This window comes from Dendropsophus ebraccatus, unplaced genomic scaffold (genome assembly GCF_027789765.1).
Source record: "Dendropsophus ebraccatus isolate aDenEbr1 unplaced genomic scaffold, aDenEbr1.pat pat_scaffold_432_ctg1, whole genome shotgun sequence".
Taxonomy (NCBI): domain Eukaryota; kingdom Metazoa; phylum Chordata; class Amphibia; order Anura; family Hylidae; genus Dendropsophus; species Dendropsophus ebraccatus.
In genome coordinates, this window is record NW_027210042.1 from 1 (window position 1) to 51,501 (window position 51,501).

At 45.8% G+C, this 51,501-nt stretch overlaps 1 protein-coding gene across 1 annotated transcript; it reads right to left on the reverse strand.

The window, feature by feature from the left end:
- Positions 1 to 4,958: 4,958 nt before the first annotated feature.
- On the reverse strand, positions 4,959 to 33,533 carry LOC138776560 (cathepsin L-like). The gene is made up of 14 exons (XM_069956140.1): positions 33,275 to 33,533; positions 31,776 to 31,889; positions 28,564 to 28,645; positions 28,405 to 28,469; positions 27,690 to 27,765; positions 27,256 to 27,369; positions 25,352 to 25,497; positions 24,983 to 25,079; positions 22,360 to 22,440; positions 15,137 to 15,256; positions 14,706 to 14,770; positions 5,930 to 6,020; positions 5,785 to 5,843; positions 4,959 to 5,350 (listed from the first exon to the last, which is right to left on the reverse strand). Exons 1-14 carry the CDS (start codon positions 33,476 to 33,478, stop codon positions 5,276 to 5,278), a joined length of 1,389 nt encoding a protein of 462 aa, XP_069812241.1. The 5' UTR covers positions 33,479 to 33,533; the 3' UTR covers positions 4,959 to 5,275.
- Between the last annotated feature and the right edge of the window lie 17,968 nt (positions 33,534 to 51,501).

Here is a 51,501-nt window from a genome sequence, read left to right on the forward strand (position 1 = left end):
GCGAAACGCTCTTATATTTCCATACGATCAGAGTAGTCCATGTAGCGCACTTGGCGTGGTCGTGTACGATGCTCTGGACGTCTCCTGTGCTGACCTCTCATGTCGGGTCCCAACCTATGCGCTCTCTCCAACCTTGCATTTGTGTGCTATGCAAAGGACGAAGGTATAATGGACGCACAAAGCTTGGTAGTATCCCCTGCGTCACAGTCCTCTGGTACGCCAACAAATCTCTAATTATTTTGCTTGGAGCGATCATCCCAGGTCCTGAACTTTATCCCATAGCTTGCGGTTGTCAGCAAGGAGTTCTCGGTAATCGGTCTCTGCCGATTCCATTTGCTCCTCCCAGGACCGTTAACTCGGGACTCTGCTTCCCCGCTAGCCTCACATGTTTGCTCACCTCGGCCTGTAGTTTGCTTCAGGGAGGAGGAGATAGTCGCGGTCAGCGTGTGTCCTGTATTTCTGGTAAGAGTTGCTTCACCACCGCCTGTTGCTAGCTTTTTGTAGTTGACCGCGTAATGGTGTCTTCTGTCCTCCTCTCCCTCTGTAAGGCTGGACCTGAACGGGCTGGGGATCCATTTCTGGAGTCGCGCCATCTTGGGCCCCATGTGGGTTGCCTCTTTGCTGCCCCTTACCAGCGACTTGCTCTGACTCTGGGTCTCATTTGCTGTACAAAGCGGTCCATGGGTTACCGCTCACGACCCGAGGAAAGTCTGGTGCCGTTCAGCGGTGTCCTGTTTGTGCGGGTATTATTTCACCTCTGGCTAGTGACGGGAGCGTAGGCAGCTAGCACACACGACTTTACTTCAGGCGCCGGACGCGGAAGTTAGAAAGTCTGTCTTGTGTAGGTATATGTCTAATAAATATGGCTGATGCAAACTACCATTCCCATCATGCCTGGAGAGACAAGCTTGGTATGATAGGAAATGAAGTGTTTGCAAAAGGTGAGCATTTAGTTATGTAGAGTTGCGGTTCTGCTGCCTTATGTGTCTGAAGACAAATACAGAGATAGAGGCGGGGGTAGTACATGGCAGGTTGGCAGAACATCCGACTATTCACTCCATAGACTGTAATGAAGCAAAAGTCAGATTTGAGACCCGGTGTGATCAGTAACTATTGACAAGATGAGAGATGATGGAGCAGACAGCAAGTTCGTCAAAACCAAACCGGATCGATCGGCTATTGAATTCCACCATAGGTCTCCAAGGCCTGCAACCATCTTTTCTACGCAGCGGGGTTAACGGCTGAACGATCATGTTGGGTTGGGTGCGAAGTTACCGTGAGTTGCCTCATCTCTACTTTGGATGACATGTGAAGTGTTTAACAGGAATCAGGCGTGAGCAAAAAATATTACTCCGGGCTGGGGGAACATTAAAAAAAGTTTTATTCACCTGTCCTGGTGCCCATGCAGAGCCGCATCTTGCTCCTGGATCCTAACTGGCTGTCTTTTTAGCTCCCCCGGCTTTGTCATGAGCCAGTTGGCGGCTTCCCCACTGAGCCAGTCAGTGACAGGGGCAGGACACTGCTGTAGTCACTGATTGGCTGAGCGGGCTAAATCCCACCCACTTGTGACATACCTGGAAACTGGGTGGACACCCGATGGGGTACAGGAGCCCGGTAATGCGGCGCAGCTGGGGTATGGGGACAGGTGAGTATATAGTCTCTTTTTAATCTCCCCCCCCCCCTTACTTCTTCTTTAAATAAATTCTGTCAACACTTTCATGCTGCCTGAATTACAAGTTATTGATATTGGCTATAGGGAGAGATCTATCAATCAAAGCCAGGGAAAGGCAGAAGCCACCAGTGACCACCTCAATGGCTTGTCGTTCAAGCAGCACAATAGTTTCCTTTTAAGTGTCACTATCATTATAACTTTCAAAATCTAAATCAACAGTAGATGTGATACAAAGCAAGTTTGCCATATACATTCATTATTTATTTTAGTTATCATAGAGAACACGGCACTTCCTGTTTTCTCAAGAAAAACAGGAAACAGTCTGAAAACAGGAAGTCCTGTGTATCCCAGGCCATCTGAGCACTCCCAGAGAGATGTGATTGATGGACACATTGAGCCGTGACTCTCTGTACTGGCCGGAATTCCTGTGATTAGTCTGTTTTTTTCAACCAGCGCAAGTCAGAAAATCTGCCTGCACGAGACTGGACCTGGATTTCTGGTAAGTACAGCTTTGTTTTACAGCATGATAACAACAAAAAATAATGAATGTATATGGCAAACTTGCTTTATATCACATCTACTGTTGATTTAGATTTTGAAAGTTATAATGATAGTTACACTTTAATAAAAGAAGAGGGGGAGCTAAATTTGTGTGAAGCCACAACAGGACTATTGGTGTAAAATATCTTTGCAGCATTCTGTGACAAATCCCCTTCTACGTTGATGTAGAAACTGCCTTCTTATAGGCTTTTATTAAAAAGTTTCTGCCCTGCAAACTGCCTTGTGTGTGCTTTCCTCTCTGTCTACAGAATGAGCAGGAAGCGTTCTAATGTCAAACTGCAGAGTATTCGGGTCACATTTAGAAAATCCTTATCTTAGGTAAAAGGTGTAATACCGTTGGTAGATCCTCTTAGAAGTCAACACCTTATACAGAAGTCTCATAACCCCCCTTTAGGAGCATTATTTCATCTTCCCTGTTCAATGACACGACCGAGACCAAGCTGCAACCATATTTACTGTAATGTAAGCAGAAGTGAAGCAGAGGACAGACCATTTACTATAATAACTGAAGACCACACGTCTTAAAGTAAAAGTATCAATTAAAAATCACTTAAATATTGAGGTATACAAAGGCGATAGCTTATAACATACAATAGTCCAACCCGTTTTGTGCAGTGATTTTAGTTAATTCCCATAATGCATAGCGGTATTATATAAGAATATATAACACGGGTAGTTATATTTAGTCATCACAACAGCTTCACAATGTTTAAAGGACCTGACCACTTTAGGAGAAAACGTTTCAGACTCACAAAACAAACAATGGTGAGACAAGTTTTAGGTGGATAGTACACGTAATTCTAAAAGGTAAAGTAAAGTTACTGTCACTTTAAAAAATACTTTTCCCATATCAAAAGTTGATCAGTTAATGGGTGTTCACATTTCTTAACGATAGTGGGAAGAAGCTGTGCTCTTCTCTCCCTATCCTGTGGCTGGGTCATCACGAAATCTTTACCCCGAGACCTCTTTAACACCAGCCAACCACCAATTTACCAGACCTGAGGATTAGTCAACTTTGATCGAATCCTTTTCAAATGAAAAAAAGAAGCATAAAAACAATATAAAGTACTCGAATGGTTAAAAAGATGAGAGAAGTGCAGTTGGCGGTCTTTGTGCTCTCCCTGCACAATCTTGTTCTGTATAATGGTTATTTGTTGTAGTAAGAGGCTACAATGTCTCCTCCATGCCTCGCTGCCCATGGATGTAATTTATAATTGGACCAGTTGGGAATTTCTGTGCGGTTCTGATCTGTGTTAATGAATAATAAGCTGTAATGAATTAGTGTTGGCACCTGCAAAAAGCTATAATGGCCGGAGCCGGAGCGCTCGGTGCGGCTGTAGCCTGCTGCCTGGGATTCAATGCGGTAGAAAATGGGCAAAACGTGTTAAATCGATGGATGAAAAACGAGCGAGTCTCCTCCGCCTATAATTACACTTAGCTCCTGACTGGGGTTACAGCGCACGTCGTGTTCTAGTGGAACGGACGTGATACACTATACATGACTAGGGCTATAGTCACTGATGGAGTAGTGTAATAGAGAGGTTTCTCGATTTGATGTTCTTTGTATTCTCTGTATGTGTCTGTGGGTATATTTATGTAGCAGAGCTCATTGTGTGTGTCTATATGTATGTAGCAGAGCTCATTGTGTGTGTCTATATGTATGTAGCAGAGCTGTTTGTATATGGTCATGTAGCAAAGGTGTGCATGTCTGTATATTGATTTAGTAGCACTGTGTCTGTGGGTATGTTTATGTAGCAGAGCTGTGTGTGTTTTGACATATCAGAGCTGTGTGTGTATGATGCAGCAGAGCTGGTTGTGCATTGTGAGTGCACCAGAGCTGTGTATGTGTGGGTTTAATGTACCATGATACAGAGTGTTAAAGTGGCCCTGTCATTTGAATAAACTCTGACCCCTTCACTGCATTAACCCCTTCACCGTCTAAGACCACCAGGAAAGTTTAATTAGCATGAAATATTTTTTTTCCTCCCTGTTTTTTTTAGTTGTGTAAACCAGGAGTGCGACTGATAGTAAGGTGCGTCTTATAAAGTGAAAAATACGGTACTAACGCTGGCCATACACAATACCTAACAATTTTGATCTAATGTATATGGTGGCCTCATCTGGGGGGATAAGGATCAGGCAACTGGAATTCAACATGCCCAATCCTTTAGTTACCAGTTAAGCAGTTGGAAAAGGTGTTGGCCCCATCCAATTGAAAACACACACATGCTCTAGCCCTGTTCTAGTGCTTGTTTTTAGCCTATGCAAAGCTTGGATTTTTACATAACTTACATAACCAACTTTACACCTGGCGGATATTCAGCCATGTGTGCATAATACATGTGGACAGTTCTAGCATATATTTGTAGTGATCATTTTTGTCACTTGCACACATATCTGCAAGTATTTATTGCATGTATGAACAAAGTTTTCACAGTGCTGATGCATATGGCGGCCTACTTTACTGTGCCATAGGAACAATGTTCAAGCCTGGTGGTGGTCACATATACAAATTTATGGTATATGCATTCATATAGTTATAATAACTTAATGTGAGGTAAAATGTTAGTGTGCACACATAGGGGGAGAGTTGGTGTAAACATGGTGTAAAGTGAAACTGGCTCAGTTGCCCCTAGCAACCAATCAGATTCCACCTCTCATTTTCCAAAGAGTCTGTGAGGAATGAAAAGTGGAATCTGATTGGTTGCTAGGGGCGACTGAGCCAGTTTCACTTTACACCATGTTTGATAAATCTCCCTCATGGTACCTCTATGCTTAGTCTCAATGCTAAAATATTAAAAGTGAATCGTAAAATATATTAGTTCATTTCATCCAGTGTTATCCAAGTATTAAGATCTCCTTTCATTAAAACTGATTAATAGCTAAGAATAAGTGACCGGCCTTCTGTGAGGAGAGGAATACACATCACTAACATCACATACGGCCATGGATACTAGGTGATAGAGACTCTCAGCACAGTGCTCCCCCAACCATCACACGACCATGTTTGCTGGAAGCGGAGGACTTCTTCTAGAAGGTTCTCTAATCTATGACTGCAGAGCTGCACATGGTGTTCATCCCACAGGCTCCGGTGCCCCGATATAAGTAATAATAACCCTGGAAAAGGGAGAAATTATTAACAGGTTAAAAGGCAGAAGCACAATCTGCATGTATAAAGGCAATTTCCACTAGCTGTACACATTGGGGACACTTAAGAGGACCAGTGTACAAGTACGCCACTCTAAAATAAAAGCCTGTCCCCTTTTTCCCGCCCGACGTGCACCTCTTAGTAAACCCGTTCAGCCCTCAGCACAGCAATACTACACCTGCTCCCCCATGATTTACACCTGCAAAAATGATAAATCAGGAGACCACACCTCTTCCCTGCCTTGCCACGCCCCCTCTGCCGCCCATTAGGTGAGCTGGGGATATGGCAGGCGTATGCCAGGGAGAAGGGGCAAATCTACGCCTTCTCCCTAGAGTATGCCAGTGGCGCAGTGATAGTAAATGCCCCCCATTGTGTTTGGAACAATGACGAATATCTGGTTTACCTCCTCTCCCCAGTCTTTTCCCCAGCTGTTCTTGATAGCCCAGAAAGGCTTCCCGTTACCTACAGAACACAGAAACATGGAATGTAATAGAAAAAAAAAAACCAATACATTGTTATCTGACGAAAAGTCCTAAATGACAACTTACGAACTCCGTAGCCGACTAAGAGAACAGCGTGGTCGATCATCCAAGGGTTACACAGGATGCGGAATGGGTGAGAGATCCCTTTACGGTAAAACTGAAGGAAAGAAAAGAAATGTAAGTAATTGGACTTGTAGTCATTCAGGGGTGGCAGGGAACGCTTATATACTGGATGGGGGAAGCTTAATCTGAGGTTATTGGGGGAAAGATCAGGAGCAACATCAGAAAATATTACTGAAGGAGTAGTAGATGCTTGGAACACGCTCCCAGCAGATGTGGATGGTATACATGCCAGGGATAAACATATCTATTATGAGATAAATTATATAGGGGCGGACTAGATGGAGCAGGTGGCCCTTTTCTGCCCACACAGCAGTATGTGTACAGTGTCACTTTGTTATAGCTAAACGTCTAACCAAGGAAAGAAATAGGAGGGGAGGGAAGGAAATAAAGGGAGGAAAGGAAAGGAGGAAGGGAAGGAAGGAGAAGAAAGGGTAGGGATGAAGAAAAGGGAATGGAAGGAAGAGTAGAAGGAAAGAAAATATAAAGAAAGGGAACCAAAGAAGGGGGGGGGGCAAAAAAAGGAACGATATGGGAAGGGGAGGAAAGGTAAGAAATGGACCGGTGGAAGTAAAGGTGTGACAAGTAAAGAAGAAAGGGGAGGAAGGACAAATAAGGGAGAAAAAGAAAAGGAAGGTCTAAGGAGATGAAAGATAAGAGGAGGGAAGGAAAAGGAAGAAAGGAAAGCAATGATAAGGGGAGGAAAGGCAAAAGAAGGGAAGGGGAAAAAAGGAAGGATGGGAGGAAGAAAGGAAAGAAAGAAGAAAGGAAGGGATTTATCAAGATTAAAGCGACTCTGTACCCACAATCTGCTCCCCAAAACTGCTTGTACCGTCAGATCTGTCCTGGGTCCGTTCAGCAGGTGATGCAGTTATTGTCCTAAAAATTGGTAAAATTGGCGTTGCCTAGAGTGTCTGTGCCCTAGGCTTGCGACGCCTCTCTGTCCTTCCTCCCCACCCTCTTCATCATTAGGAATATCTCTGGGCAGGATTTCTCCTAATCACCACTTGTTTGAACACTACACAGGTTCCTTAACAATCCACCACATATGTGCAGTGTTCAGACAAGTGGCGATTAGGAGAAATCCTGCCCAGGGATGTTCCTAATGATGAAGAGAGTGGAGAAGAGGACAGAGTGACGGTGCAGGCCTAGGGCATGGACACTTTAGGCCACGCCAATTTGACACAGGGCTGCAAGTTTAAAAGTTGTTTTTTGAAACAATAACTGCATCACCTGCCAAATGGATTCCAGAAAAGATTTTGGATTAAAAGCAGCTATCCGAAGGTCCAATATTGTGGGTACAGAGTTTCTTTAAATAAATCCCCGCCCCCATGCACCCCACCAGATTTACCTAAAGCCCTTATTACACGAAGCGTAACAAAGCGTTACAGCCGATAATTGTTTATTGTAAATAGAGGACAACGATCAACCGACATGCACGTTGTTGGCTGATCGTTGTCTTTCAACATGTTGAAAGACAACGATCCCGATAGCAGCGATATGCTGCTGTTGCCCCGTGTAATAGGAGCAGCTGCAGCAGACCACCGCTACCTTCTATCGCCCTTAATGTATTATAAACTAGTGAGTTACTGATGGACAGGCAGTAGGTGCTGTGATCTAGGATACAACATTGACGACATATCCTTCTATAAAGAGCACTTAAATTTGAAGGGTTAAAGTGCCTAAACTGCATATACCTGATTACAAGGCGATCAATAGGAAATAGAAAAATGTAATGAAGTTAGCCCTCTTAGACTCCTGGGAGCTGAAAACAGTGATCTGCCCCCCTCCCCCATCCCAGAAGTCATAAAAACATTAATAAAAATCTAAGCTTCGCTATTATCCCCAATTCTGTTAAATCTTTTTTTATTTATGACCTTGTAGATGAGATGGGAAATAAGTGAAGTGTCAGTTTTTGCTGATGCCATAAAACTATATAAGACACTGCGCTTGATGGTGAACTATTACAGTGACGGCCTGACAAGCTGCGGATAGATGATAAATGTAATGTGACTGTAGAGGAACGCACCTAGGCTGCAGGGATAGTATGGCTGCATATTCATTACAGAGAATATAACTGGGGATACTGGAGTAATAGGAAGACTGCGGTATACTGGTCACCTGCACACTCCATTTTTAAGATGCATAAAAGTTTAAAGGGATTATTCACCTAGGAGCGAAAATATGAAATGCTAGCTGGTCTTACTCACCAAGTCCCCCTGAGTATTTTGAGCCGTCTCCTGTCTTTCTAGCTGCTGCCATTACTGAATTAAAAGTTTTTCTAAAAGACGATCTATATCCAAGATAGGAAACTACATTTCCCATCATGCATCTCCCTAAATGGTCTGTTTGCGTACTTGCCCCCTTAGCTTTCTTTCCTGCCCACTGCTGTCATTACTATTGCACAGTGAAGACAGGGCTGTTTTTATGACAGATTTTGCATCACAACACCCCAATATGTATTCTATACTAGCTGATGATGTAGCACAGCTGATGTGCGCATGGTGTAGCTATGTACTTATTTGCCAGGGGGTGTAGTGTAGGTTTAGATCTCTGCTTGCTAACTTTGGATGGAACTAGAATGTTTTCATTCAGACTCTAAGAACATCCATAACACTTACAATACACAGAGCTGTGACACAAAGACAGGTACATATGCCTGCATTCACTGACAGCAAGAAGAGATAGAACTATAACTTTTCACATTACAGAAACCTAGGCTCAGGGACACATGTAATTCTATGGAAGCAGCACAGGTGCATAGAGATGATGCAGATAACGCCTCCTGCGGGTCGTGTTACCAAGTCAATAGACAGCTAACCCAGCCCCCAGAGAGGAGATCACATGTCCTGTGACTACAAAGGGAGGGGGGGGGGAGAGGGAGCTGAGCGTGGTCAGAGTGGACCCAGAGTAGAGGATTTTACATATCCAGAGGGGATAACAATGAGAAAAAAAACATGGAAAGGGTGCAAGATAGGTTATACATGTATATTAGACATAGGGTGACAGTGGGAAGGGGGATTATTTAGAATATTGTGTTTGTTACCCAGATAACCCATATAAGATATCATGCCCCTCTATATATCACTGGTAAGGCCCCGTCTTCAATGTAGTAAGAGCATATAATGGAGCCAGACAGGCTAAGAAACTGAAGTGATTAACGCCTCTGCTCTCTCTTTGTGAACCACAGCGCATGTCACAGCTGCTCTTGATACACAGAGTGTACCGTACCCCTCTGGTGCTGAAAAAAATCGGATTCAGAACGGATTCTAGATGCCCACGATGTGGGGAGGACGAAGCCCACGTTCTCCACATGTTTTGGTCATGCCGGGAACTTGAGTCCTTTTGGAGGGAGGTGCTGGCTCTCATTAAAAAGGTGTTCGGGCTGGATACTGCTGTGCACCCCAAACAGTGTATTCTGGGACTATTAGATCACCTTAACCTGGATGACTATACGGTGTTGGGAGTACAGCGACTACTGTACCAGGCCAGGAAGACTATAGCTGCCAAATGGATCCAAACTCAGGCCCCCACTATCACAGAGTATATAAATAAGATGAATGTGGTGATACGCCTGGAAAGGGGGGTGTATCTAAAACGGGGTTGCCCTCGCAAATTTGAAGCAATTTGGGGTAAGTGGGTGGATACACCGGGACTACCATCACGCTCCCTCTTGCAACTCTGTAGAAGCCCTATGCAGGCGTTGGTGGGGACACTATAGCTATCCCGATAACCTGACTGGATGATAATGTAGTTAGATATAATGCACTTGGAGACGGCAGGAGGTATTACGCAATCTGAGAGGTATGGCACGAGGTTTAGTTTCTGGTATTCTTCTTTTTGTGGTTTTTATGTTACTATGGGACCATGAAACTGTTAGTAGAAGAACTTCCTTTTCTTCTACCTCCGGTATTTGCTGTTGACTACATATGAATGGTCCCCGTTTAATGAATAAAATAGAAAAAAGTTAGGAACTGTACCTTCCTGAATGCTACCTGCATGTAACCTCTTGTCATTGTGTCATTAAGAATCTTCTGTATGACTGTGTTACTCATATACTCATATACTGTATTGTACAGATCTTAATAATAAAAAAATTACTTGATTTAAAAAAGAAACTGAAGTGATACATGAGATGGATGATCTTTCTTAGAAAAAATAGTTGGAGAAGTTGGGTTTGAGAGAAAAGACACCTTGGAGGCGATTGTATTAGTATGCATATGACGTATTTAATATAAATAGACATGAACAATTTATTCCAAAATCTGCAGAAGACGAGAACAATCAATACATGTGGAGGAGAGGCGATCCGGACCCCAGAAGAGATGTCAGAGACTCTAGAAGGCTTTCTAATAGTATAACAGCATAACCATTAAAAGGCCAGACACTCACCTAGTGATACCATGAGTAATAATGAAAGAGAGGGAAGAGGTGCAGTTGATTCACAAGATTACTAAACAGTCATATCAGTGTGAGAGAGATTATCCTGCATGAGGATGAGATGAACAGGACTCTACTACACAATATTGACATAAGAACTGGGACACCCACGGGTGTTTTCAAGATATCCCATTCTAAATCCTTAAAGGAGAAGTCTGGTAAAAATTTCTATTAAAGTATTGTATTGCCCCCCCAAAAGTTATACAAATCCCCAATATACACTTATTACAGGAAATGCTTACAAAAAGTGTTTTCCTGCACTTACTACTGCATCAAGGCTTCACTTCCGGGATAAAAATGGTGATTTCACTTCCTGGATAAAATGGTGATGTCACGACCCAACTCCCAGGGCTGTGCGGGCTGTGGCTGCTGGAGATGATGGCAGGGGGACACTGAGGGACACAGGGCACTGGAGGGACACTGAGCATCCCCCTGCCATCATCCTCTCCAGCAGCCACAGCCCGCACAGCTCTGGGAGTCGGGTCGAGACATCACGATTTTATTCAGGAAGTGACATCACATGTTATCCAGGAAGTGACATCACCATGTTATCCAGGAAGTGACATCCCCATGTTATCCAGGAAATGACATCCCCATGTTATCCAGGAAGTGACATCACCATGTTATCCAGGAAGTGACATCACCATGTTATGCAGGAAATGACATCACCATGTTATGCAGGAAATGACATCACCATGTTATGCAGGAAGTGACATCACCATTATATCCAGGAAGTGACATCACCATGCTATCCAGTAGTGAAGCCTTGATGCAGTAGTAAGTGCAGGGAAAAAAAAAACACTTTATAAGCATTTCCCGTAATAAGTGTATATTGGTGATTTGTATAACTTTTGGGGGGGTAATACAATACTTTAACCCTTTAAGGACATGGCCCATTTTCGTTTTTACGTTTTCGGTTTTTCCTCCTTGTGTTTAAAAGGTCATAGCACTTGCATTTTTCCACCTAGAAACCCCCATGACCCCTTATTTTTTGCGTCACTAATTGTACTTTGCAATTACAGGCTGAATTTTTGCATAAAGTACACTGCGAAACCAGAAAAAAATTCGAAGTGTGGTGAAATTGAAAAAAAAAACGCATTTCTTTTATTTGGGGGAAATGTGTTTTTACGCCATTCACCCTGGGGTAAAACTGACTTGTTATGCATGTTCCTCAAGTCGTTACGATTAAAACGATATATAACATGTATAACTTATATTGTATCTGATGGCCTGTAAAAAATTCAAACCGTTGTTAACCAATATACGTTCCTTAAAATCGCTCCATTCCCAGGCTTATAGCGCTTTTATCCTTTGGTCTATGGGGCTGTGCGAGGTGTCATTTTTTGCGCCATGATTTGATCTTTCTATCGGTACCTTGATTGCCCATATACGTCTTTTTGATCGCTTTTTATTACATTTTTTCTGGATTTGATGCGACCAAAAATGCGCAATTTTGCACTTTGGGATTTTTTTGCGCTGACGCCGTTTACCGTACGAGATCAGGAATGTGATTAATTAATAGTTCGGGCGATTACGCACGCGGCGATAGCAAACATGTTTATTTATTTATTTATTTGTTTACTTTTATTTAAAACCTGGGAAAAGGGGGGTGATTCAGACTTTTATTAGGGGAGGGGGCTTTTTACTATTAACAACACTTTTTTTTTTTTTTTTACACATATACTAGAAGCCCCCATGGGGGACTTCTAGTATATACACTTGGATCTCTCATTGAGATCTCTGCAGCATAGATATGCTGCAGAGATCCATGAGATCGGCACTCGTTTGCTTTCGGCTGCTGCAGCCGGAAGTAAACGAGTGCCGAGCCGAGGACGGCGCCATCTTGGACGCGTCCCCGGCCGGCATCAGTAACGGAGATCGCTCCTCCGGGACAAGGTCCCGGAGGAGCGATCTCCCCCACTAGACACCAGGGAAACGTTGCCTCCGGTAATCGGAGGCAGCTGTCAACTTTGACAGCTGCCTCCGATTAGCTAATTAGCGGGCACGGCGATCAGACCGTGCCCGCTAATAGCGGCGGTCCCGGGCTACACGCGGCACCCGGTATCGCGGCACTTCAAAGCGGGGCCGCCGCGCGGCCCCGCTTTGAAGTGCAAGTGAGGACATAGGACGTACCGGTACGTCCTATGTCCTTAAGAGGTTAATAAAAATGTTCGCCAAACTTCTCCTTTACGCATTTAATACAGAGTTAACCTTAACTTTGCAGGTGCAACAGCTTCCCAATCTTCTGGGAAGATTTTTTATGAGACTCTTTGGGAACAGTTGCCCAAGTTTTTTTGAAGCCAGACAGTGATGTTGGGGAGAGTCCAGGCTCACAAACTCTATTCTAGTTCATCCCATAGGTGTTGAATGGGATTGGATCACCAAACTCCCCCTCCATGTCTTTATGATTCCACTTTTCATTCCTCACAGACTCTTTGGAAAATGAAAGGTGAAATCTGATTGGTTGCTAGGGGCAACTGAGTCAGTCTATCTTAGTTTCTAAGGGGAATGTGGGCCTGATAAGTAGAATAAGAAGTATTTTCTCTAATAAGATATATTGCAGCATTTCTTTTGTTCTCATGTGCTACTGATTTACTGTGTCTCCATATGGTTTATGTACAAGTACTGCCCTCCATACAATCACATTAATCAGATCACTCTATGGCCTCCTATTAACCCATTGTTAGGATTAATTCTAAGAAAATTATAATAGGTATAAATATACAGCGCTGGAACATTTATAAGTGGTGCTCCACATTCCTGAAGAAGAAAATGTGACTTGTGTGATGCCGCACTCTGAAAGCCCGTACTAGTTCAGGCTGGGGGATGGGTTATGTGGTCTGTGCAGTTTGTATAGCAAAAGTAAGTAAGGGTCCTTTCACACATACAGATAAATCAATTAAGTGCTTGCTTAGTGAACGACAAGTGATGATTTTTTTTAAACAACAGGTGTTCAGACAAGGGGATAAATCGCTGAGAAAGGTCGTTAATATGATCGTAATTACATTCGTATATATATCTTAAATGATCGTAATAGCGTTCATATCTATATACTGTGAGTGATGATTGTTAACACTGAAAGACTTGAAAACAATCAACAATGATTTTGAAGTCAGCTCAAAAGATACGATCAATGGGGGCGATTTATCAAACATAGTGTAAAGTGAAACTGGCCCAGTTGCCCCTAGCAACCAATCAGATTCCACCTTTCATTTTCCAAAGAGTCTGTGAGGAATGAAAAGTGGAATCTGATTGGTTGCTAGGGGCAACTGAGCCAGTTTCACTTTACACCATGTTTGATAAATCTCCCCCAATTGCATACAAACAAATTTGTCCTTTGATTATTGCTGCATTTAAACCAGAACATTATTGCTTAATTTAAAATGATTTAACGATTTTTTGCACGATAATCATCCCACATAAAAGGTCCTTAAAGGGGTAGTTCAGCAAAAAAAAAAAATCTTTTAAATCAACTGATGCCAGAAAGTGCCAGAGATTTGTAATTTCCTTCTTTTAAAATATTTAAATTCTCCAGTCTTCCAGTACTTATCAGCTGCTGTATGTCCTGCAGGAAGTGGTGTATTCTTTCCAGTCTGACACAGTGCTCTCTGCTGCCACCTCTGTCCATGTCAGGAACTGTACAGAGCAGCAGCCAATCCCTACAGAAAACCTCTCCTGCTCTGGACAGTTCCTGACATGGACAGAGGTGGCAGCAGAGAGCACTGTGTCAGACTGGAAAGAATATGCCACTTCCTGCAGGACATACAGCAACTGATCTGGAAGTCATTTACAAATCTGTATAACTGACACCAGTTGATTTGAAAACAATTATTTTTCTCTGGAGTACCCGTTTTTATGTGACTTCCAGTGTTCTAGATATACAGTGGAATCTGGATGGTACAAGTATACCACAGTGGGTGGGGTCACTTGTGTAAAAAAAAATAGCTTCTGTGTAGCATTACACACAATAATCATTTGCCTAATGTAAATCTATTTTGGCTTCTTACACAGAGCACATGGTAAGCCCCACCCTCAACTTCCTGTGCTCCATCTTACCTAGGCTGTTACTAGAGACACATTTCCTCTAACAACAAGCACTGGATGCAGGGAAGGGAGACACCTAGTGGCCAAACCTTCAGAGCTGTATTCCTGAGGTAAGGAGTCAATTTTGGTAAAGGAAGTGACTTACAAATATAACAGGACTCACATAGACACAGGCTATCACATGGAGGGAAGTGGTTTGAAATAACAGTGACCATTTAAAGCAGTTAGAGCGTCTCACCTGCATTGCAAAAGCATTAAGAGCTATGGATATTGGTCCATTCTGCGCCAACCAGGCTGCAATCTCTGAAAAGAAATGAAGTCATTAAAGGGGTTACCCAGCGCTACAAAAACATGGCCACTTTCCCCCTATTGTTGTCTCCAGATTGGGTGGGGTTTTGAAACTCAGTTCCATTGAAGTAAATGGAGCTTAATTGCAAACCGCACCTGAACTGGAGACAACAGTAGGGGGGGAAAGTGGCCATGTTTTTGTAGCGCTGGATAACCCCTTTAAGGTGTAAGTACTGGCAAATAACGTTACAGGAAATGTAAAGAATCAGAGCCAAAGGCAAAGCCTTCTGATCACCCAGCACCCACTTTCAGAGCACATGGTATTAAAGAGACCCTTTATTTCTCTTATTTCACCCAGGACATGAGGCGCCATCAACGTACGTGTCTCATCTTTTGGAATCTCCACAGAGCTGTTGATAAAAGCGGAGACTTTGTTGGTGGTGAAACTGCAGCGATCCTTGTGGCCCAGGTAGCTGTAATCCTGTTCTGACTCAAGTCCTCCTAGAAAACGGACACAAATATAACGGACACAAATTAGAATGCCATGGAATATAGAGATGGAACCAAATGTCGGAATACCCCGGTAATCTCAAGAACAAAGACCTCTCGCCCCAAACTTGCCACTCCATTATAAGCTAAGGGCCCTATTACACAGAGCGATAATCGGCCTGATTCGGCCAATTATCGCTCACTGTAATAGAGAGAACGATCATTGGCTGATCGTTTCTTTAGGCCAAAACCTAAAATTATCAGCCGTCGCTGCGTGTAAAAGCGATGCGCGGCCGGTGGCTGACGATTCTGCAAACAGTATACATTATCTATCCACGCTCCAGGGCTCCTTCTGCGGTCCGCTTCTTCCCAGGTTCCGCACGCTGCGGGCTTCAAAGGCCGCTCTGAAGCTGCAGTGCGCAGGACTCGGGAAGAAGCAGACCGCAGGAAGAGCCCCGGAGTGTAGATAGGTAATGTATACGGTTTAAGGCTGGGTTCACATTACGTATATTTCAGTCAGTATTGTGGTCCTCATATTGCAACCAAAACCAGGAGTGGATTAAAAACACAGAAAGGCTCTGTTCACACAATGTTGAAACTGAGTGGATGGCCGCCATATAACAGCAAATAACGGCCATTATTTCAATATAACAGCCGTTATTCTAAAATAACAGCAAATATTTGCCATTAAATGGCGGCCATCCACTCAATTTCACCATTGTGTGGACAGAGCCTTTCTGTGTTTTTAATCCACTCCTGGTTTTGGTTGCAATATGAGGACCACAATACTGACTGAAATATACGTAGTGTGAACCCAGCCTAAAGGGGTAGTTCGGCGCTTAACAATTATTCACAAAATAACACACATTACAAAGTTATACAACTTTGTAATGTATGTTATGTATGTGAATGGCCCCCTTCCCTGCGTTTCCCCCCACCCACGCCACCCCCGGAAGTGTGATGCACTATACTCACCTGATTCGTGTCGACCCCGGTCCGCCATCTTGTGACAATGATGTCATCTTCGGGCGGCCGAACCACTCCATTCGTCCCTCGTGCCGGCCCCCTCTGCTGCGTCATCGGCTGCTCAGCGGCTGAGCACAGTTATGACGCGGCAAAGGGGGGGCGGCACTAGGGGCGGTCGGAGCGGTTCGGCCGCCCGCCCGAAGATGACATCATTGTCACAAGATGGCGGACGGGGGTCGACACGAATCAGGTGAGTATAGTGCATCACACTTCCGGGGGTGGCGTGGGTGGGGGGAAACGCAGGGAAGGACGCAGGGAAGGGGGCCATTCACATACATAACATACATTACAAAGTTGTATAACTTTGTAATGTGTGTTATTTTGTGAATAATTGTTTAGCGCTGAACTACCCCTTTAAGCAAGGGCTGCAAAGACATCGGCAACGATTTCCGTGCAGCCCTTGCTAAACGATTATCAGGCCATGTAATACGCCCAGTAAACTACTGCAATCTACCAGATCGGCACATAGAGTATTCATCAGGCCCCCATTGGCCCCTCTAATAGGACTCCAAGACTCATGTCCCCATTCTTGAGACTGCAATTAGACACATCCACTATGCTGTAGAAAGGAGATAAGTGTTAAAAGTTGGAGTACCCCTTTAAGTATAATACTGTAAAGGGTGTTGGTTAAAGAGAACCTGTCACCCATCCGTACCGGATCCGGATGCAAGGATTTACTAAAAGTAACAGATCAGGAGTATTGACAGATTCCCTTTAACCCCTTAAAGTGTCATGGTCGTATTTTTATGTATTTTTTTTTTAGAAATCAATAGTAATAGAAACTTTGTAATTGGGTTGATTAGGCAAATATGACATTATTTATATTCATAAAGACTTTCCCCAGGTTCCCCCCTTCTCTCATTCACTGCTCATTATCAGGAAATCTCGACTCTTTTACATCAGTCGAGCCCTGTGTAACCTATCGAGAGGGGAGGGGAGAGGAGGGAGATTAGTCAGCAGCAGAGATCAGAGAACAAAGGTTTACACAGTGGGTATTCAGAGGTCAGAGAGGTCAGTGCTGACATCAGAGGAGATAGCCCGGTGATGCAGCTGTAAATTAACTGTTTGTTGTCTTGTTTTGGTGCCTCATCTCCCTCCACCCCTCCCCTCTCCATAGAGAACCATGAAGACAGGGGGGGGGAGAGCTTCAAACTTCTTCTTCTTTATAAAAATAAATGTTTCAACTAATAAACCCAATTACAACGTTTCTTAAAATCGCCTGTACTATTGATTTCTGCAAAAAAAAATGTAAACGACAGTGACACTTTAAACTGTAAAGAAGACACAATGCTGTGATTGTATTATAAAAAAAGGGCTTATACAGCTATGTGTGGTACAGAAAATATTCGAACATTTCCTCTGCATGCCGCTCTACATATCTGCAAAAAGAGGTGAGCGCAGCATAGCACTGGTCAAAAGCAATGGAAATCTGAGATGAATAGTATACAGAACTCGTGCTCCCAATGTGACAGCAGAATACCGAATACCAGGCCGGAATGAGCCGGGTCCATGTAGTGCAGGCATGTCCAAACTTTTTTCGAAGAGTGCCAAATTTGATGAAGTGAACATGTGCGAGGGCCGACCATTTTACATGCTACATGCTATATGCTTTATAACACAGGCAGATAATAGCAAGCTGGATACCTGGGGGGCCGTAAAAGTTCGGAACGCGGGCCGCAAATGGCCCTCCGGCCGGACTTTGGACATGCCTGATGTAGTGTGACTGGGGATTGTATAATGTATAAATATAATGAGGAAGCATGTGGCTGGTACAGTGCTGAGGGGAAGGACATCTCACCCAGGCTGCTAGGTTAAGTGTAATGGGTTATCTTGTTGGACTTTCTGATAAAAATTTAAGCATTACTGTTATTTATATAAACTTTACACAAGTCACACATTTTAAAAGTTTTGATTGATCAGGGTCTCAGTGCTGGGACACCCACCAATCTCTATACAACAGAGGTGGTAGAAGCACCCTACAGGGCACTTCACTCCTAGGTTTGCTGCCCCATCTGTCTCATTGCAGGGATCTAAAGAATCTAAAGAGCGTGAATCAGATTGAGCAGCAAGCTGGGTGGGTGAAGCGCACAGCCATGGCCGGCGTTAGGGGGGGGCAAACAGGGCACTTGCCTAGGGCCCCCATCCCCCGGGGGCCCCCTACGGCAATTACATAATGTGTCAGGGGCAGGAGCACACTGGGAGCGTCCTGCAGCGTCTGTGAATGATCCCTGGCTACAGATATCAGGGGTCACACAGAGGCTACAGGACGCTCTGCTTCGGTGTGCTGCTCCCCCCCCTCTCCCTCCAGCTTCACTACACCATGTGACCTCCCCTGTGTCACATGGTGTAATATTACAGCAGTCGGGACATGGAGGAGAGGGCTGCAGGCTGCAGTGTGAGGATCCCAGCCTGCTGCTGCTGCATGGACATGTGTGGATGCACCACTACTCCCAGCATGCTTCTAGAGGTAGTAAGTATACTGTATATGTAGTGTGTAATGTGTATGAATGTAGGTGTATGAGGGATGAATGTAGTGTGTGTTACATGTCCTGTGTATAGTGTGTGGGCTGGATGGGTTGGATCTGTATAATGTGTTTGTGTTTTCATAGATGTGTTAGTGTGTGTGTGTGTGTGTGTATATATATATATATATATATATATATATATATATATATATATATATATATATATATGAGCACTGCTGACTCCCCTGTCCAGCAGAAGTGTAGAAGTGAATAGACTGTATATAGGAGCTGCAGCCATTCTCTGGCCTCATCCGTCCTATGTAATTGCTGCAGGTGATCAGTGATTGGCTGCAGCTCCTATGTATAGTGTATGATGATGTCACTAAGGTAATACGGTGTATATTATTGAGAAAAAAATAAGGTGATATTAAATCCTTAGGTGGTGGTCACTCTATGGGGGTAATATTAGTCTGTATATAGAGTCATTAATGCCATAAAGTTACCACCACATAATGATACTATATACACTATACAGACCAATATTACTGCCATAGACTGACCTCATATTGGTCAGTATATAGTGCATATATGGAGTCATTATGTGGTGGTCACACTATGGCGGTAATATTGGTCTGTATATAGAGTCATTATGTGGTGGTCAATCTATGGCAGTAATATTGGTCTGTATATAGTGTGTATATAGAGTCATTATGTGGTGGTCACTCTATGGCAGTAATATTGGTCTGTATATAGAGTGTATAGTGCCATTATGTGGCGGTTATGGTGTGGTGCTATTATTGGTCTGTATATAGTGTCATTATGCGGTGGTCACTCTATGGTGCTAATATTGGTCTGTATATAGTGTGTATATAGTCATTATGTGGCGGTCACTGTATGGGGGTAATATTAGTCTGTATATAGAGTCATTATGTGGCGGTCACTGTATGGGGGTAATATTAGTCTGTATATAGTCATTAATGCCATAGAGTTACCACCACATAATGACTCTATATACACACTATACAGACCAATATTACCGCTATAGAGTGACCACCACATAATGACTCTATATACAGACCAATATTACTGCCATAGAGTGACCACCACATAATGACTCTATATACAGACCAATATTACTGCCATAGAGTGACCACCACATAATGACACTATATACAGACTAATATTACTGCCATAGAGTGACCACCACATAATGACTCTATATACAGACTAATATTACTGCCATACAGTGACCACCACATAATGACTCTATATACACACTGTACAGACCAATATTACTGCCATAGACTGACCACCACATAATATTGGTCAGTATATAGTGCATATATAGAGTCATTATGTGGTGGTCACTCTATGGCGGTAATATTGGTCTGTATATAGAGTGTATAGTGTCATTATGTAGCGGTTATGGTGTGGTGCTAATATTGGTATGTATATAGTGTCATTATGCAGTGGAAGAAAACACATAGTGTGTTTTCTTCAATAACAGTATGGAGGTAATATTTGGCCCTGATATAGTTTTTTAAACATTTTTTTAAAACAAAGCATATGAATAGTTTTTGTGTTTACAACACTAGCTGCAGTCCTGGCATGTATAGTAGCTGCAGTCCTGGCATGTATCGGCAGTCCCGGCATGTACAGTAGCGGCAGTTCCGACATGTACAGTAGCTGCAGTCCCGGCATGTACAGTAGCGGCAGTCCTGGCATGTACAGTAGCGGCAGTCCCGGCATGTAGCGGCAGTCCTGGCATGTATCGGCAGTCCCGGCATGTACAGTAGCGGCAGTCCCGACATGTACAGTAGCGGCAGTCCCGGCATGTACAGTAGCTGCAGTCCCGGCATGTACAATAGCGGCAGTCCCAGCATGTACAATAGCGGCAGTCCCAGCATGTACAATAGCGGCAGTCCCGGCATGTAGCGGCAGTCCTGGCATGTAGCGGCAGTCCCGGCATGTACAGTAGCTGCAGTCCCGGCATGTAGCGGCAGTCCCGGCATGTAGCGGCAGTCCCGGCATGTAGCGGCAGTCCTGGCATGTAGCGGCAGTCCTGGCATGTAACCTTCTAAACTAACTCAATGTGAGTAAGGGCCTAATACACGGAGCGAAAATTGTCCAAATCCGGACGATATCGCTCTGTGTAATAAAGACTACAGTCATTATTAGTCAGTGATTGGCGCTCACTTCTCCGGAATATCAGGCCGTGTAACACGGCCCTTAAAGTGGCCGTACACTTCCAATAACTGCTGGCTGAACAGTCCTTCAGAAGACAATTATCTCTCCCATCTGGCCCCATCCTCCCCATACACAGGAATGTTCTGCACAGATGAGTGTTCCTGTGTTCTCTATAAGAGGGATAAGCTCTATCCAGACAGATCTGATGGCGGCTTATCTCTCAGAGAACAAAGAGGTTGGATGTTGATTTTCCATCACGCCCGACCCCTTGTGTCCACTGATGTCATCTGTCAGACTGTCCACAGAGCCCTATACACCTTACACTGATGGCCGAACCCACCACGAGCAGCAGGTACCACCAACAAAAGTGTAAAATGTATGGGGACCTTAAATTATTGCTACAATATTTCAGCATATGGGGCCCCACCTTTAACTTTGCCCAGGGCCACATTTAGTCTAAAACCGGCCCTGCGCACAGCCCTGGACTTCTCCCTGTTATATAAAAAAGATTGATGGTTATGACAGCACTGAGACCCGAACCTGTACAATAAGTCTATTTAAATTACAGTAATCCTTGGTGATCAAGAGAATTTTCACATAGCTAGCAAATAGTTTTTCCATTTTTGTGGTCGACTCATGCATGCCACCTACTGTCAATCTATTTAAAGTGTTTAAAGGTTTGATACATTGTATAAAAATTTCACAGAGAAGGGGTTAAAGAGAATCTGTCTTGACAATAGACCACTCCTTCAAGATAAAGGGCCATATTACACTGATAAACAAGCCGCCGATCTGCTAGATCGGTGGTTGTTTACTGAGTCTATTAAGCAGCTCGATAATTGTGCAACAAGGGATGTGTATATATGTAGTTAGCGATGTCTGTGCAGTCCTTGCCTTAGGTGTAAAATAATTAACTTTATACATACTGTCCACGCTACTGGTGTTCTTCTTGCTTCTGCTCGCTCGATGCTGCCTCCAGTGTAACCTCTCAGCCGCTTGATGAAGTGACAGGCTGCTCAGCCAATCACTGGCGTGACACTGACCCGTCTTGGTCAGTGATTTGCTGAGAGGCCCGTCTCTCCAGAGACCGGTTCTAAAGTTCTATTGGCGGCTACAGGCAGAAGGCAGAAGGGAGAAGAACACCAGGGAGCGTGGACAGGTAAGTATAAACTTTATTATATTTTTATACATTCATCAGCCAATGATTTTTTGACTGGAATAAACGACACGATCAGCCAATAATTGCTGTCATTGGCCAATCGTTGCCTTTATTTCAAAGAACTATCGTACTGATCTGGCAGATTATCATTCCGTGTAATAGGATCCAAAGACTGGTCCGGCATAAGGACAGATAGCCTTTTCATAGATTGGCCTTATGTCTTCTCAATTTAATAGTTATTGTGACATCACCTGTAGGCGTGTGATATAAGAACCTACCCAGCTTCTCAATAGCTTCATATGCATTTGATGGGAGTCCTCCGCCACAGGCTTGATCCACAAAGTCACAATCCACCAACTCTGAAAGAAAGGACACACAGGTAAAAGCTACAATCGATATGGGAACATTGTAGATTTCCTGATCTAGAGTTATACACTGTGATTTTCATTACGGTATGTGAGTTGTCCTAAAAATTCACGTGGACTGAGGCTTCCGAGGATGGTGTATGTGTTATGTCCCTTAATACAAGAATATAGATAACCTGTCAGCTAATTTTGGGGGACTGGACTGCTGAAAGGGAATCTGTCAGGATACCAGAATTTTGAGTTCGATACCGATACCAGCTTTCTTATTTCGATACTCGATACCAATTCGATACTAAATAAAGTTTTAAAAAAAATAAGTAACAATACAAATATAAGCGATATACTTATTTATGTGATTTTTGATAACTTTTTTTTTTTTTAAAAAAAAGCAAAAGGGATTATTAGAACCTTTTATTGTGATTTTTAAAAATTTTTAATAACACTTTTTAATTCCCCCCTACCCTGCAGCATAACTCCCTGTGCACAACAGCATACCTCCTTGTGCACTACAACTCCCATCATACCTTCTTATGCACTACAACTCCCATCATACCTTCTTATGGGGATTTGTAGTGCACACGGAGGTATGCTGGGAGTTGTAGTGCATAAGATATGCTGGGAGTTGTAGTGCATAAGAAGATATGCTGGGAGTTGTAGTGCATAAGAAGATATGCTGGGAGTTGTAGTGCCCAAGGAGGCATGCTGGGATGTTGTGTCGGGAGGCTTCTGCTGCACAACTGCAACTCTCAGCATACCTTCTTGTGCACTACAACTCCCAGCATGCCTCCTTGTGCACTACAAATCACCATAAGAAGGTATGCTGGGAGTTGTAGTGGACACTGAGGTATGCTGGAAGTTGTAGTGCACAAGAAGGTATGCAGTGAATTGTTGTATCAGGAGGCTGCTAATGCAAAACTGAAACTCCCAGCAGCATACCTCCTTGTGCACAACAACCCCCAGCATACCTCTTTATGCACAAAGGTATGCTGGGGGTTGTAGTGCACAAGGAGGTATGCTGCTGGGAATTGTAGTGCGTTAGCAGCCTCCTGACAACAACTCCCAGCATACCTCCTTGTGCACAACAACTCCCCACAAGAAGGTATGCTGCGAGTTGTTGTGTCACTGTACCCGTGGGAAGGGTGGTGGTGGGGGATCGGGCAGGTGCGGGGGACCATGCTGCACGGGTGGCTGCGGGGGACCATGCTGCTCGGGGCGGGTGCGGAACTGGCAGGTGCTGGATGGTGGGGAACTGCCGGGTGGGAATGGAATAGTTAAATGACTGCTGCCCGAACACGCTCGCGGGCCGCAGTCATTAGCAGTGGGGGCCGCTCCATATGCAGCAGACTCGTGCTGCATATGGAGCGGCTCGGGAAGGGTTAAATGCTGCTGTCAGTTGTGACAGCGGCATTTACCCTGAATAGCCAGCACTAGCGCTCGCTATGTGCCGGCTATTTGAATTTGCCGCCACCGGGAGCGGAGACCGCGTGGGCGGAGGAGGGGACACCAGGGGGCCGGGGGTGGCACACAGAGAACACGTTCGGCGCTCAGCTAGCCGCTGCCCGTTTTCTCTGCTCTATACTTTATATTAAGCTGCTCTATTATGCAGCTTAACATAAAGTATCGATACCAGGAAATCCTGGTACCGAACCGTTTTTATACCCGAAATATCGATAGTAGTATAGATATTTCGGTGCATCGTGCATCACTAGTCAGCACCCGGACCGGACCTGAGGTGCTTCTGGTGTAGTGTAGGTGGCTGGCCCCTTGTTAGCATGATACCTTCAGTTAATCCGTCCGTGCAGTAGATTCTGAGCAATCTTGGGTCGTACTGTAATCAAAGGTTTATGCTGCGCTTTGCCACGCCTCACCACATCCCTCTTTTTCATGCATATTCACTGCTGCCCAGCCTCCTGCACAATGTTGTCATCACTACTGCATGCGCCATCTTGTCAGTTCGCACATGTGCCTCTGATCTCCCAGGCCGCGCCTTCCTGGCTTCGCTTTTCCAGGATTCCGGGCAGACTGCAGGGAGCTGGTAAGTGGAGGGAACAACATCATCAATAAACTCTGCTTGGCAACGGACGCACGCTGAGGGACTGAAGCCAATGCCCTTAGTTGGGACACCTAAGGCATGTATGCTGCTCATCCGACCTACGGCACCTGCACGAACAGGAGATCAGAGGAGATCAACGCACAGTGATGGTGACAGCATCGAGCAGAAGTCCGGCCAGCAGTAAATATGCATGAAAAATAGGGAGGAAGAAGTAGTGGTGAGGCGAGTCAAAGCATGGCACAAATGCCAAGCCACTACTCCTCTTTGACTCTTGATTACAATACGAGACTCAAGACTGCCCAGAATCTACTTTCAATCACTAAAGGTACCATGCTCACAAGGGGCCAGCCACCTACACTACACTGTCAGCACCTTGGGCCCAGTGTAGGTGCTGACAGATTCCCTTTAAATCTGTCACATGATGAACCAGCTCAGTGAGATTCCCTGGTCTGTATAATAAAGTCAGGTTTCCAGCTACCGTACCTTGCTCCGAGAGGGGGATGAGCGACCCATTCTTCAAGAACCACTGTCCCTCAATATTTCCAGTGACTGAAAATGCCCAACATGAGCCACACATGCCCTGTACAGGTAGAAGCCGTAGAGTTATATAGGAAATGCACTACAAAAATATATACATTTCTATTGTTTATATGTTCAGAAAACCTCCATGCTATAATAGTCATAGTGACAAGGCAAAAATTCTGATAAAATCAGCAAAATGCTGCCGACAAAGCAAAGTCCTGTAAACAATCCTTGCACAATAGAGGTTATGTGACTACTGTGGAGGGAATTAGGAAGTGTGCGAAAGTGTGTCCGATCTATGTGTGGTGCAATGTATACACTGGACGCTACCTGGTTCTTAACTTCAGTTACTGCTCCATGTTCTCTCCAATCCCATTGTGCAGGAGGAGGCTCCGCTGGGGCCAGAGCCATCTTCATAGGGCGAGGAGGCTGGCTGGAGAGTAGTGGATTCAGATACAGCTTCCTGAACTCTTCCTCTAAAAGTTGCAGACAAGGTAAAGAATGTGAGTAAGCTGTGGTTAGTTAAAATGATCACCTATAAAACAACATTCCCTCCATGTGATTCCTAACAAAACTAAAAATCACCTTTTTTTTTTTTTTTTTTTTTTAAACCAAAAATGACTACTTATAAAAAACCTCTAACGTTTTAGCCACTAGTTGTCTCACTTCTCTGCAATCCACTAACTGTTGTCAGGGAAAATCTGTCTTTAGTAGCAGACAGATCAGGATAAATTACAGAAATCAGAGGTGTGCTCTTTGCAGCGCCTGGACTGTGCACTAGCAAGATGTGATAGTTAGCATGTTGCTGCTTAAAGGTAAATCAAGGCTTCCCTCATCTTTAACCAGCCATAAAGCTCAGAGTAGCCGTCACTAATTCAAATATCAGAGTACCTACTACTATATGTCCACAGTGCTGCCATATTGTTTCAGCTTTATAGCAGCAGCTCAGTGCTTAGTGTAACCATTTCCTTGCTGTTTCCTTCACGTCTGCTCATAGAGTACCTTGCAAACCCAGTGCATCAGTAACCTCTTCTACCCCCATATGTCTTTTAGTACTGTACTGTGTAACTCATCAGCTCTGCACTGTATAGCCTGTTCAGTTCAGTGACAGCCCAGCTTTAGTCCCGTCACATCACGGACGCTAACATACTCTGACCACTGACAGCCCCACCAGTTCTATAAAGGGGTACTTTATTTTTTCTTTGCAAAGTCTGTAAGAGATCATAATTATATATATATATATATATATATATATATATATATATGAAAAATAATAGAATTGAACGGCACTGTGCTGACTTGAAGTCAATGGCTTCCAGCCGATGGGTGCACGTCCTTGGCAGTCGACCCCCGACTCCACAGAATATAGAATAAAGCAGGTAGACGGCACTCCAATAAAGTGAATAGGTGCAGGTTTATTCACCCGTATACGTACAGCAACGTTTCGACTCAAAGCCGAGTCTTTTTCAAGCCTTGAAAAAGACTCAGCTTTGAGTCGAAACGTCGCTGTATATATATAGGATATATATATATATATATATATAGGATATTGCAATATTTCCTTTATGACTGAAACCACATATATATCACTGGGGAGTGCAGAGGAATAAGATCATAATTTTAAAAAGTTTAAAAAAAAATTCACCCTAAAAAGAGGGACCCTATACAGTATCCATTCCCTAGCAGATCCCTAGTTTTCCCTGACTTCTCATCTGTTCTCTTACAAATTTCTAAGGTGAATGATAGAAAGGAGATGGATGAGGGATTTTCAGGTTCACTGAGAGATCAGTTACGATGCCTTTGGGATTCTATGAAGAGGGGATGAAAAAGAAAGTGGAGGAAAAAGCACAGACAGGGACACTGCTGGTTTATTGTGTACAAATTGGCCTACACTGCACAGTACTGCTCTATAATGTCCTCCATGCCGCTGCTGCTGTTGTTACTTCTGTGGGTTTGCTACAGAGAGGTAAGGAAACAGGGTCTCCTCTTATTTGTGTGTCCTTTGAAGTTGTTCACACATTTAGGAGCTAAACTTAGCAGACACTTAAGAAATGGAGCCCGCAGAGGGCTAAAACTGATAGAGAATACCACATACCACATAAAACGGCCAGAAATAGTTCTACGCCTCATGAATATACATATACGACAGTTCATCCGGAAAAGTCCTCTAAAATTTTCTTCCTCTTCGGTGCCTATCCTACTGTCTCTCTACCAGTCAGAATCCAGTTTCTCACCTGTGAGATCACTAAATTTAGTGATGCCATACTCCGCAGTTCCCTGGTCTTTTTCCTGAATCTCCTTTGCTTTCTTGAGATTTTGAGAAAATATCTGCAGCCTCATCAATGCCTCTGAAAGACAGGATTAGGGAAATGGAGGTAAAGGCAGCCATGTTGTAGAGACACATCAAAAGTTTTGATCGGTCCCAATCGATCACTAGAATGAGACGGGAGAAATGCACTCTGCACAATGACTGACTGCTAATGTAAGTCTATGGGACCATCTTGTGTCCTGTGCACAGACAGCTGGGGGGGGAGCTGTGCGCTTCTACCTGCTCATTCTACCCCCGACCGATCAAAGCTTAAAAAGTTTGTTTTAAAGTCAAAGGTCCACTTTAAAGATAATGCCACGTAAAGTCATGTCGGTACCATGTATAATGTGAGGCACTCACCTTCATCATCCTTGTATTTTTTATCGTAGGTTGTCACAAAGTCCTTAAATAATGATAAAGTTTCCAGCATTTCAGCCTAAACAGAAGAAGTCACATAGTAAATTTCCAGACCTCACCATAGACATCAGGGCAGTAATGTTACCCATACACATTAGATCACACGTACAGGATCTGATATGAAGCTGCTGATTCAAAGCAAATCAATTCTAGGCCATCAAATCTGCTGCGGATCTGCTGCAGATCCTGTACGTGTGAACGCGCACATAAAGCTGCAACCATGACCACCAATAACTTTGGTCCATAGTCGCCAGTCCCTGACTGTGTACGGTGCAGAGAAACCTTATTCACCCATTGATCACATATGACTAGAGATGAGCGAACCAGGTTCGGGTTCGAGTCGATCCGAACCCGAACGTTCGGCATAGTGGTGGCTGCTGAACTTGGATAAATCTGGAAAACATGGATATAGCCAATGACTATATCCATGTTTTCCACATAGCCTTAGGGCTTTATCCAACTTCAGCAGCCACCGCTAATCAAATGCCGAAAGTTCGGGTTCGGATCGACTCGAGCATGCTCCAGGTTTGCTCATCTCTACATATGACCAATACAACGGCCAATACCAACTACAATTGGTTTCATCAGTCAGTCACCAGTCCAATAGATGTTTAACCATCTCCTTCTATCGAATGTGTATGGTCAAGGAATGTGATACCTCAGCTTTCACGGACTGTCCCTCTTGCTCAGAGGAGGATGGTTTATTTTCTTCCTTTATAACATCTACAAAAAGAAAGTAATACAGATTACAAAGGAGGATGGGGATCGGCAAAGACGGAGGGCGAGATGGGTCATAAAGACGTGGAAATGTACAGACCTTCCTGAGAACATGTTTTCTCCAACACTTTTGTCTCGTTCATCCAGGGAACCACCAACATGGAAAACTTGCACTGGACTTCCTGTAAAACAAGATAATACTATAGCGTGAACCTATGTGGTATCTGCTATTCTCAGCCCTCGGAGTGCTGTGATGAGTGGTTATGCGTGTATATGAGATGACCAATGGTCGCACAGTGTTGCTGTAACATCAGGCAGCCATTGATCACAGCTTAAAGGTATGGATTCTACCACACAACATGACCTGAATCTATGAAGCTATTCTTCTGGGATGGAAGTGGAGTGGAGCACCAAAGACCAAGGAAGGTAGCCCCTTTAAAAGCAAGCATTTTTTTTCTTTCAAATTAACTGGTGCCAGAAAGTGCCAGAGATTTGTAATTTACTTGCATTAAAAAAAATCCAGTCTTCTAGTACTTAGCTGCTGTATGCCCTGCAGGAAGTGGTGTATTATTTCCACTCTGACACAGTAGGAGCAAATCCCCATAGAAAACCTCTCCTGCTCTCCAGACTTAAGAGAATACACGACTTCCTGCAGGACATCCAGCTGCTGATAAGTACTGGAAGACTAGATATTTTTTTTAATAGAATTAAATTACAAATCTTTGGCACCGGCTGATTTGAAAGAATTTTTTTTTTACTGGAGTACCCCTTTAAAGTTATATTAAAAAGAAAATAGGGAGTCTAGGGCATGCTAAATTTTTTAAAAATATCCAAGATTATAACACGGCATCCCGGTGTCCTGCTGTTATAGACCATGTGAAAGACCAAAAAGCTGAACGCTAAGATGACACAGACACACTGAGGAGATCCATCAAATCTTATGCAGAGGAGCCGTTGCCCATAGCAACCAACCAGATTGCAGCTTTCAAGCGCTCTGAAAAATGAATGAGCGCTGACTGGTTGCTATAGTAACTGCTCCCTCGCTCCTCTGCACAAATCCGTTTTGGACGATTCTTGTATTTCTTAACCCCAAAGCCAGGGCTGGGCACCAACTAGGGGGAAGTCTGAGATGTGGACACTGCTATATGGCTGCCATCATTCCTCTATGGAAACGTTCATACTTACTGGCGTGCAGACTATGGCGTGATACCAGACTGCGGACTGGTCACCTCACAATGGCGAATGGCCTGATCACCTCACAATGGCGAATGGACCGGTCACCTCACAATGGCGAATGGACCGATCACCTCACAATGGCGAATGGACCGATCACCTCACAATGGCGAATGGACCGATCACCTCACAATGGCGAATGGACCGGTCACCTCACAATGGCGAATGGCCCGGTCACCTCACTATGGCGAATGGCCCGATCACCTCACAATGGTGAATGGCCCGATCACCTCACAATGGTGAATGGACCAGTCACCTCACAATGGCGAATGGCCCAGTCACCTCACAATGGCGAATGGCCCGATCACCTCACAATGGCGAATGGCCCGATCACCTCACAATGGTGAATGGACCAGTCACCTCACAATGGCGAATGGACCGATCACCTCACAAAGGCGAATGGACCGGTCACCTCACAATGGGGAATGGACCGATCACCTCACAATGGCGAATGGCCCGATCACCTCACAATGGCGAATGGACCATTTAGTTTTGTCAAATCTGTGAAAGGGGGTCAAAGTGTTGCAAAACTACAATTCCCCTCATGCCTGGACAGCCAAAGCTTTAGCGGAGTAAAAGGTATGTTTACACTGACTAAAACAGGCGGAATTCTGCGCGGAGCCCCCGCCGCAGACTCCCACCTGCCTCAGTGTGTCAATACAATGCCTCGCATGTCTCCGCTCAAAGAATTGACACTTCAATTCTATGAGAAGAGAGCGGCGCGCGGGGCATCACATTGACACAGTGAGGCAGGCGGGATTCCTAGTGGAGTCCGCCCGGAATTCTGCCTGTTTTACTAGATGTGAATGGGCCTGAGGAGAGCGCCAACCTGTCAGCTCAGCGCTAGCTTCCCCCTCGTTCCCTGCTCACTGCCCGAAGCATGCGAGTGGGAGGGGCTGCCCAAACAATCCTTAGATCATTTGGGCTGCCCATTGAGGCTGACATGACCGACATGACCATTGAGGCTGACATGACATCTTTCAGCATGTGCACATCGGCTGATCTATGCTTTTCAATATGTGCTGTTACATGAAACGAATATTGTCCTGAACGGCCAAGTTAGGGCGATAACAGTTTTGTGTAATAGGGCCTTTACCTCTGTTAGACATCTTAGGCCTTATTTACACGTTCAGTGATTTTCAAGGTCTGTGGGTGAAGTCCGCTATCTACCTCGGTGATTGCATCTATTTAGCATCTGTGTGTGTGTTTTTCAAGGATTTGTTTTAAGCTTAAAGTTACACTGATTACATCACATCCGTGTTTTTCACGGACTGCTTGGAAGTCAGATCCGTGCAATCCGTGAAAAACACGGATCTGGTAGACTTCTATAGGGGAATCTGTGCCGTGATGTCATCCGAATTATGACATGTCTTATTTTTTCACAGAACAGGTTGCGGATCTGTGAAAAAAACGGAACGTGTGAATAGCCCAATAGAGAGCAACAGTCTATTAAATAGTCCATGATTACAGACAACTTTACAGAACGTGTGAATGCAGCCTTACACCATAGATGTATAACGCTCTTTATACCAATATACCAATATACCTATATACCAATTTATCCGGCACTCAACAAACCCTACTGACTTCTTACATGGTCCATCAGTCCCTGTAGGAAAAATAGCGTTGTGTATGGCGTCTGACTTAATTGTCTATTGTTGTGTTATAATCTAACACACACACACATTATATATATATATATATATATATATATGTAAACTATATCTACAGTATATATATATATATACACACATCAGAGCTATCAGTATTAATGCGGGTGCGGCAGCATGTTCTCCGACATGCCATCCATTCCTCTGGTGACTGATTTATTCTTCCTATTACAGCCCTGAACCTATAATAACACATGTATATAATCACAGTCAGCGTTCTGTGAATAATAAGAGTATTATCCGAGTCAGCATATCCCCCGCCGGCCCGTGTCAGCAGATCTGAGTCACTGCTCATTGACAAGTCACCCGCCCGGCAGCTGACGGGATCTGGTGTGACCAGGCTGTGGTTGTGTATACCATAACTTCCCATCCGTGTCGGTATTTGTTTTATGTAAACCTGGTGACTTACCGCCAGAGAATCCGAGCTGTGAAGGTGGCAATCACCCAGGACCTCCCGGTCGCCCTTCTTGCACAGCGTGCGTCCCAAGAAGACAGTGAAGTCATATAATATACCGGATACCAGCTGCAAGGCGAGGAAATAGACCAGGGCGGTTTATGTAAATAGAATCAGACTAATTATATTATATATATATACATACACACACATATATATACCTTACTATGCAATATAGACCACCAGAAAAAAAGATAACACTAAAACAAGATAATAAGATAGCAAACAATAAAAGAAAGCACCATCCTATCTATAAGTCAGGAGAAGCACTGATCTTCAACCTGTGTCACTCCAGCTGTTGCAAAACTACAACTCCCAGCATGCCCTGACAGCCTTCGGCTGTCAGGGCATGCTGGGAGTTGTAGTTTTGCAACAGCTGGAGTGCCACAGGCTGGGAAACACAACTGTATGCAGAGTTCCAGAGACTCTACAGAGCTCCAGTGCTGCTGCCCCCCAAAGCCAGAGACCCCCAGACTGAACTTACAGAACTACTGATCCCAGGCTTCTGGTGGGATCTACAGACAGCGTAATTCTTCCTATATCACTTACTGGCATCATCCACTTCCAAAAACTTTTGACATATTGTAGGGACACGTCAAGAGGGTGCGAGAAAAACCCGTATACAAACCATACCCAACGGAAGCCTTTTTTTTTTTTTATAGGGGTCCATCAGGTTCCTGGTATAAAACTTTCGTGAACCCAGGGTATAACGTTTTAATAGCTTAAAGGGGTTGTTCACCAAAAAAATGTTTCCCTTCAAATCAACTGGTGCCAGAGATTTGTAATTTACTTCTGTTTTCCAGTACTTATCAGCTGCTGTATGTCCAGCAGAAAGTGTTGTATTATTTCCAGTCTGACACAATGCTCTCTGCTGCCACCTCTGTCCATGTCAGGAACTGTGCAGAGCAGGAGCAAATCCCAATAGAAAACCTCTCCTGTAGAGATGAGCGAACCGGGGTCGGGTTTGAGTCGATCCGAACCCGAACGTTCGGCATTTGATTAGCGGGCGCTGCTGACCTGTAGTAAGGCTATGGGCGCTCCCATAGCCTTACTTCAGGGGTCAGTGGTGCAGATGGGGGAGAGCGCTCTTGGCATCCATTTCTCTGTTTAATGGTCTGTAATTTCCGATCAAAACTTCTCACACCTCTCCATGACATGTCAAAAGTTTTCTTTTTTAAGTGACAGCGCCAATTTTAACTACAAAATGTTACGGTCAAGGTCCACAGTTCTTTTGGAAATACTGGACAAAAAAAAAACACAATTTTTTTGGAAACCTTACAACCCCCATTATAGTCAATGGTTTCCATTTGGCTCTGGTATGTAGCTGATCCGTCAACGGCCGACAACACAGGCCCGGTCAGCTGACCCGACCATTCCTGTGTATAGATCAGGAGAGAGTGCCATTACGATCTACCTACACGATATCAGCACGGCCACTAGGGGGCAGTACACACCTGTTTGCGGAGGTCCTGGATGCGCAGGGCCCGGTACACCTCCTCCCGGCCGCTCTCTGCGTTATACTCCCGCTCCGCCAGCTTCATCAGGGTCTTCATACTGGGGTCCCCTGGTGCTGCCTGCATCCACCGCCCCGGGGGGACACCGTACACCAGCCCGGCCATCCCCAGCACCAACAGCCAGCAGCCGCCCGCAGCCATCATCCTCCTGAGCGTCTGATCCGCAGCCGGCTCCAGCACGGAGATAAACAAGCGTCATGTGACCGGGTCATGTGATAGCTGCAGGCGGCTCGGCAGACATCTTTGTTGTGTGCAGTATAGGTTATCCGGGGCCATAGTCATTGCTGGCTCCAGTATCTGGGACGCCGTGCCCTGGCTGTGAGTGTAGGGCGGCAGAAGACTGCGAGAATATGCTACTCCCCTCTGCTCGCTAGGTGGCAGTGTTGTCCTGGAAATAGAAGTAAACCTTGCTTTGTGGGTCTGGGTTTACGGTAAAATTACACAGTAAGAACCCCATTCACCCCCCCCCCCCGCCAGGCACAGGGAACACCCCATAGGGCCCCCTGACACAGAGGGCATAGTGTCCACCCAGCAATTGTACCCTAATGCCCCCTGGCACAGCAACAGCCCCCTAGAGACCCCCCAGACATAGTAATTGTACCCCAGATACAGTTAGAGCCCCCTAGTGACCCCAGGCATAGTAATTGTACCCCCAGATACAGTTAGAGCCCCCTAGTGACCCCAGGCATAGTAATTGTACCCCCAGATACAGTTAGAGCCCCCTAGTGACCCCAGGCATAGTAATTGAACCCCCAGATACAGTTAGAGCCCCCTAGTTACCCCAGGCATAGTAATTGTACCCCCAGATACAGTAAGTACCCCCTAGTGACCCCAGGCATAGTAATTGTACCCCCAGATACAGTTAGAGCCCCCTAGTGACCCCAGGCATAGTAATTGTACCTTGATGCCCCCCCCCCCCCTTTCTGGTGTATATATGGGGTCCTCAGAAGGTCCATACAGTTGAAAGGGGCGCAAAGGGGGGCAGTTAAACCGCCTACTTGTGTACACCCCCTGTGTATACTGTATACTGTACTGACTGGATATGTATGGTGGATGTATACAGCACTGGATATGTATGGCGGATGTATACAGCACTGGATATGTATGGCGGATGTATACAGCACTGGATATGTATGGTGGATGTATACAGTACTGGATATGTATGGTGGATGTATACAGCATTGGATATGTATGTTGGATGTATACAGCACTGGATATGTATGGTGAATGTATACAGCACTGGATATGTATGGTGGATGTATACAGCAATGGACATGTATGGCGGATGTATACAGCACTGGATATGTATGGCGGGTGTATACAGTACTGGATATGTATGGTGGATGTATACAGCACTGGATATGTATGGTGAATGTATACAGCACTGGATATGTATGGCGGGTGTATACAGCACTGGATATGGATGGTGGATGTATACAGCACTGGATATGTATGGCGGGTGTATACAGCACTGGATATGTATGGCGGATGTATACAGCACTGGATATGTATGGCGGGTGTATACAGCACTGGATATGTATGGTGGATGTATACAGCACTGGATATGGATGGTGGATGTATACAGCACTGGGTATGTATGGTGGATGTATACAGCACTGGGTATGTATTTTGAATGTATACAGCACTGGGTATGTATTTTGAATGTATACAGCACTGGATATGTATGGTGGATGCATATACAGCACTGGATATGTATGGTGGATGTATACAGCACTGGATATGTATGGTGGATGTATACAGCACTGGATATGTATGGTGGATGTATACAGCACTGGATATGTATGGTGAATGTATACAGCACTGGATATGTATGGTGGATGTATACAGCACTGGATATGTATGGTGGATGTATATACAGCACTGGATATGTATGGCGGATGTATACAGCACTGGATATGTATGGCGGATGTATACAGCACTGGGTATGTATGGCGGATGTATACAGCACTGGATATGTATGGTGAATGTATACAGCACTGGATATGTATGGTGGATGTATACAGCACTGGATATGTATGGTGGATGTATAAAGCACTGGGTATGTATGGTGGATGTATATACAGCACTGGATATGTATGGTGGATGTATATACAGCACTGGATATGTATGGTGGATGTATACAGCACTGGATATGGATGGTGGATGTATACAGCACTGGATATGGATGGTGGATGTATATACAGCACTGGATATGTATGGCGGATGTATACAGCACTGGATATGTATGGCAGATGTATACAGTACTGGATATGTATGGTGGATGTATACAGCACTGGATATGTATGGTGGATGTATACAGCACTGGATATGTATGGTGGATGTATACAGCACTGGGTATGTATTTTGAATGTATACAGCACTGGATATGTATGGCGGATGTATACAGCACTGGATATGTATGGTGGATGTATACAGCACTGGGTATGTATGGTGGATGTATAAAGCACTGGATATGTGTGGCAGATGTATACAGCACTGGATATGTATGGTGGATGTATACAACACTGGATATGTATGGTGGATGTATACAGCACTGGATATGTATAGTGGATGTATACAGCACTGGATATGTATGGTGGATGTATACAGCACTGGATATGTATGGTGGATGTATACAGCACTGGATATGTATGGCAGATGTATACAGCACTGGATATGTATGGCGGATGTATACAGCACTGGATATGTATGGTGGATGTATACAGCACTGGATATGTATGTTGGATGTATACAGCACTGGATATGTATGGTGGATGTATACAGCACTGGATATGTATGGTGGATGTATAAAGCACTGGGTATGTATTTTGAATGTATACAGCACTGGATATGTATGGTGAATGTATACAGCACTGGATATGTATGGTGGATGTATACAGCACTGGATATGTATGGTGGATGTATACAGCACTGGGTATGTATTTTGAATGTATACAGCACTGGGTATGTATAGTGGATGTATACAGCACTGGGTATGTATTTTGAATGTATACAGCACTGGATATGTGTGGCAGATGTATACAGCACTGGATATGTATGGTGGATGTATACAGCACTGGATATGTATGGTGGATGTATAAAGCACTGGATATGTATGGTGGATGTATACAGCACTGGATATGTATGGCAGATGTATACAGCACTGGATATGTATGGCGGATGTATACAGCACTGGATATGTATGGTGGATGTATACAGCACTGGGTATGTATTTTGAATGTATACAGCACTGGATATGTATGGTGGATGTATACAGTACTGGATATGGTGGATGTATACAGCACTGGATATGTATGGTGGATGTATACAGCACTGGATATGGTGGATGTATACAGCACTGGATATGTATGGTGGATGTATACAGCACTGGATATGTATGGTGGATGTATACAGCACTGGGTATGTATAGTGGATGTATACAGCACTGGGTATGTATTTTGAATGTATACAGCACTGGATATGTATGGTGGATGTATACAGCACTGGATATGTATGGTGGATGTATACAGCACTGGATATGTATGGTGGATGTATACAGCACTGGATATGTATGGCGGATGTATACAGCACTGGATATGTATGGTGGATGTATACAGCACTGGATATGTATGGTGGATGTATACAGCACTGGATATGTATGGTGGATGTATACAGCACTGGATATGTATGGTGGATGTATACAGCACTGGATATGTATGGTGGATGTATACAGCACTGGATATGTATGGTGGATGTATACAGCACTGGATATGTATGGTGGATGTATACAGCACTGGATATGTATGGTGGATGTATACAGCACTGGATATGTATGGTGGATGTATACAGCACTGGATATGTATGGCGGATGTATACAGCACTGGATATGTATGGCGGATGTATACAGCACTGGATATGTATGGCGGATGTATACAGCACTGGGTATGTATGGTGGATGTATACAGCACTGGGTATGTATGGCGGATGTATACAGTACTGGATATGTATGGTGGATGTATACAGCACTGGGTATGTATGGCGGATGTATACAGTACTGGATATGTATGGTGGATGTATACAGCACTGGACATGTATGGTGGATGTAGAAAGCACTGGGTATGTATGGTGGATGTATACAGCACTGGATATGTATGGTGGATGTATACAGCACTGGATATGTATGGTGAATGTATACAGCACTGGATATGTATGGTGGATGTATACAGCACTGGATATGTATGGTGGATGTATACAGCACTGGATATGTATGGTGGATGTATACAGCACTGGATATGTATGGTGGATGTATACAGCACTGGATATGTATGGCGGATATATACAGCACTGGGTATGTATGGTGGAGTATACAGTACTGGATATGTATGGCGGATGTATACAGCACTGGATATGTATGGTGGATGTATACAGTACTGGATATGTATGGCGGATGTATACAGCACTGGGTATGTATGGTGGAGTATACAGTACTGGATATGTATGGCGGATATATAAAGCACTGGATATGTGTGGCAGATGTATACAGCACTGGGTATGTATGGCGGATGTATAAAGCACTGGGTATGTATGGCGGATGTATACAGTACTGGATATGTATGGTGGATGTATACAACACTGGATATGTATGGTGGATGTATACAGTACTGGATATGTATGGCGGATGTATACAGTACTGGATATGTATGGTGGATGTATACAGCACTGGATATGTATGGCGGATATATAAAGCACTGGATATGTATGGTGGATGTATACAGCACTGGATATGTATGGCGGATGTATACAGCACTGGATATGTATGGTGGATGTATACAGCAATGGATATGTATGGCGGATGTATACAGTACTGGATATGTATGGTGGATGTATACAGCAATGGATATGTATGGTGGATGTATACAGCACTTGATATGTATGGTGGATGTATACAGCACTGGATATGTATGGTGGATGTATAAAGCACTGGGTATGTATTTTGAATGTATACAGCACTGGATATGTATGGTGGATGTATACAGCACTGGATATGTATGGTGGATGTATACAGCACTGGATATGTATGGTGGATGTATACAGCACTGGATATGTATGGTGGATGTATAAAGCACTGGGTATGTATTTTGAATGTATACAGCACTGGATATGTATGTTGGATGTATACAGCACTGGATATGTATGGTGGATGTATAAAGCACTGGGTATGTATGGTGGATGTATATACAGCACTGGATATATATGGCGGATGTATATACAGTACTGGATATGTATGGTGGTTGTATACAGCACTGGATATGTATGGTGGATGTATACAGCACTGGATATGTATGGTGGATGTATACAGCACTGGATATGTATTTTGAATGTATACAGCACTGGGTATGTATGGTGGATGTATACAGCACTGGGTATGTATTTTGAATGTATACAGCACTGGATATGTATGGTGGATGTATACAGCACTGGATATGTATGGTGGATGTATACAGCACTGGATATGTATGGTGGATGTATACAGTACTGGATATGTATAATAGATGTATACAGCACTGGATATGTATGGTGGATGTATACAGCACTGGATATGTATGGTGGATGTATACAGCACTGGATATGTATGGTGGATGTATACAGCACTGGATATGTATGGCGGATGTATACAGCACTGGATATGTATGGCGGATGTATACAGCACTGGGTATGTATGGCGGATGTATACAGCACTGGATATGTATGGTGGATGTATACAGCACTGGACATGTATGGTGGATGTATAAAGCACTGGGTATGTATGGTGGATGTATACAGCACTGGATATGTATGGTGGATGTATACAGCACTGGATATGTATGGCGGATGTATACAGCACTGGATATGTATGGTGGATGTATACAGTACTGGATATGTATGGCGGATGTATACAGCACTGGGTATGTATGGTGGAGTATACAGTACTGGATATGTATGGCGGATATATAAAGCACTGGATATGTATGGCGGATGTATACAGCACTGGATATGTATGGCGGATGTATACAGTACTGGATATGTATGGTGGATGTATACAGCAATGGATATGTATGGCGGATGTATACAGTACTGGATATGTATGGTGGATGTATACAGCAATGGATATGTATGGTGGATGTATACAGCACTGGGTATGTATGGTGGATGTATACAGTACTGGATATGTATGGTGGATGTACACAGCACTGGGTATGTATGGTGGAGTATACAGTACTGGATATGTATGGCGGATATATAAAGCACTGGATATGTATGGCGGATGTATACAGCACTGGATATGTATGGCGGATGTATACAGCACTGGATATGTATAATGGATGTATACAGCACTGGATATGTATGGCGGATATATAAAGCACTGGATATGTATGGCGGATGTATACAGCACTGGATATGTATGGCGGATGTATACAGCACTGGATATGTATGGTGGATGTATACAGCAATGGATATGTATGGCGGATGTATACAGTACTGGATATGTATGGTGGATGTATACAGCAATGGATATGTATGGTGGATGTATACAGCACTGGGTATGTATGGTGGATGTATACAGCACTGGATATGTATGGCGGATGTATACAGTACTGGATATGTATGGTGGATGTATACAACACTGGATATGTATGGTGGATGTATACAGCACTGTATATGTATAGTGGATGTATACAGCACTGGATATGTATGTTGGATGTATACAGCACTGGATATGTATGGTGGATGTATACAGCACTTGATATGTATGGTGGATGTATATACAGCACTGGATATGTATGGCGGATGTATACAGCACTGGATATGTATGGTGGATGTATACAGCACTGGATATGTATGGTGGATGTATACAGCACTGGATATGTATGGTGGATGTATACAGCACTGGATATGTATGGTGGATGTATACAGCACTGGATATGTATGGTGGATGTATACAGCACTGGATATGTATGGCGGATGTATACAGCACTGGATATGTATGGTGGATGTATACAGCACTGGATATGTATGGTGGATGTATACAGCACTGGATATGTATGGCGGATGTATACAGCACTGGATATGTATGGTGGATGTATACAGCACTGGATATGTATGGTGGATGTATACAGCACTGGATATGTATGGCGGATGTATACAGCACTGGGTATGTATGGTGGAGTATACAGTACTGGATATGTATGGCGGATGTATACAGCACTGGATATGTATGGTGGATGTATACAGCACTGGATATGTATGGCGGATGTATACAGCACTGGATATGTATGGCGGATGTATACAGCACTGGATATGTATGGTGGATGTATACAGCACTGGATATGTATGGCGGATGTATATACAGCACTGGGTATGTATGGTGGAGTATACAGTACTGGATATGTATGGCGGATATATAAAGCACTGGATATGTAAGGCAGATGTATACAGCACTGGGTATGTATTTTGAATGTATACAGCACTGGATATGTATGGTGGATGTATACAGCACTGGATATGTATGGTGGATGTATACAGCACTGGGTATGTATGGTGGATGTATACAGCACTGGATATGTATGGTGGATGTATATACAGCACTGGATATGTATGGCGGATGTATACAGCACTGGATATGTATGGTGGATGTATATACAGCACTGGATATGTATGGCGGATGTATACAGCACTGGATATGTATGGTGGATGTATATACAGCACTGGATATGTATGGCGGATGTATACAGTACTGGATATGTATGGTGGATGTATATACAGCACTGGATATATATGGCGGATGTATATACAGCACTGGATATATATGGCGGATGTATATACAGTACTGGATATGTATGGTGGATGTATACAGCACTGGATATGTATGGTGGATGTATACAGCACTGGATATGTATGGTGGATGTATACAGCACTGGATATGCTCCGTGGCCGTATTCTCCCACTGGGGGTGGGTCGGCCCGCCTCCAGTGCTTCAGCCTGGGCCTGGTGGTACAGTCACTTTAATGATTGATGTACTATCCACTGGATGTTCATCCATACCTGTACAGGGGCTCCCCCCACCGACCCTGTTTGATGTCTCCGCTCTGCCAGGTGTGGCGGTGCCAGATTAGTACGGTTCAGACCCCCTCACTCCAACAGGTGCGGCACAGCCACCACACCAAGGATGGGGAACCTGCTGCCCTCCGACTAGTGCAAAGCTACAATTCCCATAATACCTGGCTAGACAAAGCTTTTCCTGTCCAGGCATGATGGGAATTGTAGTTTTGCAGCAGCCGGAGGGCGGTAGTTACATCTTTGTACACCATGTTTATATCAGGGCTTCACAGGACACCTAAATAGCTGATTGACAGCCTATCCTCAGGAAGTTCTGAAAACCCATTGACACTCCAGAGAAGGCCGGACGTAACGCAGTTTAGGGAGGCCGGCATGACAGGGAAAATGGAGCGCAAGGGTTAATAGGGGGTGGGGGTCAGCAGTGAGAGAGAGCGGGAACAGGGAGGGGGTGGAGCTAGAGGGGGGGAGGTTTTATAGACCTCCCTACTGAGGAACAGGACAACACATGAGGAGCGGTGGTGGAAGAGTCCTGACGTGCTGGTGGAGCGTGTGTAGAGTGCAGACCGTGACTCACCGTTATGGCCCTTTCGGTTCCCGAACTGTTACAGCACCTGCGGGAGGCGGCGGCATCCTTCGAAGATCGGGCCTGGCTTGATACGCAGGTACAGGCCATCCTGAACCCTCCCTCCGCTCCTTTTCCGGCGGCCGGTTCTCCCGGTCCCGCTGTTCCGGGTCCGTCCGGAGCGGGGTCCCCTGCCCCGGTATCACCTCCCGGCTCTCTATTTTCGGCCTCTCCAGCGGAGCGCCGGGATGAAGACGACGACAGCCCGCCCCCTCCTGCCCGGCAGCGTAGCTCGCGGCGCTCGCGGCCGCCTGCTCGGCTCAGCCCGTCTTCTCCCCCGAGGGCCCGACGCCGCCGCAGGAGCCCCTCCAGGGACCCTCCAGGCTCGGCCCCCCTTCCCACCGCCCGGGGTCGGGGCCCGAGGTCTGAGAGGAATCCACCAGTGCGGCCGGGCCCTGCGGATCGGGGTAGGCCTCAGCCCTCAGCCAGGGGCCCCCTCCCCCCGTCCAGGCAGCGTGAGCAGTCACCGGCGGCAGGTTCCCTTGGCGAGGTTCCGGTCAGGGCGCCTGCCAGACGTGCCCCCGGCACCCAGAACCCCCGAAGCACCTCGCGCCGGTTGCGGTCGGCAGCCGGGCGCGCAGCGGATGACGTCACCGGAGGCAGCCGACGAGAGCCCATGCGGTCTGCTGTGTCCCTGCCTGCTAGCGGCCTTGCGCCGGGGAGGGGATCGGTTCCCCCTGCTCCAGCATCATCCCATATGGCCTGCAATCGTCGGGCTGGTTCCTTGATGCCCGGCTTGGATCTTCGTGGTGACGGCGCGGAGGCAGATCGACGGGGGGACCCGGAGTTTCCGGCTGGCGGGCCCACAGCACCCGGGCAGCCTGGTGAGTCTTCCATGTTTGTCTCTAGTGCACTTGTCTCTGCTGGGGGGGGTTGGGGTCGGGGGGACCCTGGTGTGGGGGTGTCTAGTCCAGAGGGGGGCTCATGGGGGGGTTTGGGTGCGAGTCTGCAGGAGCTTTTAACGGGGATTAGGGCCTTGGTGGGGCGCGCGTCAGCCACAGGGCAAGCGGCAGCAGGGCCTGAAGTTGCGCAAGCGCCGCCTGGGGGGGAACGGGTCTCTGGACGGGTGGCTGTTGGGTTGGGGGTTGCGCAGGCGCCTGTGTCAGCGTGGGTTGGGGTGCCTCCAACACCGGTTTCCGCGGCTGCGGTTGAGGGAGCGACCTCCGGGGGTTCGACTGGCGTAGCCGTGTCCGTTCAGACAGAAAAAGAAAAGGAGGTAGACTGGGTGAGATTGGATGATCGGGCTAAGGGTGAGGTTTATGTTTGTTTTGAGGGGCCCTTGGGGGCTCATTTGAAACCGGAAGTGAGGGAAAAAAATCTGGCGGGATGAGTATGTGGAGATCTTCTCCCTCCTCCCGCTGGAAAAATTTAATCTAGACAAGGGCAAGCGTTTTGAGCTAAAAAAGGAAGAGGAGGAGAAGCGCCGGTGGCGGCTTATTCCACAATCTTTTACGAATTGGCTTCAGGCGTTCGCCATCTTGGCAAGCGTGATAGGGGAAAAGGCCCCTGAGAATTGTTCGGGCCTTTTCTGCTATCAGGATTCTATTGGGGAGGCATACCGCGTATACGGGGGTCAGGCTTGGCTCCGGTATGACGAGCAGTTTAGACAGCGAAAGGCGGTTAGGCCAAGTATAAAATGGGATCAGAAGGATATTGGCCTTTGGCTGAAGGTCATGGGGCCTGCACGCCAGGGGCAGTCCTTTCTTGGGGGGGCCGGATTCTCCGGCCAGCCTTCCGGGCAACTTCAGTCGCAGCAATCGGGGGGGGGGAGGGAAAGCCGGTTTGTGCTGGCAGTTTAATGAGGGCCAGTGCAAGTACGGGACGGCCTGCAAATTTCGGCATGCCTGCGGAACATGTGGGGGGACCTCGCATGGTTCCGCCCGCTGCTTCAGAAAGGGAAAAGGTCGTGGCACTGGATATGGGGGTGACTCCGGTGAAAGTGGGCGCGATGCGCCCCTTTCTAGACAGATTCCCGGACAGGGCCAGGGCGGCTCTGCTCATTGAGGGTTTTGCGGTGGGTTTTCTCATTCCTTCGCCTCCCCATGCGGTCCCTTTTACGACGAGAAATCTGCGGTCGGCATATCAACACCCATTGGTGGTCTCTGCGAAGTTGTCCAAGGAAGTCTCCTTGGGTAGGATGGCGGGCCCTTTTCCTTCCCCTCCTTGGGGCGATTTAGTGGTGTCCCCGTTGGGTGTGGTTCCCAAGAAGGAGCCGAATAAATTTCGGCTCATTCATCACCTTTCTCACCCCCATGGCAGGTCGGTGAATGACGGGATAGACCCCGACTTATGTACGGTGGTTTACACCTCGTTTGATGCGGCGTTGGCATGGGTGCGAGAGTATGGCCCAGGAGCGTTGATGGCAAAAACGGATATTGAATCCGCTTTTCGCCTCCTTCCAGTTCGCCCGGAGAGTATGCGTTTGCTGGGCTGCTTTTGGGAAGGCGCCTTCTTTGTCGATAGGTGTCTCCCCATGGGCTGCTCACTTTCGTGTGCTTATTTTGAAGCATTCAGCTCCTTCCTGGAATGGGTGGTCCGGGACCTGGCTGAGGTGCAGTCGGTCGTTCATTACTTGGACGATTTTCTGTTCATTGGTCCACCCGGATCGCCTATTTGTCGGACATTACTGGGGACGATGGAGTGGGTTTCGGATCGTTTTGGGGTTCCGCTGGCTGGGGAGAAAACGGAGGGCCCGGCGACTGCACTTAAGTTCTTGGGAATCACTATTGATTCTGTTCGAATGGAGTGTAGGTTGCCTGACGACAAGCTTGAGGCTCTGAAGGCAGAGGTCCGGCGGGCTCAAGTTAAACAAAAAATTCAACTCAGAGAGCTTCAATCGCTTTTGGGAAAATTGAACTTCGCCTGCCGCATTATGCCCATGGGGAGGGTGTTCTGCAGGCGTTTGGCGGGGGGCGACGGCGGGCGTTAGGGCGCCACATCATTTTGTCAGGCTGACGAGTGAATTGCGGGAAGATTTAAGGGTGTGGTCTTCCTTTTTGGAGAACTATAATGGCAGGTCTCTGGTGATAGCCCCGGTTGTGAACGATTTTGACTGGGAGTTGTTCACGGATGCAGCAGGGAGTGTGGGATTTGGAGCCTATTGCGGGGGCCAGTGGTGTGCGGGATTGTGGCCGGAGGACTGGAGGGCGAGGGGTCTAGTGCGGAATCTGGCTCTCCTGGAACTTTTCCCCATAGTAGTTGCGGTAACGGTCTGGGGAGAGAGGTTCCGGGATCGGAAGGTCCGGTTCCATTGCGACAATCAAGCAGTGGTTTCCGCCATCAACTCAGGCTCGGCCTCTTCCCCGCCGGTGGTGCGCTTGCTGCGTAATTTGGTGCTTAGCTGTCTGTCCCTTAATGCTTGGGTGGTGGCGGTTCATGTGCCGGGTGTGCGTAACTCAGTGGCCGATTCTCTTTCTCGTCAGCAGTGGGAGCGGTTCCGAGCCCTGGTCCCGGAAGCGGCTGCGGAAGGAATCCCCTGTCCGCTTCATCTGTGGAGGCTTGCCTGTTGACGGCGGAAGAGCTTGTGCGGTGTTCTCTTGCGGGAAGCACCTGGTCGGCCTACTCTGCAGCTTGGGAGGAGTGGAGGTCTTGGGAGAGTCGTTGGGGTACAGGGCAGTCAGACGAGGAACGGGTTGGGGCCATACTGGGGTGGTTAGGACACGCAGCTGCGACTGGTTGGTCGGTTTCACGAGTGAATCGTTTTGTGGCTGCGCTGGCTTTTGGTCTTAAGCTTCGGGGTCTCAGAGATGTTACTAAGAATTTTTTAGTGGGTCAGGCGTTGAAAGGGTTTCGCAGGGGTAGAGTTCAGCCAGATACTAGGAGACCGGTGTCATTTGCGTTGTTGGAAAGGATTGGTGCTCGGTTGGAGTCAGTAGGCAGGTCAGAATCGGAGGTTGCATTATTTAGTTTGGCTTTCTCGTGGGCGTTTTTTGGAGCCTTGCGGGTGGGGGAGTTGGTGTCCCCTTCGGCCAGTAGAGCGGGGGGCTTGTTGCGGGAGGATGTAAGGCTGGAGGGGGACATGGTAGTGTTTCGGATCAGGCGGTCAAAAACGGATCAGAGGGGTAGGGGGCGTGAGGTGGTGTTGCGGGCGGTGCAGGGGTCGCCAATGTGCCCGGTGCGTTGTTTGGCGGTTTTCTTGGGTTTTCGGGGGGCAGCAGGGGGCCCTTTGTTACGCCATGGTGACGGGTCTTTTCTGTCTAGGTACCAGTTTTCTGCGGTTTTTAGGAGATGTCTGGAGGAATTGGGTTTGGATGGGTCGGCTTTTGCTCCCCATTCCTTCAGGATTGGGGCAGCTACTGAAGCGGCTGGTTGGGGGTTGAGCGCGGAGGTTGTGCGGCGCATAGGCAGGTGGGAGTCGGGTCGGTATAGGTCTTACGTGAGGCCGCATATGGTGGTGGTCTAGTGTGGACGAGGGTTGGCTTAATGGGGGAATAGGCGGGGGGGGGACGGCTGTCCTTGGTAAGTGTGATATTGCTGGTGTTTGGTGTGTTTGGTATTTCCGTTCCTTAACCCCCCCCCCCCCCCCTTTTTTTGTTTGTTTTTATATGTTGCAGGTCCAGGACTTTGTCTGATTTGGATTATGGGGCATTCGTTTGTATGCCGGGGTGCACGGAGGGCAGACGTTCGCCCAGAAGGGCGGCAGCTTGGTTTGTCCAGGGAGGAGGCGGTTGTGCGGTGGCTGGGGGTGAGCGGTATGGCGTGGAATCGTATGCTTCCTGACTTCTGTCGTTTTGCACGGCTTGACAGGCCCCCAGATATATTGGTATTGCATTTGGGGGGGAACGATCTGGGAGTGCGCCCTTTCCGCGAACTGATCAGGGATGTCCGCTATGACATCTTGCGCCTCTGGAGGACTTTTCCAGGGGTGCTGGTGGTGTGGTCGGACATCGTCCCCAGGAAAACCTGGAAAGTGGCCCGATCTGTTGAAAAGTTAAATAAGGCACGGGTGAAGGTCAACCGGGCGGTGGGCTCGTTTGTGTCCAGGAATGGGGGGGTGTCCGTGAGACATCGCGAGCTGGAGGATGTCTCCGTGGACTATTGGTTGGGTGATGGCGTTCATCTGAACGCAGTGGGGACCGACCTGTGGACTCTGGCGTTGGGTGAAGGCATAGAGCGGGCCCTTGTTTTGTGGAGGAACTCGCACGTTTGAGGGGTTCAAAGGTGCTCGTGGTGGCGGGTTAGGGGGTCCTTGGAGTTGGCAAAAAATGTACAAAGGGGGTACACGAGGGAGGGTGAACCCCCCGTTTAATTAGAGGATCAGCAGGTTAATTGGAGGATATTGGGCTCCCGACAGGGTGGTGTCCCGGGGAGTGGTCGGGTGTTATGGGTAATCGGCCAATGGAGTTGGAATAGGGGCTCCTGAGCCTGTGGTAACCGGCTGGGGGCAGGAATAGTTACAAGATGTTTATCTCTAGGATAAATAGTGCAATTTATGGTGGCCGGTTATATATATTTTAGCTTCAAGGACTCCCTCCCGTACCGGACAGTTAGTTTGCATTGATATATTATATTATATTCAGATAATGGTTATTTATGTTTTTGTGTTATTTTGTTAATAATAAAATTGGCTGCTGTGGCCAAATATTTCCAAAGGTTGGAGTCGGTGTCTCATTTCTGGGGAAAAGGTAAGGGGAGAAGGGCTTTGGGAAAAGGGCTACAGAGGGATCATTTTTCCCATGTCAAGAGAAGGCCGGACGTAACGCAGTTTAGGGAGGCCGGCATGACAGGGAAAATGGAGCGCAAGGGTTAATAGGGGGTGGGGGTCAGCAGTGAGAGAGAGCGGGAACAGGGAGGGGGTGGAGCTAGAGGGGGGGAGGTTTTATAGACCTCCCTACTGAGGAACAGGACAACACATGAGGAGCGGTGGTGGAAGAGTCCCGCCCGCCCTCCCTGAAGAGTAGCTTCGGACGGATATGGTTGGTTGGGGGTTGCTCATGGTGGGATTATTATCGGGGTGATGGGTTTGTGTGTTTTGGCTTAATGGTCACTGTCATAGCAGCGGGTGGCGGGTTAGGGGGTCCTTGGAGTTGGCAAAAAATGTACAAAGGGGGTACACGAGGGAGGGTGAACCCCCCGTTTAATTAGAGGATCAGCAGGTTAATTGGAGGATATTGGGCTCCCGACAGGGTGGTGTCCCGGGGAGTGGTCGGGTGTTATGGGTAATCGGCCAATGGAGTTGGAATAGGGGCTCCTGAGCCTGTGGTAACCGGCTGGGGGCAGGAATAGTTACAAGATGTTTATCTCTAGGATAAATAGTGCAATTTATGGTGGCCGGTTATATATATTTTAGCTTCAAGGACTCCCTCCCGTACCGGACAGTTAGTTTGCATTGATATATTATATTATATTCAGATAATGGTTATTTATGTTTTTGTGTTATTTTGTTAATAATAAAATTGGCTGCTGTGGCCAAATATTTCCAAAGGTTGGAGTCGGTGTCTCATTTCTGGGGAAAAGGTAAGGGGAGAAGGGCTTTGGGAAAAGGGCTACAGAGGGATCATTTTTCCCATGTCATGTGCCTTTCCTTAGTGTCGGCAAGCAATGTTCGATTTGTGGGGTCTAAGTGTAATGTCCCACTTCGTGTTTTCCTTCTTTCTTTCTATTCAGAATTGTCCGCCGCGGAATGCCGTTAGCCTCCCTCTCATAATGTGAGTCTATGGGAGGCGCGCGCTGCTGTTCTCACAGCGTCTCTCCACGCTGAAGAATGAACATGTTCATTCTTCAGCGCGGACAGAGCAGGAGCGCGCGCCTCACATAGACTCACATTATGAGAGGGAGGCTAACGGCATTCCACGGCGGACAATTCCGCCACGGAATTCCGCTAGTTTTGTGTGAACCCGGCCTAAGGGTGGGTCAGCCCACCTCCAGTGCTTCAGTCTGGACCTGGTGGTACAGTCACTTTAATGGGTTGCTAGACTTTACCCCCAGGAAAGCCGGAGACAAGGGATAGAGCACAGTGGTAGGGGTAGAGCACAGTGCAAGTTAGCCTCTCTCTACTGACTTACGCTCAGCTGAGTAGGAAGGATACTACAAACCAGCTCCACCCAGTGACAAAACACCTGGGACTCGTACTACCTTATTAGGACAGAAACCCGACACTCATGGGCAGAAGGCGGTCATATATGCAGAGATCATATATACGTGAGTACGAGGATTATTACAGAACACTATAGAGACACTACACCACATCCCGGCAGAATACTCACTAATTAGGCAAGACACCTCCTACTGTTATCTTCTACTATCAACTCACCTTCTATCAGTTGCTGTTATTGGTTTTTGCACTAGTATTTGAGCAATGTTTGTTATTACTCTTGCACTAAAGATACCTTTTCTGGCCTTGTGCACATACATGTGGTGTCCATCATAATTACTATCAATGTTTTTACATGATTGGTTTTTATTATTGGACAAATCCATGCTTGATATATGACAGATACTCCATAGGTCCAGCACCAAAGCCCATTACAGCTTCCATCAGATGTAAATGTTCCAGCCTGATTCTTCACTGGACAAATGCGAATCCGGATTAATCATTATGATCTCAGCAAATTGATGGGGTCATGGTGCTCCACAGGCATTGTAACATGCATATAATTCTGTGATGCACCAAGGGTTGGAAAGGGTTTCGTGACGTAAAAGCACTTCTACAAGATGGAGGTGAACAAGACAAAAAATGGCTAAAAAATAAATGTTGGACTGAACAGGCGTGGTTTCAATAGCCTAACACATTACAAATTCATAAAAGTCTTCAAGAGCTACCTATAATGTAAAATAACGTGCAGTCCAGTGTATTATAACAACAGAATATCCAATAGGGGAATGTTCATTAGAACTGGGCTCTTCTACAGATTTTTCTGCAGATTAATTGCAAAAAAGACTGAAAAAATATGAAAACTAAATAACAGAAGCTAAAACAAAACACTAATTACCCTCCCCTATAATGTTCTTGTTGCAAATCATATATATACTGTATATGTAAAATTTGTATCTGAAATGTTTATTTCCTGGAGTCCGTGGCCAGCACAAGGAAAAATACACTGTACTGTTGTAGAACAATTAGTTAGGCTGCATTCACACTTTCCGGGTAGTTGACCATGCACACTGACAATTTTACAGCCCATTGTTTTCTATTGGGCTGTTCAGACATTCCGTGATTTCACGGATCCCTGATCCGTTCCGTTTAAAAATAGGGAGTCATTACTCGGAATGGAAGCACGGAATGGATTCCTCATAGAAATCAATGAGATCCGTGTTTTTCATGGATGTACACGGATGTGACATCCGTGTTCATCTGTGAAAAACACAGATGTGATGTAATCAATGTAATTTAAAATGCTGTAAAAATGATCCGTAAAAAAACGGACACGGATGCAAAAAGGACTTTTGCACGGATCACAGAGGTAGCTACCGGACCACAAAAACGGAGTGGGAAAATCACTGAACGTGTGAATGCAGCCTTAGTATAAAATTTGTACCTGAAATTTTTATTTCCTGGAGTCCATAGGCAGCACACCTTGTATTTTTCGCCATAGGGCGTTTAGAAAATCTATGCATATCCGCTGGACCATATATGAAGATAAAATAACATTATGAAGCCATTTTATTTGTTTAGAACCTTTTATTATTAGGTTTCTGCCAATATTGTCTGTTTTTCAGCAGGAACAGTTATTGCAATGGTCTCTTTAGTTGGATAGTTAAACATTTTATATAGAAAAAGATGAGTGAGATTGGCCTGTATATTGTATTTGGGGGCTGCTGATCACTGATGGAAGCACAAACTCTGGACCCTTAGGCAAACACATATCATGTATTACCACCCTGACCAGACACATACCGTCATACCATACTTGTCTTGCTTTACTACTTAGGCCAGTTTCCCATTAGCATAATACCAACATAAACTGCCACAAAAAGAAAAGCACAATGCATTGGGGGCACTCTAGTTTAGCATTCTGTGGGCAATGTGCACAATGTGTGTGCCCACATGAATACACACACCTGGTGGGGTACTGCAATAGTTAGGCACAACACTAAACCAGTACAATTGGGATTTTTGTTACTGTGTCCTGGGGAGCAGTGTTTTTCTACAAAAAGGTGTAAGGAAAACTCCACTTGAAGGAAAAGTCCGGCCATTTTTAAAATCCGGCTGGGGCAGGGAGGAATTTGATGACAAGGAGTACTTACCTCTTCCCATGCCCGCGGTGAGTGTCAGGACCGGCCTCAAATCCCCGACAGAAGGCATTTTCCCTCAAGTTGTGATGATGTCACGACTTGGGGGAAAATGCCTGTCCCGGCTGATGGACTGGCCACTCATCCAATCAGTGACTGGATCGCCGTCCTGCCCCAGTTACTGGCTGGCTGAGCGGCCATCCCGGGGCCTTGCAGCAGTCCAGAGGCCTGTCCCGCCACTCATCGCAGACATGGGGAGAGGTAAGTTCGCCCCTGT

Coding starts and splice junctions, on each gene's coding strand:
- LOC138776560 (XM_069956140.1), bottom strand. CDS start 33,478: ATGATGGCTGCGGGCGGCTGCTGGCTGTTGGTGCTGGGGATGGCCGGG. Junction 27,766..28,404: donor GACAGTCCGTGAAAGCTGAG/GTATCACATTCC, acceptor TCTTCTGTTTAG/GCTGAAATGCTGGAAACTTT. Junction 25,498..27,255: donor TAAATTTAGTGATCTCACAG/GTGAGAAACTGG, acceptor TGCAACTTTTAG/AGGAAGAGTTCAGGAAGCTG.